The sequence below is a fragment of the Stomoxys calcitrans genome, chromosome 1 (assembly GCF_963082655.1).
Source record: "Stomoxys calcitrans chromosome 1, idStoCalc2.1, whole genome shotgun sequence".
NCBI lineage: Eukaryota > Metazoa > Arthropoda > Insecta > Diptera > Muscidae > Stomoxys > Stomoxys calcitrans.
The window spans coordinates 269,524,296-269,596,384 of NC_081552.1; the positions used below are offsets into that span (position 1 = coordinate 269,524,296).

A 72,089-nucleotide genomic window follows, 5' to 3' on the forward strand; every position below is an offset into this window, starting at 1 on the left:
AAATGAAAGGTATTAAGGAGTAGATTACGAATATGACATTAAAATTTGCATTCAAGTCTAGGTGACACTTTTCCTCCTAAAGTTACGTCAAGTGGATCAAGTTTTTTGAGGTACGTCCTAAAGCACCCCCTAAACTGAACTTCATTTCCGTTGGGAATAAAGAACGAATTCGATATCTATTTTCCGTGCAAAGTGCTGGTGGCCGCCCAGCCCCAAAACACCCTCCAAACGGTTCAAATTTACCGGTCATTGCAAAATGGGTGCCATCTTTCCCCTAAAAAGCACTTGTCATTACTCTAATTTTTAAAAACACCAGGAACCGAGCATTGGCGAGCATTGGCAAACTTTTCACACATCGATAAGTGTTTGTTTAAACTTTTTTTTATAGCCGAGTCCGAACGGCGTCCCGCAGTGCGACACTTCTTTGGGAAAATTTTTTTAAATGACCATGCATGGCATTGTACCTCGCAAATGTCGCCAACTTTAAGAGGGAATAACCACCGCTTTGTCCGATGTTCTCGCCAGGATTCGAACGCTTTCAGCGCCAGGGGCTACAATGGCATGAATTCGATATCAACATTCAGGGCGAAGTGTCCCCAACCTAAAAAGATATTAGAGAGTTAAAGAAGGCTCAGCGGAGAGGGCCCGGTTCGGCTGGAAAATATAAATTGGTCATTTGTTAACGAAGCATTCTTTTATGACTCCTAACATTACTCGTGAATTTAATAGAAATCGGTTGAGATTTACATAGTAAATTTAGTTGACAAAGGCTCTAAAAGTGAAAATCGAGCGACACAATTATGTGGGAGCTCTATCAAAATCTGAACCGATTTCTATAAAATTCACCAATAGTGGCGGGAGTCATAAGAGAATGCCTCATGCAAAATTTCGTGAGAATTGATAAAAAAAATGACGAGGTTATCAAAATCGGATGATCATTGAGAAAGTTGAGCTGTTTGGAAAAAGGGTCATAAGGGTTAAATATTTGGAAAAAAAAATTTAAAACTATATCATAAAAAAAGAGAAATAAATTTTGTAATACATAGTTTTCGAATTGGGATAATTCATAAAAAAAACATCTATGCGTGGTTTTAAATCGATTTATTCATTTTAAAGTTATAGCGGTTCTAGAATTAATTTGTTAAAAATTTTGGGTCCTGACAGTATTGCAATCCTGCATTACACGAGCCAAAACGCATGTCCTTTCTTTTAGTTTTTACGTGTACTAAAACATGTATAATTGGCAAACAAAATTAGCATTTTTTAATGGTTTTTTCCCAGAGCATGTCTCATATATGGGAGCTATATTTAAATCGAAACCGATTTTTACCAAAATTTGTCTGTGGGCTAATAAAGAGATGTGTGAACAATTTCGCAATGATTGGATAACAAATGCGATCTCCACCCTAATTATAAGAAAAGGAAAGACAGAGGAATTTCAGAGTCGAACTAGACATTTTATGACAGCCACAGTAGTGGTACAGGATAAATTTTGTGTTTTTGTAATAAATTTTAAATACTCGTAAGTATGTACTTAGATAACCAATTTCATGCTAGGACCTAAAATAATCCACTGGATTCCTTAAAAAGTACTACCCCCACCTTGGGACGTCATCTTGGCGCGGGCAATCGTTAGCCGATCGCCATAATATTTCGTATTTTACTTCCTGGGATCAAGAGGAAAAAATGGAAGTATGGCCACTCTAATGTGTATGTATTTGCCAGAAGCTAGGTATAAATTTGACTCATACGCTCTTCTTTTTGCATTACAATGTGTGAGAGAGAACACAATGTAATCTTGAGCAATGCAGACATGGATTTACACATTGTACACTATTAAATAACATAACATAAATATTAGTTATAAGTACAATTAAAAATATGTTCAACACATGCCTGATTTACCAATCACTTGCCGCGATTAAAAAAAATCGAATTTCTTTGTTAAAAATGATTAAAGGCATTAATGAAGGGTTCTATAAGTCAAATACCATGTTTAATCCGTTAATTTCAGGTCTATATTTTTTCTGTGTAAGGACCCAATGAACTACTGTCTGAAAATTTTTATTATCTAGCAAACAAACCTTTTTTGAGGAAAAGGTTTTTTTTGGGACATTTAGTCATCTTTGTTTTAAGTTCTCCATCTTTGGCTCCATTCATTTCATTTGCCATATAAACCGATCTTTGGTCTTGACTTCTTGAGCCTCTATAGGGCGCAATTTTTGTCCGATTTGACTGAAATTTTGCACGTAGTGTTTTGATATCACTTCCAACATCTGTATGGTTCAAATCGGTTCATATACTGATATAGCTGCCATATAAACCGATCTTGGCTGTAATTTTGCAACATTTGTGCGAAGTATGGTTCAAACCGGTCCAAAATCTGGTATAGGTGTCATAACAACCGCTATAGGTGTCATATAAACCGGTGTAGGTGATCTTATATGGATCTTGGATCTCGACATCTTGAGCCGCTGGAGGGCGCAATTCTCACCCGAATTGGTTGATATTTTGCATGAGGTGTTTTGATATGACTTCCAAAAAAAAAAAAAACATGTGATAAGTATGGCGCAAATCGGTACATAACCTGATATAGCTGGCATATAAACCGATCTGGGATCTTGACTGCTTGAGCCTCTAGAGAGAGCAATTATAATCCGATTTGGCTGAAGTTTTGTAAAACGGTTTCTTCCATGGTCTTCAACATACGTGTGCAATATGGTCTGAATCGATATATAGCTCAATACAGCTCCCATATAAACCGATCTCCCGATTTTGCTTCTTGAGCCGTGAATCGGACTATAACTTGATATAGCTCCTCCCCCTCCTCCTCCTCCTCCGTCCTTATTCATTATTCTTTGTTTGTATCAAAAGAGATACTGCGTAAAGAATTCGACAGATGCGATCCATATTAGAGGGTATATAAGATTCGGCCCGGCCACGCTCTTACTTGTTTTTGTAATAAATATATCATCTAATAATAAAAAATATTTTCCAAAAATATACCATTATAAGTGTAAGTTTTGTAATGGCTAAGTTAAACAGTAGAACTAGATGAATCACAAATTGAAGCAAAAAATGCTCGTCTTTGGATTTGCTACATAGAGACAATGGTCAACATTTTGTTTTTGAATAGTGGAAAACTTTTGGACCACAAGACCGTAGTATTGATCATGAATTCACCCATTCATATCGGTCGGCACAAAAAAAAGATTTTTAATTACAACACTTTGGTACAATGTAAGCTAGAAACCTCTATTCAGCTGCTGCTGCGCCGCAAATTCAATGTTGCATGTGCTGACTTTAAAAAGAAGAAAAACAAAAAACATTTACAATTATGTTTGTATTTTTCCATCCGTAAACATTTGTATGCACGGGTATGTGTTGTGAACTGTTGAATGATCCCAGCAGTCCAAACGTCTATCATGACATTGTCTTCAAAGACTTCTTTAAGATAATTTGAATTTTGTCACCGATATGGCATTTTTGCTGTCATGTATTCCATATTATCTGTTTTAAAAATTTATTGTCGACAAATTCACTGATCGTGTCCCCAAAAGTTTTTTTTCGTTCTCTCTTTCACATAAAAAATTTACGCTGTAGAGGATATCTTAGCAAACCGTGACGTATAAAGCGCCATCTTACCAAAGATTTTGTTTTGTACATTAATGAAAAAGAAATCTAACTGTACCAAATAACAAACAAAGAAGAATGTGAGGGAACATGACCAAGTCATTTGAGTATCAATGTCTGCCGAGACCAAAACTTATGATACATTATTTTAAAAAGTCAAAACGAATTATTAAACAAAAAAATTAAAAATATTTTAAAAGAAATTGTTAGTAAGTATACTTATCTTGCGCGTATGCAAATGCTCATAAATGTTAACATTTCTTTATTAGAAACCGTAAAAGCCATTAGCAAACTTCCAAGAAAAAAGGAGAACCAACATTACATATAATTATTTTTTGTGTATATATATAATTCTAGTAATAAATGAATTTGTCAATATAAATTTTGTGGAACCTTTCCTCTTGTTTATCATCGAAGACAAACTTGCAGAAATGTTGCAATATTGTCGTTAACGAATATATAAGGGAAACTGTCATCTATATATTCATTGATGACATGTTCGTTTACAATGTCGCTAAAAATGTCATGCGTGATTTTCGCGACAACTATTTGAAAATGTCACCAACGATTTGTATGGGCTGTCGGCTGGGTCATGCACCCTTCTTTAAAGACGTCTTGACGACGCGTCCTACTGGGATAGTATGAAGTAATAATTGGTTTTATAGTAGCAATAAACTTAACTTTGTAGATTTTTGCGTTTGCTTTAATTCTTCTATGGCTTGCTGGTACACTGCAGACATGGTTTAACGTAATATCTAAGTGCGCCCATTCAAATGGTATTCACCTTCGATTTGCTGTTTAAAAGTATCATGTTCTCTTTTGGCTGGGAGATAAAACCCAAAAGAAAAAAATCATCTCAGATAAATTTTGCGGATTTGGTTCGTGTCTCAAATTTTTGGTTTTTTAAAAAGCTTGTCATGAAATGTATACAAACGCAATGTCTACAAACAACTGTCATGAATTAGAGCTTTAGTCGTTAGTGTTAAGTTTTTTTGTACGTTAATTATGATTTTCAGTTATGATAAATAGAAAAACATAGTATACACAACGGCCAGAGTAACTTACTTATTTGAAAGGTTAATTTTTATTTGAGAATACCAATATTTTTGCACGTAGTCTAAAAAAAGAACATCGGGTAAATGGAGACCCCCATTGGAGATCGCCTCTGCGAGAGATGAGGCGGTCGGGCAAATGTTGTCGCAACAAATTCATTGAGTCTACATGAAGGTATACACGCAAACGACGGTGCAGCTCCTTTTGCCGGTCTTGATTATATCTAAAAAGAACAAAATTATGTAGTTATTGTATTTTGGTTTTGAACATTAGAATTGCCTTATCTTACCTCTACATCAAATGCTTCCATTGGGCATTCCGGGCCCGCTCCGCTGCGCCTTCTTTTACTTAATATGGAACAAAAGTTTCCTTGGAATATTTATTTTCGACAATTAAAGATATATCGAAGTATATCGTTTGACTAACAGTTTAACAATATAAGTAATCTTTATTTGAATCCCATATGATCTTTATTGGTCTACGAATTTAATTTTGGATGTAAGGTGTACTCCATTCTTAAAATACTTTATTTCAGCCCGATATTCTTATGTTTTCTCTCATTTAGGGGTGTCTTCGGGTGTGAGGTGTTCCCCCAGACACTTGGCCCTGAAAAAATATCAGCATCGTGCTCTTCTCTCAAATACCATTTATTTAAACCCCATATTGTCATTGGTATAGGGGAGTTTACACGATGACGCGTCCCCCAAACACATGGCCCCAAAATAGGTTATCAAATTCGTTTTCTAATCTCAAATACCTTTTATTTGAGCCGCATGGTCGAAAAATTTTTAGCCTTTGGGTGGTGTTTTGGGGAAGGGGTGATGACCTAAATACATCGTCCTACATTTGGATATCGAATTCGTATTCCACTCCCAAATACCTTTTTATTTATTTGAGCCCTATTTTGCGATGGTCAGTAAAAAATGCTCTTTATGGTGTATTTTGGGAAATGGATAGACCCCCAAAAAATTGGTCCCGAAGGTGGGTAGCAATTCTTGCTCTACCATCTAAAACCTTTCATTTAAGCTCCACATCGACATGGTCGGTAAATATGCCCGGATTAGGGGTGTTTTGGGGATTGGGGTGGTCCCCCAAACACTAAGCCCGGAAAATATATCAGCAACGTGCCCTATTCTAATATATCTATATATCATTTATTTGAACCCCATATTGCCATTGGCCTCAAAATTGGATATCAAATTCGTTTTATAATCTCATTTGAAGTCCTTATTGCAAAAGTCAGCAAATATGTCCGGTTTGGGCCGAAAAACTATAAATATTTAGTTCCACTCTCTTTAAGACCTAAATATCTTGGTGAGCAAATACGTCCTATTTAAGGGTTGTTATGGTAGTGGGACGTCTCATAGACAGTTGGTCCCTAATATTGATATCAGATATGTGGTCTACTCTCAAATACCTTTAATTTGACTCCCATATTTCCATAGTCGGCAAACATGACGAGCTTGGGGGGTGTTTTGTGGGATTGGCGGCCACTCAATGAGTTGGCCTTGAAAATATATATCCGAATCATGATCCACTCTAAAAACCCTTTTATTTGAGCCTCATATTGCAATGGTCAGCAAATACTTACTGACCACTTTTCCCGAATATTGATATCAGATTCGTGCTTTACTCCCAAAGACCTTTCATTTGAGCCCTATATTGCTATGGTCGTAAATTTTTTTCAACCCCTAAATCGGACCGACCTTGGCAATATGGGACTCAAATAAGAGGTATTTGCGAGCATAATGCGAATCTGATATCCAAATGTGGGACCATGTATTTGGGGCATCACCCCTTTCCCAAAACACCCCCCAAAGAGTAAAAATTTTGGGGCCAAATGTTTGAGGACGCCTCATCCCATAAACTCCCCTTAAACCAATGGCAATATGGAGTTTGAGAGAAGAGCACGATGCTGATATTTTTTTCTGGGCCAAGAGTCTAAGGGACTACCTCACCCCCGGAAACACCCCTAAATCGGACATCATGACAATATCGAGCTGAAATAAAGACTTTTAATAATAGAGTATATCTAATACCCAAACGTTAATGACCCTAAACCCTGCGAGCGAATTCATTGACCAGTAAAGATCATATGCGATGTACATATATTATGTTTCACATATTATTTCACTAAAAGCTCTTAAATTCTCGAAAATAAATATTCAAAGGATAATTTTGTTCCATATAAAGTAAAAGAAGGCGCAGCGGAGCGGGCCCGGTTCAGCTAGTATGAGTCGGAGTCATTATTTTTGGTGATCCAGTACATTTGGAAGTAACTCATTATCTTGCAACATTTAGTATGTTTGATTCATTATCATCTTTGAGAAACGATGTAAATTTGCCTTACTAAATTAGCACTTTGTCTTACTAAGCATTCTACTATATTGAGCCTTTTTCGATGAAATATTTGTATTCCCTCCACCATAGGATGGGGGTATACTAATTTCGCCATTCTGTTTGCAACACCTCGAAATATGCGTCTGAGACCCCATAAAGTATGTATATTCTGGATCGTCATGTCATTTTAAGTTGAACTAGCCATGTCCGTCTGTCTGTCGAAAGCACGCTTACTTTCAAAGAAGTAAAGCTAGCCGCTTGAAATTTTGCACAAATACTTTTTATTAGTGTAAGCCAGTTGGGATTGTAAATGGGTTTGATATAGCTGCCATATAAACCGATCTTGGGTCCTGACTTCTTGAACCTCAAGAGGGCCCAATTCTGGTCCAATTTGACTGAAATTTTGCACCTGGTGTTTTGGTATCACTTCCAACAACTGCGCTAAGTATGGTTCAAATCGGTACATGTTTTGATAAAGCTGCCATATAAAGCGATCGGGGGTCTTGACTACTTCAGCTTTTAGAGGGCGCAATTATTATCCGATTTGGATATAAATTTGAACGTGCTGTTTTGGCATCACTTTCAACAACTGTGCTAAGTATGATTCAAATCGGTTCATAACCTGATATAGCTGCCATATAAAACGATCTGCGGTCTTGACTTCTTCAGCTTTAAGCGCGCGCAATTCTTATCCGATTTGGATGTAATTTTGAACGTGGTGTATCACTTTCAACAACTGTGCTAAGTATCATACAAATCGGTCTATGACCTGGTATAGGTGCCATATAAATGGATCTTGGATCTTGATTTTTAACCGCTGGAGGGCGCAGTTATTATACAATTGGGCTGAAATTTTGTACAACGGCCTTCAACATACATATGAAATATGGTCTGAATCGGTCTATAGCTTGATACAGCTCCCATATAAACCAATTTCCCAATTTTGCTTCTTGAGCCCCTAAAGGTCGCAATTCTTATCCGAATGAACTGAAATATTACACAATGACTTCTACTACTACTATGGTCTCCAACATTCAGTTCAATTATGGTCCGCATCGGACCATAACTTGATATAGCTCCAATATTAAATCAATTCTTTTCTTTTATCCTTTGTTTGCCTAAAAAGACTCAGATTCCGATTGTGATAACCGCTTTGTCGATTTATAAATTGATACGTAATTTTTTCAAGTGTATTGTTTGAAGCTAAAAGGGAAGGGGACGTATGGTCGGTCAACTTTGGCTCTTCTTGGGTGTTCTTCGTTGATATTTCAATGCCTTATTGTGTTTTATTCTATTGGATATCATATTGCTTGGATTAACCACAAACATTTGAAATAATTCCGGCCGGCTTTCTGTGTTTCTTTTTACTTCTTTCCCTTTTGTTTTGATTTGGGGCGTTTGTTTACTTTTGAGCAGAGTTGGTTAAAGATTGCTTGCGAGAGATAGACAGTGAGAGCGAACACACGATCATGATCTTGAAATGCAATTCCAAGAGATACTAGTGAGAAGGAATACTCTCGTACTCTAGCCAAACTGAGCAGCAACTGAATCGCTCGCGGTCTGTGGAATGAATGAATTTTTCTTGTTGCGATAAGAATTGACCCAGACGCACAACTAAAGGCATTAAGGAAATTTATTTTACATTTCAATAGTCAGTTGCTCGCGAAGAGCCATCCAGTGCGGTTGCGATGGTCTCCTAAAAAGAAATACAAGCGAAAAGTGAAAGTGCAATAAAAAGTGAAAAACAAAAAAAAAAGGATAAAAGAAATTAATTAATTTAAATATATAAGAATAAGGACATTTCGAAAGGACTCTTCAAGGATTAAGTGTTTTTTTAAAAAAAAAAAAACTAAAATAGTTCTCAATCCACTCACAGATAATGGGGTCTAGCCGCATAGCCCCCTTGCTTGTGTGGCTGGCGGGAGTTGTGCTGGTGTTGGAGATAACAGTTCCATCTAATGCTGAACTAACGCCGCCATATTTTAATTTGGCTACCGGACGAAAAATCTATGCTACAGCAACATGCGGTAGTGACACCGATGGGCCCGAGTTGTATTGCAAGCTGGTCGGTGCCAATACAGAAAACGATCCCTTTGATTATTCGGTTATACAGGGTCAGGTAAGAACATCTATTGCAATACGACCTACTGCGAGATATCAGCTATGGGTGCTAACTTGTATGTGTATGTGTGTGTGTAGTTAGTTACACTGTGAAACAAAGTGAATCTAGAGAATAACTGAATTGCTTCGCTTTGCTATTATTTGAATGGCAGCAATTTCCTTGGGGGAAACATTCAATCTGTTGCACAGTGTCAATGATATTATCTTTAAAGATTTGCTTTTCCATTCGTCTGCTAACAACAAATATTTGAGTTAATTTTAGCTTCATTTTTGTTTTTTATTTATTTTTTTAACTGCTATTGTGTGTGTGTGTGTGTGTGTGTGTGTGTGTGTGTGTGTGTATGACGATATGACATTTAGATAGATTTTAGATGTGTCTCCTAAAACTGAAACAAAATTGTGGCCTACTGGAAATATTCTCACTCGCAGCATACACAAATATAGCACTGATTTTTTTTAACAGTTAGTGCCAAACAAATCGGCCATTTTACAAGGCCTATAGATTTTACACCTTGACGATGAAAACTGTTTCTTGCTGAACTAAAATCTAGTTTAGTTAGCATATGTTGAAAGGCTACAAAGATTGTGTCTAAATATAGAGAGACAGGAAAAAATTGTTGTTAAAAGGCCATTTCATCATTTCGAGCGTAGCATTAGGAATTCATATAAAATTACTTTCTGTAGATTTGAATATACAATACTTTCTGAATGATGTAGAATTTGAATAGGATGGGCCCTTTTATCCATTTGAATGAAAGTTTTCATTAAATTGCGGGAAATGGATAAAGTGTTGTTCTCTTTCTGAAATTGCATGTAGAAATTCAAGTGCCGTCAAAAATTTAAAATTAATTCAATACAATTCAGCTAGTAAAGTATTTTCATTATATCATTTAAATAATTGTTGAACTATCTTCAACAGCAGCTACCTTCCAATTGGTCCCAAAATAGCTAAACTGGAACTCAAGTCGCACGGGCTTCCTGACTTTAATTGACGCGCTCTGGATTAAATACCCAATCAAGAACATGTTACAACCGAAATGTTGTCTCCACACTGAAAAAGTTCATGATTTATGCAAAATTAAAGATTTGTCCATTTTCTGACAGATGTGTGTTTATATAAAATATTTGTTGTCTTAAATGGTAGTATAATTTGGAATGGTTTTTTTTCAAAAATTTTAATTGTTACCAGTAAGGAAAGGCAAAAGTCGGGCGGGGCCGACTATATAATACCCTACACCACCGAGTCTACGTAATACTCTTAATATATAGCACTTATATCCAAATTAAGTCAGACTCCAAGTTTTGCATACCTATTGAAATATCGAATAAAACCTTCTATGATTTTCTTATGATGGTACGACAAATTGTGGTTTCTACAGCCTTAAAAGTCGAAACGCATAAAAGGTATAAAAGGGAGTTTTATCTTAATCTGTTTCGATTTTGATGACATTTTTTGCATGTAGTGCAACGTCAAATAAAACCTCTCCTGCAAAATTTTGTAAGGATGGGATCAAATTGTGGCTACTACAGCTTTAAAAGTGCATATCGGATGAAAGATATATATGGGAGCTATATATAAATCTGATCCGATTCTGATGAAATTTTGCACACATACTAGGACGTCAAAAAAGGCACTTCTTGCCACAGTTGGTAAAGATCGGACCAAAATTGTGCCTTCTACAGCCTTAAAAGACCATATCGGATGAAAGATATATATGGGAGCTATATCTAAATATGAACCGATTTTTATGAAATTTTGCGCACATATGAGGACGTTGAATAAAACATCCCATGAAAAATTTTGTAAAGATCAGACCTAAATTGTGACTTCTACAGCTTTAAAAGGGCACATCGGATGAAAGATATATATGGGAGCTATATCCCCTTTTTAGCGTTGCAAACAAAGCAAAAATCTATAATATCCAGTACCACGGTGGTGGTGTAGGGTATAAAAATCAATATTATTCACTATTAGTTATTTGGGACAATACAACGCTTGCTGTTTTCGTTCGATGGTGATTCGATGAAATCATTGTTATAATTAAAATTATTTTAGTTTTTAATTTGATTTTCACCGCAAAATTCGGACGAGTACTCGAACGTAGCAGCAAATCGAATGTACAATTTTGATTTTTAATTTGTCACTAACTGTATATCCACACATAATTGTAATTTAGTATTGAGGCATGTGAGTTTGGGTGGCTCCACAATTCCATTATAGACGGACGATTGCTTCGTGGCCATCATCATCGCCATGTTTTTACATAGAAAATTAAAATTCAAAAAATTATTTAGAAATAAAACACACGAAGCACATGTGTTGGTCTACTCCAGCACCCTTATTTGGTTCTTTTTTTAGCTCGTTCCTATGGGTCTTTTATTCATATTCTAACATTTGTTTACTTTGTATTTTTATCCTCCATTTTAGGTCTGTGATTACTGTGATCCCACCATACCCGAAAAGAATCATTCGCCTGAACATGCCATTGACGGCACCGAACAATGGTGGCAAAGTCCTCCACTGTCTCGTGGCATGAAATTTAATGAAGTCAACTTAACCATCGATTTTGGCCAGGTAAGCACTTCTTCGTAAACAAGTTCGAAGAAAACGAAAAATACAATACAACAAAAAAGAAAATTTAAACCTTGCGAGGAGAAACAGTGAAATTCTTGTCAACGAAAAGGTGTTGTTTCTCCACCGTGTATTTTGTTTCTTTTGTCGGAAATTAAAAAAAAAAAAAACAGCATACCTTGGATGAAGAGTATGCAACCTGTTTGAGGAAAATTCATGCAATAAAGCCTAATACACAGAGTAAAATAACACCGACAATCTTTCACATTAGATATTTTTGGAAATGTTGAATAAAGTAGAAAATTATGTCACCACATGGCGAACCTAGGATGAGGGTACCTATGTTGATCTCATATTGAACAAATTTGACTATTGATGGAGTTTGGCATTCATATTGCCTTTGGCTCGTTGTACCACGCAATATGGATTTTATGGGAGTTTAACATTTGCCTCGTGAATATAGAAAGTAGTTGATTTACCTTCTAAACCACCACAAAAATGTTTGCTGTGCATTTGTTGTAGTTTGTCATGAACTGTTTGTTGTCTGCATGAAGTTGATGGACTCCTGTTGAAAACCTCTTTGCCATAAAATTTTAAATTTTATGTTTATTACTCTTGCATGTGGGGAGAAACTTAAATAAAGGAACGCATAAATTCTTGTATTTCCCAAACAAAAAGAAGAAGGAGACTACAATATTGAGTGGTGAGTGAAACCATTGATCATGCTAAGGAGGGGGATAAAGTCAGTGCACATGTGGTGAACATTAATTCGATCACACTGTATGGAGTTATTTGCAGCATAGGCATTTTAATATTTAACTTGGGGGGTTATCTGGCAAATGTGCCTTAAAAATCTAATACACTGAAAAAAAGCTGGCCGAAAATTTATGACTTTTACTTATTCTTAGGATTATAGCAACGAAAATGAGCCAAAGAACCAAAACTTTAAAATAAAGATGCTATCTTTAAATTAAAGTTCCTATTTAATAATAGACACGAGCACCACTATCAAATTTTGATCGCTGAGTGATTCTTATTTTACATCCTAAATTTCTGTCCAATCATTATTTTTTGAAAAATTCTGTTTTTTCAAACTTAGCATCTTAACCTAAACACGTGAAAAGGCGTTAAATTCGGCCGGGTCGAACTTTGGATACCCACCACCTCGGGTATATATGTAAACCACCTGTCGTCATAATCCGGTGAACAATGCATAATTTATGCCCCATAGCAGCATTTTCGAAATATGGTCCGATTTGGTCCAAATTCGACACGGATATTGAGAGGTCTAATATGTACAAGTCATTGTTCAATTTTGTAGAACAAAATATTGGTCTTTTTGGTAGCCATATCCAAATATAGACCCATCTGAAGCATATACGACACGGATGTCGAAAAGCCTGTTACAAATGTCAGCGAAATCGGATTATAAATATGGGGCCAAGACTTTAAATCGAGAGATCGGGCCAGAAGAAAGATGTCGAAGGGCCTAAGACAACTCCCTGTCTCAAATTTCGGCGAAATCGGACAATAAATGCGCCTTTTATGGCCCCAAAACCTTAAATCGAGAAACCGCTCTATATGGCAGCTATATCCAATTCTGAACCGATCACGGCCAAATTGAAGAAAGATGTCAAAGGGCCTAAGACAACTCCCTGTCCCAAATTTCGGCGAAATCGGACAATAAATGCCCCTTTTATGGTTTTATGGGTCAAAACCCTTAAATCGAAATATCGGTCTATATGACAGCTTTATCCAAAACTGAAACGATCTGTGCCATATTGCACAAAGATGTTGAGGGGCCTAACCTAACTCAACGTCCCAAATTTTGGAGACATCGGACAATAAATGCGCATTTTATGGTCCAAAACCTTAAATCGGCAGTTTGGTCTATATGACATCTTTATCCAAATCTGAACCGATCTGGGCCAAATTGCAAACGGATGTCAAGGGACCAAACACAACTCACTGTCCCAAATTTTGGAAAAATCGAGCAAATAAATGCGTTTTTTATGGGCCCAAGACCTTAAATCGAGAGATCGGTCTATATGGCAGCTATGCGGGGTGTCGACTGGCCTAACACAACTCACTGTCCCGAATTTCAGCAAAATCGAATAATAAATGTAGCTTTTATGGGCCTAAAACACTAAATCGGCAGATCGGTCTATATGGGGGCTATATCAAGATATAGTCCAATATAGTCCATCTTCGAATTTAACCTGCTTATGGAGCTTAAAAAAGAATCTGTGCAAAATTTCAGCTCAATATCTCTTTTTTTAAAGACAGACGGTCAGACGGACGGACATGGCTAGATCGTCTTAGATTTTTACGCTGATCAACAATATATATACTTTATAGGGTCGGAAATGGATATTTCGATGTGTTGGGTGGTGGGTATAAAAACTAAACATTTGAACACGCTTCTTTCTATTCGTAAAGCTATTTTGTGTCTTTAACTAAGGTACAATAATGCTTTGTCTCAATGACAATTTCCCAACTTTCAACGATATTTTGATCTTCATTTGAGATTATTGTCATTAATAACAAGAAGCAGAGTTAAGAATTTATTAACCTACCATTTAAAACAAAAAATCGTTTAATATCAAGAAAATATATTTCAACACAGATAACCTTTCCTTCAAAAGTTGGAAAACTGGTAATCTGTATATGAAGTTTGCTAGAATCTTTAAAATTAGGACAAAGGTTTTTTTGAGTGCATATACCAAATAATCATAATTCCATTGCTGGTGCCAAGTATCTTTGAACTCTTGCAGTTTCTTAAAGACTTTTCACTCAATGCCACTGTTCTCTTCTTTCTTTGTACTCTAAGTAAGAGGATATCGGAAAACCTACAAGTGTGGTCTGCCAAGAGATTTATTTCATTTCTTGTGTTCAGCGACTAAGCTCATTTTTGGCTCAATGGGTGCGCAAATAAGCAGAATTGTCGATTTTGGAGTGAAGATCAGCCAGAAGCAATGCAAGAGCTACCAATGCGTCCAGAAAAATCACAGTTTGGTGCGGTTTATGGGCTGGTGGCATCATTGGACCGTACTTCTTCCAAGATGATGCGAATAGTAACATAACGTGAGATGATATCCAACTTTTTTTTTTTGCCCAAATACAAGAACATAACATGTGGTTTCAACAAGACGGTGCCACATGCCACACAGCACGCGTAACAATGGAATTATTGAGAGGCAAGTTCGGTGAATCTTTTTTTTCACGTTCGGGATCGGTCAACTGGCCGCCTAGATCATGCGATTTAACGCCTTTAGACTATATTTTGTGGTGCTATGTTAAAGCTCATGTCTATACAGACAAGCCCGCTTCAATTGACGCATTGGAAGACAATATTGAAGCATTTACTCTTGAGACTAAGCGGATGGACCAGTCGAATGGATCGAGTCGAAGTCACGATCAACATTTAAATGAAATAATCTTCAAACATTAAATTATATGAACCGTACTAGCGATTCAAATAAAGATATCATGAATTTTTCTCAATTTTATGTTTTTTTTTTTTTTTTTTGAAAAACTCTCCTTTAGTTCTTGAAAAATCACCCTTTGTTTATGGTGATATTTCCAGCATCTGGGCTGTGTAACATGCGACACTTTGGGCATGCTACAATGTTTCATATGGTATTCATTGACTGCCTTATCAGTTGTTGTGTTTGTTCCAAGCCTTTGGACAACGATTTCATTCTCTCAACTATAACTTATGGTTGCATGTGAACTGTATTCTTAGGCTACTCCAATCAGCGGGCACAGGAAATCACTGATAAGAAAAAAAAAAAAAAAACTTAACATAACTATGGCTTATTTTCTTAAACTGGGACTTCTGGATGTATAAAACACTAAAATTGAAACTAAAAAATTGTGTTTCGTTCACAGAATGGATTGTGATAAAGGCTTTATAGTTAAATTTGGCTGTGTCACATTAAAGGAGGCTTCGAAAGCCAAACAGATTTGAATTGAGTTGACTAAATACACGTACTCGTACTTAAACCCCAATCAAAGGAAATTTGTGTGTTTGATAAAGTTTCTTATCAACAAATTGACTGGCCTCCTTGAAGTTAAAGATAACACAATTTCACTGCTCAGTTCAGTTTGGTTCACTTCATTGCATTATAATAGGGAGAAATAAATGTTCAACTTTTACAGGTATTGGGAATCATAATTGCTATTCTATGTCAAATTGCAGCTAAATTGGACAACATTGGCCCCTCTAGGGTTTAACGAGTCACATCAGTGTTTCGGTGTATAGAGGTTCTACATGCAGATGGACATTTGTAACTGCTGTAGCCCATTGTCCGCTCATATAACGTGTATTTTCGCTCAAGTTAAGGAAAATGAGTTGTTCAAGACCCATTGAAACACATGTGAAATGAGGTCTATGTATGAATAATCAATTTTTTCACACAAACTGTTCCGCCACTGAACTCCCTGATAGTTAAATCTTCTGATAGCAATCTTCAAATCCGTCTTTGTACGATTGGCTATAGCAGATATATGTATGTGAATGAAATTGAAATATGGCTAATGGCAACATCAACTTAAAAAGTGTTTATTTTTAAAACCCACCACCGTGGGATAGGGGGTATATTCATTTAGTCATTCCATTTGCAACACATCGAAATATCAATTTCCGACCCTACAAAGTATATATATTTCGGATCATCGTATTGGGTTGCCCAAAAAGTAATTGCGGATTTTTTAAAAGAAAGTAAATGCATTTTTAATAAAACTTAGAATGAAATTTAATCAAATATACTTTGTTTACACTTTTTTTCTAAAGCAAGCTAAAAGTAACAGCTGATAACTGACAGAAGAAAGAATGCAATTACAGAGTCACAAGCTGTGAAAAAATTTGTCAACGCCGACTATATGAAAAATCCGCAATTACTTTTTGGGCAACCCAATAAAATTCTAAGACGAACACGGACGTCTGTCCGTCCGTCTGTTGTAATCACTCTACAGGCTTCAAAAATTGAGATATTGAGCTAAAATTTGGCACAGATACGTCTTTTTGATGCACGCTGGTTAAGTTCTTGAACGGGCCAAATCGGAATATATTTGGATATAGCTGCTATACAGACCGATTTTCCGATAAAGGGTCTAATGCCTCCTAACATCCGCCCCAAATATGGTTCAGATCGGACTATATTTAGATATAGCTGCCATATAGACCGATCTGCCGATAAAGGGTCTGAAGCCTTTATTTTTATCCGATTTCGCTGAAATTTGAAACAGTGGGTTTTTTAAGCCTCCCGACATCTGACCTAAGTATGGTTCAGATCGGACTCTATTTGGATATGGCTGCCATACAGACCGATCTTCGATAAAGGGTCTGAAGCCCATAAAAGCTTTATTTTTTATCCGATGTTCCTGAAATTTAAATCAGTGAGTAGCTTTAAGTGTACCAATATCTGACCCAAATATGGTTCAGATCGGACTATGTTTAAATATAGCTGCCATATAGACCGATCTCCCTAAAAAGGGTCTGAAGCCCATACAGGCATTCTTTTTTATCCAATTTCACTGAAATTTGAAACAGTGAGTAGTTTTAGGCTACCCGCCATCCGACCCAAATATCGTAAAAATAGGACTGTATTTAGATATACAATAGCTGTCATATAGACCGATACGCGGGTTAAGGGTCTGAAGCTCATAAAAGCTTTATTTATTACCCGATTTTGTTGAAATTTGAAATACAAAATTCAACGGTGACTTATATTTATAAGAGTACTCAATGCGCGTGTCGAATTAGGGTGCATAAGTCATCCAATTTTCTTCGGATTGTGACGAAAGGGGGTTTACATATGTTCCCGAGGTGGTGGGTATCCAAAGTTCGACCCGGCCGAACTTAATGCCGTTTTTACTTGTTCTCTCTGAGTGTTGTACACAATGCCACATCAAGTGTGTTGCGTTAAATTCTCGCACTGAAATTTTTTTTATCTCTGTGTATATTTATGTACTTTTGAAAAAATTAAAGAACACCAAAAATCTGTTTACGTGTCTGTGGTTGGTTTGAGGGGTCACAGCATCCCTTCCCCTGTCGAAACAAGAACAAAACTTAAACAAATCCATCCGTTGCTCCAGCTTGCCTCTGTGTTGTTGACTTGCAAATTCATTAAAAGCTTTTTTTCGTCCAACAATATTGAAATTTGATAAATAAACAAAATTGTTGAACTGAGCTCTGGTCTGATGTCTGGTATTGGTAGTCTTTTGGTTAGGTTTAGGCGGAATAAATTGAGCGAATGCCAGTACGGTTTTTTTTTTTTTTTGTAAATATTCAATGTCGTGACAAATGAGCTCATCCGGGTCCAACAGCAAATTTCATGATATCGAGAACATTGCATGTTGTATATTTGCTAATTTAATAGTTGTATCTTTTCGAGGATTTCAAAATATTTCTTCAATCCTTGAATTGAAGAAGTACTAGTATAGTTTAAGAATACTGAAAACTAAAAAATCCTAAGAATCACTGGTCTATATCTGGCCCAGGATGTTCGAAGTCAAAATGCAAAACAAAAACCTTTAAGATTTTCATATCTGCCACCGAAGAATATATCCTTTTTAATAAATGTTGTTATTCCGATTATAGTTGGGGACCTTAGTCGGCGTAAAAATCTAGGAAGATATGACTAAGTTGTCCGCCTTTCTAATGTAATCAATGCTGATCATTCATAGTCATAGTATGTTCGAAGATGTGCTGCATTGGAATTTGCGTTTGTTTTTGACTATTGACAATAGGTTCCTATTTAGATATAAATAGCTCCCATATGTATCGCCCGATTTACCCTTATAAGCCAAAATAATGTGGCCTCATCTAGACTTCTAGAAGAGGTCTACTGCTTTGTTGTCATTAGCTAGAACAGTCGTTGTCTCAGTCGTTGTGTCCGTCATGACAGGTCACTGTCTAATAGGAAAACATGCTGACAGACAGAAGGTTGCGAGCAAAGACTTTTGCAGAAGCTGTAGGAAGATCGAGGAAGAAGAGACTATAGAACACCTTTTGTGAGTGTATTGCGCACTAGCAGTTAGAAGGAGTTCCACTCTAGGTTCTCATTTCTTTAAGAACCCTGTCTGATTTAGCGGATGTGAACATTCGCAAGTTATTGGGCTTTTTAAAGCGATGTGGAAGGTTGAACGGTAGGAACTAGAAGGCATTTTCCGTCTTCTGTTCCTGTGGTATCACAATGGACGAAAATGTCCATGAGTGAGTCTGATGGCAGACTGCCATTTAAACGTTTTGCTAAAACCGCAAACATTTTCTGCTGTTTTCAGAGGGTTAAAAGATGGTGCTAAGTTCGACCGGGCCGAATCTTATATACCCTCCAACAAGGATCGCAATTGTCAAGTTCTTTGCCTGGTATCTCTTTATGGGCAAATAAAGGATAATGGATATGAATTGCTATGCTTTTGGAGCTGTATTAGGTTATGGAGCGATTCGTGCTATATTTCGTTTGGATGTTGGAGACCATAGTAGTAGTAATTTCAGCCAAATCATATTAGAATTGCGACCTCTAGGTGCTCAAGAAGTAAAAACGGAGCACTATATCAGGTTATAGACCGATTCAGGTCATACTTGGTACGGATAATAATTGCACCCTCTAGAGGCGCAAGAAGTCAAGATCCGAAATCAGTTTATATGGCAGCTATATCAATGGCCCATTGCAATACTAACTCACCTACTTTAATAGGAAATATTTGTGCACAAAATCAGGCGGCTAGCTTTACTCCCTCGAAAGTTGGCGCGCTTTCGACAGACGGATCATGATATTAGGTGACCAAGCATATGTTGGTATTTTGCAAATGCTTCAATAGTTGTTCAGAAGTTGAAATTTTTTCTATGGTTCCATTCAAAAATAGAAACTTTTTATTTTAATATCTTTACTGGTTTTTATTCCATATCATTCAAGTAGTTTGTCCCACTGCACTCCTATGTGAAGAGCAAATTGCTGATTTGCCTGTAATCAATTTGCTGTACTGTTGAAGAGATCTTGGTGTGAATAATACTTGCAAACATGGCGATTGCGTTCGGTTTGTTTTGGCTCATAGTTAAATGTGCACATGCGAATGTATAGCGGTTTCTAATTCAAAGATGAGATCATATTCTGTTGTTAGTTGTCGTTGTGGATTCCAAACACATTAAAACTTTATGTGTGATGTTTGCTAACATAAACACCAGTGAGGCAGACACCAGCCATTACATCCCCACATACAATTCGTAAATATCATATATTCATAGTGGGCCTCCTGCCTCACCAGTGCGCGCTAGTCTGTCTATTCCTGTACCAACTGAAACAAATGAATCTTCAAGAGTGGACAATATTATCAGTCCAACAATTGAAATTGTTTTTGCAAAAAGCGGATGGATGACTGCCTTGTAAATGAATCCGAAAGACGCATTCAAAATCCATCCAACGAATACAATGAGTAGTGATGCATGTCATCACTTCCACTCAGCCGAGATAGCCCAATTAAAAATGTGCTGAAATTGCAATGAGTCCGACACCATCTCGTCTTGTTGTAATTAGAGATCATTTAATCTGGAATCAAAAAGTTCTTAACGAAATAGTCCTTGTTTAAGTATAAGTAAAGAAAACATAAAAAACTACAATGCATCTGTTTATTATCAAGTTAATTCAGTTGGCAACATTTATTATACCCTCCATCATAGGATGGGGGTATACTAATTTCGTCATTCTGATTGTAACACCTCGAAATATGCGTCTAAGACCCCATAAAGTATATATATTTTTGATCGTCGTGACATTTTATTTCGATCTAACCTTGTCCGTCGGTCTGAAATTTTGCACAAATACTTCTTATTAGTGTAGGTCGGTTGTGATTGTAAATGGGCCAAATCGGTTCAAGTTTTGATATAGCTGCCATATAAACCGATATTGGGTCTTGACTTCCTGAGCCTCTAGAGGGCGCAATTCTCGTCCGATTAGACTGAAATTTTGCAAGTGCAGTTTTGGTATCACTTCCAACTACTGTGCTAAGTATTGTCAAAATCGGTTTATAACCTGATATGGCTGCCATATAAACCGATCTGTGGTTTTGACTTATTGAGCCACTAGAGGGCGCAATTCTTGTTCGATTTGGCACGTGGTGTTTTGGTATCACTTCCAACAACTGTACTAAGTATGATTCAAATCGGTTCATAACATGGTATAGCTGCCATATAAACCGATCTTGGATCTTGACTTCTTGAGCCGCTGGTGGGCGCAATTCTCATCCGATTTGACTGAAATTTTGCATGAGGTGTTTTATTATGACTTCCAATAACTGTGTTAAGTATGGCGCAAATCCGTCATAACCTGATATAGCTGCCATATAATCCGATCTGGGATCTTGACTTCTTGAACCGGCCGAATTGTCGTTCTGATTTGGCAGAAATTTTGTACAACGGCTTCGCCCGTAATATTCAACTTACGTGTCCAATACGGTCTGAATTGATCTGAAACTTGATACAGCTCCCATATAAACCGATCTCCCGATTATGCTTTTTGAGTCCCTACAAGGCGCAATTCTTATCCGAATGAACCGAAATATTACACAATGACTTCTATTGTAGAATACACTCAGTGTCGTATAGCTTATTTTTGTTAAATTTTGAAAAAAAAATTAACTTTGCCAATAGTATCGATAAGAAAAATGTCAATCGATATTCAGACGAAAAAATAAAATATCGGTGGTGCCTTCGATATTTTGTCAGCTCTATTTTGTAGGGCTCAGATTATGTGAACTGGAAAAAACACTGCCACTCTCATAATATAAGACCGCCTAAGGGTATGCTAAAAAATATTTCTTCACCAAGCAAATCCCAGCAAACAAAACGGAAGCTTCAATAAACATGACCGAAGGAAAGCAAAAGAAGAAGAAAAAATAAACCCTTAGGAAATAAGGAAGTTGGGGAATTTTTAGAACTTATGAAAAGTACAATGAACAAAATTACAAAACAAGATTTTGAAGAATTAAACAGTTATTAAATGATATAACGAACAATAAGCTGATCTTTAAGGGCTTCCCAGATGAAAAACCACATATAACAACCGTTTTAAAGGTTTGTATTCAAAAGATGAAAATCACGCCTAACATAATATCTGCAAAACATGGTTCGAATGAAACGGAAATCAAACCGTTGTGGTGGAGTTTGAAGTTGATGAGCGCTTACTAAAGGAACTTCTAAGTAACAGAAAATATTTGACAGATCTTACGATATCTTTTGATGCAGCCCTTAATCCCTGAAGGCAAATAAATAAGATTCCACTTTTGATGATCAGGAAAACAATACTGCATGACAGCAAAAAGCATAAAATCATCGTCCGAAATGACAGTATGAAAGCCCAAAGTAAATGGTTCTCATTGAAGTATTGATGTGAGTAAAAGATAGGGCAGAAACAGAAATAAAAAAATTAGGAAATTCATGGTGAGCAAAATTTTGATATTAGAATTATATCATAAAATATAAATTGATTTGTAAATAAATATTTATATCCCACAATGTTTTCTTATCTCAAGGATTTTGATATAGCAATTTTAATAGAAACTCACCTTGTCATGGAAAATACCAAAAAAGCTTCAAAATACTTCCGCTACGAAAAATTGCAAATTTGGAAGAGCGATTGGAGGAATCATGCCAGCAATTAGAAGAAGCAATTGCGGTGAGAATTTATGGTGTCAAATGGCATAAATGCGGTTAATGTACACAGCGTAAATATAAAGTTAACTATTATTTCAATATATTTAAGGGCTGCATTGGGAACAAGACTTCAGCAGCGTTTAGCAGTCTACCAAAAGTATTAGAATAAGAGTGATCGATAAACCGGATATTTTGGATAACGAGTTTTACCGGGTTTTAAAAACTGGGGGACAGAAAATTTTAAGAAAAAGACCGGTAAAACATGTGAAACTGGGTTTTTTCTTTTAGAAGCATCTAAAAGCCATCAAAAAACAAGTAACACGCTTGAAGTTCGGCCGGTCCGAATCTCATATATCCCCCACAATGGATAGCAATTGGGAAGCTCATTAAAATAATATATTGCGTTCTTCCTCTTTTAGTTTTGTCATTCAAATTGAATGATGACACCATATCTCTTTATAATCAGCTATTAGATTAGCCGCTCTTCGCGGGTATAGCATTTTCACCATACAAACTAAATGAGAAAATTATTACGTTTTTAGTCCCATTAAAACGTAGTATACTTTTTGGCGCTCAGTTAATACAAAAAATAATAAGTAGCAAGTAAATCTGCAATCGCAGCATTAATTCTTTTTTTCGGCCCATAAAAGGCGCATTTATTATCCGCTGTCGCCGAAATTTGGGACAGTTAGTTAAGTTAAGCCCCTCGACGTCTGCAATGTGACACAGATCGGTCCAGATTTGGATATAGCTGCCATATAGACCGATCTCTCGATTAAAGGTTTTGAGCACATAAAAGACGCATTTATTGTCCGACGTCCCCGAAATTTGGGACAGTGAGTTGTGTTAGGACCTTCGACATGCTTCTTCAATTTGGCCCCGATCGGATCAGACTTTGGATATTGCTGCCGTGTAGGCTGATATCTCGATTTAAAGTCTTGGCTCCATAAAAGGCGCATTTATAATCCGATGTCACTGAAATTCGACACAGTGACTTATCTTAGGCTTTTCAACATCCGTGTCGTATATGGTTCAGATCGGTTTATTTTTAGATATAGCTACTAAAAATACCAATATTTTGTGATACACAGTTGAACAATGACTTGTACTTATTAGTATTTGGTCCAAATCGGAACATATGTCGATATAACTGCTATGGGACATAAGGTATGCAATTTTCAATGAAATTCTCCAATAATGTCGAGAAAATCGGTTTACAAATGTCGATATAATTTAAATTTTAGTCCAAATCGGTCGAACATATATGTTAGAGCTATATCCAAGTCTGAACCGATTTTTTCGAAATTCACAAGGGTTCGTCTCTAGGCCCCAGAAAATGCTTGTGCCAAATTTTAAGACGATGGCGACCTGTACTTTGTACACAAATTAACATGGACAGACAGACAGACGGACGGACAGACAGACGGACAGACAGACGGACGGACAGACAGACAGACGGACAGACAGACGGACAGAAAGACAGACGGACAGACAGACGGACAGACAGACAGACGGATATAGCTACATCGAATCAGAAAGTGATTCCGAGTCGATCGATAATCTCATCATTGGGTCTATCCCTCCTCCTTTTGGGTGTTACAGACAAATTCACTAAGTTTTAATACCCTTGATCACAGTAGTGGTGTAGGGTATAAAATATATATTTCCCGAAATTGAAATTGGATCGTAGATGGGCTGCATAGACATCCGCACATGTCCGCGGGCATAGGAAAAACGAACAGAAGCACACGTACAATGTAAACAATGTCGTGTGGCATCCTTCGGCTGACTCTATTTCAAAGCTATGTCGTTTATTTGATGTTTCATGATATGCACACAAACACAGTTGGGCCTCTTCAATAGTGGTAGTGTCTTGGAGACATCACTGACTTAGATGCATTATCCAGAGAAGGATTTTAGATAATAAATAAATCTTTTCCTCGTTGCAGGAATTCCATGTTGCCTATTTGTTCATACGTATGGGTAATTCACCACGTCCCGGCCTATGGACTTTGGAAAAATCCAGCGATTATGGCAAAACCTGGACGCCATGGCAACATTTCTCCGACACACCCGCCGATTGTGAGACCTATTTCGGCAAAGACACCTATAAACCCATAACCAAAGATGACGATGTCATTTGCACGACTGAATATTCGAAAATTGTACCTCTCGAGAATGGTGAAATTCCTGTTATGTTGCTTAATGAACGTCCCTCATCGACCAATTATTTCAACTCGTCGGTTTTGCAAGAATGGACACGAGCCACCAATGTTCGTATTCGCCTGTTGCGCACCAAGAATTTGTTGGGCCATTTGATGTCGGTGGCACGTCAGGATCCTACGGTCACTCGCCGCTATTTCTATTCGATCAAAGATATTTCCATTGGTGGGCGTTGTATGTGCAACGGCCATGCCGACACCTGCGACGTCAAAGATCCCAAGAGTCCTGTGCGTATTTTGGCTTGTCGCTGTCAGCATCGTACCTGTGGCATTCAGTGTAACGAATGTTGTCCCGGATTCGAGCAAAAGAAGTGGCGACAGAACACCAATGCCCGACCTTTTGAGTGTGAACGTAAGTAGAGTTTGCGCATTTCTGAAGACTAAGAGCTGTGGAAAATATTAATCGCTGTTATCCTTAAGCTTGCAATTGTCATGGCCACACAAACGAGTGTATCTACGATGAGGAGATCGATCGCAAGAGCCTTTCACTGGATATCCATGGACGGTATGAAGGTGGTGGGCGCTGCTTGAATTGTCAACACAATACCGAGGGCATTAACTGCAACACGTGCAAGGCGAAATACTATCGACCATCTGGAAAGTTCTGGAATGAGACTGACGTGTGCCATCGTAAGTATGCATGTGAGAAGATCCAAGATCGAGTGACACGCTTAATGGGGTGATTTGTTAAACAGCTTGTCAGTGCGACTATTTCTTCTCCACTGGCCATTGCGAAGAGGAAACCGGTAGGTGCGAATGTCGCAAAGCCTTTCAGCCACCAGACTGTAAATCGTGCGCCTACGGCTACTATGGCTATCCCAGTTGCCGAGAGTGCGAGTGTAATCTCAATGGCACCGATGGCTATCATTGCGAAGCTGTCAATGGCGAGTGTCCTTGCAAAATTAATTTCGCTGGCCACTATTGTAAACAGTGTGCCGAGGGCTATTATGCCTTCCCGGAGTGCAAGGGTAGGTGGTGTTCATTGTTATTTCCCTGCTGCTTCTTCCTTGTCATAGCTCACGTTCATACCTACTTGCAGCATGCGAATGTAACAAGATCGGTTCGATCAGCAATGATTGCGACCTGACAAGTGGCCAGTGTAAATGTTTGAGCAATTTCGGTGGCGAACGTTGCGAGCGTTGCAAACATGGTTACTTCAACTACCCGAAATGTGAATGTAAGTAAACGGGTTCCAATGATTTCCAACGATTTTCTAATCACCATGTTTACGATTGCATGCACAGATTGCGATTGCGATGTGCAAGGCACAGTAGAGGAAGTCTGTAACAAGGAGAACGGTCAGTGCATTTGCCGTGAAGGATTTGGTGGGCCTCGTTGTGACCAATGTTTGCCCGGCTATTACAATTATCCCGATTGCAAGCCTTGCAACTGCTCGGCCACTGGAAGTACAGCCATTACCTGTGACAATTCGGGCAAGTGTAACTGTCTCGCCAACTTTGCCGGCAAACAATGCATGCAGTGCAGTGCTGGCTACTTCAATTATCCAGAATGTCTTCGTAAGTACTCGTCGTTGTTCTGAAATCAGATCTACGAATTGGATATGGATTACCCTGTGTCTGTTATCCTTTACAGCTTGTAATTGCGACGTTCATGGGTCGGTGGGCGTCACTTGCAACTCCGATGGCCAGTGTTTGTGCCATGCTAACTTTGACGGGAAACTCTGCGACAGCTGCAAAGAGGGCTTCTATAATTTCCCCAGCTGTGAGGATTGCAATTGCGATCCGGCTGGCGTGATTGACAAATTTGCTGGCTGCGGTTCAGTGCCGGTGGGAGAACTGTGTCAATGCAAAGAACGCGTCACTGGTCGCATTTGCAACGAATGCCTGCCACTGTTCTGGAATTTGAATATCTCAAATCCCGATGGCTGTGAGGTGTGTGATTGCTGGTCCGACGGTACCATTGGTACGTTGGACACCTGCGATTCGAAGACGGGCCAATGTACTTGCAAACCCCACACCGACGGGCGTACTTGCAATGATTGCAAGGATGGCACATACGATTTGGATGGGTCCTCGCTGTTTGGCTGCAAGGACTGTAATTGTGATGTGGGTGGCTCGTGGAAGAGCGAGTGCGATAAAATAACGGGACAATGTAAATGCCACCCACGTGTAACCGGCCGAGACTGTACCCAACCCTTGACGACGCATTTCTTCCCTACCTTGCACCAATTTCAGTATGAGTACGAAGACGGCTCCCAGCCCTCGGGTGCCAAGGTACGCTACCAGTACGACGATGAAGTGTTTCCGGGATACAGCAGCAAAGGTTATGCCGTCTTCAATGACATCCAGAACGAAGTGCGCTACGAATTGACCGTATTCAAGTCCTCGGTGTATCGCATTGTCATCCGTTATGTCAACACGAATGAGTTCAATGTGACGGCTAGCATCTTGGTGCAATCGGAAAATCCTTTGGAAGTCGACCAAAAGTATGTTCCCCATACAAAGAGCGGAGGAGAAGAGAAATTTTCTAAAAATCATTTCGCTTTTGCATTTCAGTGTTAAGGTCCTGCTTCGACCTACAACCTCACCGCAATTTGTCACCGTTGCCGGAGAGAAGGGCAAGAAACCGTCCGCTGTAGTTCTGGATCCTGGCAAATACATATTCACCACTAAATGCAACAAGAATGTTATGTTGGACTACTTCGTTCTGCTGCCGGCTGCTTATTACGAGGCCTCAATTTTAACTCGCAAAATTCTGAACCCTTGCGAACTTGAAAACATGGAATTGTGCAGACACTATAAGTATCCCTCAGTGGAAGAGTAAGTTTTTGTACAGATTGCTTTGTCTGCTTTGGCGTTCATGGCCCCTCGCATTTTCCTTTTCAGTTTCAAACCCTCTAGGCAGCCGTACGTGCCAAATGCTAGGGGCAAGCCTACAAATCCCTTGGATTTCTACAACGATCCCGAGCACTTGACAATTGTCAATCATGTTGGTGATATACCCATGATTACAGCAGGCCAGCAGGAGTTGTACTACAACATGGATATTCCGCACAGCGGAAAGTACATATTCGTCATTGATTATGTGAGTGAACGTCAGCATGCTGAACCTGGATTTATCCAGCTACGCGTTGGTAACGACAGGGATAACTATGGCTCGACCACTGTTTATCCTTGTCTGTACTCCATGGCCTGCCGCACCCCCATTATCGACGACCAGATACGGGAAAAGGTGTTCTACCTCAACAAAGACGAAGATAAGCCTGTGGTCGTCTATGCCGACTTTGAGGGCGAAGATAGTGTGGCAATCATATCCGTTACCGCAATACCTGTCGACCAATGGTCAACGGACTACATCAACCCAAGTCCCGTTTGTGTGATGAGCAACAATCAATGTGCTGCCCCGAAATTCAGATCGGTTCCCGACTCGAAAAAGATCGAGTTCGAAAGTGATCATGAGGACAGAATATCTTCGACAAAGCCACCATACGCTGTCCTAGATGAAAAGGTTAAACTTATTCACCTGGATAACAAGATGGAGTCCACCATTGTCATTGAGTCCAGGGTCTCCGAGCCCGGACGCTATGTGGTGTTGGTTAAATATTATCAGCCTGATCATCCCAAATACAAGGTGATGTACACCATGACCGCTGGCAAAAACCAATACGATGGCAAGTTCGAGATAAGCCATTGCCCCTCTAGTTCGGGATGCCGCGGGGTAATCCGACCAAATGGCGACGAGTGGTTCGACATTGAGGATGAGTTCAAGTTTACCATAACCAACAACAGGCCCCAGGGAGTGTGGCTCGATTATTTGGTTGTGGTTCCGGTGGATCAGTACAACGATGACCTTTTGGAGGAGGAGACTTTCGATCAAACAAAGGAGTTCATTAAGGAATGTGGCCAAGACCATTTCTACATCACACACAATGCTTCGGACTTCTGCAAGAAGGCGGTCTTCTCTCTGACATCAGACTACAACAGTGGCGCCTTACCCTGCAACTGCAACTACGCAGGCTCCACTAGTTTCGAGTGTCATCCGTTCGGTGGCCAGTGTGAGTGTAAGCCCAATATAATTGAACGACAATGCGGCGCCTGCAAAACCGGCTACTATGGCTTCCCAGACTGCAAGCCCTGCGACTGCCCCAGCACTGCAATGTGCGAGCCCAATACGGGAGAGTGTGTTTGTCCACCCAACGTTATGGGAGAGTTGTGTGACAAATGCGCACCAAACACCTACGGATTCCATCAGATCATCGGCTGTGAACCTTGCGAATGCAATTACCTGGGCATTGCCAATGGCAAGACCCAATGTGACGCGTTCAATGGCAGCTGCGAGTGCCGTAATAATATTGAGGGAAGAGCCTGTGACGAGTGCAAGAACGGATTCTTTGATTTCCCACAGTGTGAGCAGTGTACGTGCAGCATTGCGGGCACTGAATTGGAGGTTTGCGACAAAATGGACGGCACCTGCTTCTGTAAGAAACATGCCGTTGGCCGTGATTGCGATCAGTGTGTGGAGGGCACCTACAACCTGCGCGAGTCAAACCCCGACGGCTGCACCAGCTGTTTCTGCTTCGGCAAGACGTCACGCTGCGACAGTGCTTATCTGAAGGTCTACAATGTCAGCCTGCTGCGGAAGGTGTCCCTCAATACGGCTGTGTTCCAGGCCCAAACTATTAGTTTCTCCATTTGGGAAATTCCTCCCGAGGACTTGATGGCCAATGAAACTATGCTGCAGGCCGACTTCTCATTGAACGAAATCGACAGCGATGCCATTGTCTACTTTGGCGTTCTGGATTACTTGATGAACCAGAATAGTCATATTTCCGCCTACGGGGGGGAACTGGGCTACTCCCTGTATTACACCACAGGATTGTCGGGTAAGCCCATATCAGCGCCCGATGTAATTCTCTTTGGCAAGGATTATGTGTTGGTCCATCAGAGTTACGAGCAGCCTTCCAGTAATCAGGTGTTCAAGAACCGCGTGGAAATGGTGGAATCGAACTTCTTAACCCAGGATGGGAAACCCGTCAGTCGGGCCGACTTCATGATGACATTGAGAAACCTGCACATGATCTACATTCGGGCTAACTATTGGGAACAGACATTGCTTTCGCAACTGTCCGATGTCTATCTGACGCTGGCGGATGAGGCTGACGAGGAGGACGACGGCCGCATGAACGGTTATTCCTTCTTGGCTGTCGAAAGATGTCAATGCCCCCCCGGCTACACTGGGCTGTCCTGTGAAGATTGTGCTCCCGGCTACTATCGCGACACATCGGGCCCGTATGGTGGCTACTGCATTCCTTGCGAGTGCAACGGTCACGCCGAGACATGTGATTGTGCCACGGGCGTTTGTCAAAACTGTCAGCATTCTACCACCGGCGATCATTGTGAAATGTGCATAGAGGGTTACTATGGCAACGCCACCTATGGCTCCCCCCACGACTGCATGATTTGTGCTTGCCCCCTGCCCATACCTAGCAACAACTTTGCAACAGGCTGTGAGATTTCCGAGTCTGGCGACAAGATTCACTGTGAATGCAAGCCTGGCTACACTGGACCTAAGTGCGAATCCTGCTCAAATGGATATTATGGCAATCCCCAAATACCTGGCGACTACTGCAAACCGTGCGATTGCTCTGGCAACATCAATCTGTCCGAGCCTGGCTCATGCGATACCATAACCGGCGAATGTTTGAGGTGTTTGAACAACACCTCGGGTGCAGCATGTAACCTCTGCGCCCCCGGATTCTACGGCGATGCTATCAAACTGAAGAACTGCCAGACGTGTGATTGCGAAGAACTTGGAACATTGGAATGTGATCCCTTCGAGGGTAGCTGCAAATGCCATGACAATGTGATTGGAGATCGCTGTGACCAATGTAAGCCGGACCATTATGGCTACGATTCTGGAGTGGGATGTCGCTCTTGCGATTGCGGTATTGCTTCGAACACCACACAATGCGACGAGCACACCGGCAAGTGTGCGTGCAAAACGGGTGTGACAGGAAGACAATGCGACAGATGTGCAACGGATCACTGGAACTACTCCAAAGAAGGCTGTACACCTTGCAACTGCAATCAAGGCTACTCGAGAGGCTTTGGTTGCAACCCCTTCACCGGCCAATGCGAATGCTTGCCCGGTGTCATTGGCGACCGATGTGATAACTGCCCCCACAGATGGGTGTTGAAGAAGGATGAAGGCTGCTTTGAGTGCGACAACTGTCACCATGCCCTGCTCGATGTCACCGACCGTTTGCGCTATCAGATAGATCCGGTGGTAAACGAGTTCCAGTCAATTGCATTGGCTTTCTTCACCAGCCAGAAGCTGAACTACTTTGAGAACTTGACCGACTCCATTGCCCCCGAAGTTCAGAATTTGGATCCCAAGAGTGTGAATTTGGAACCTTCGAGACTAGCGGTTGCCGAGGTCGAAAATGAAGCCAAGCAATACGCCAAACAGGTTAACATGACATTGGATAATGCCGAAGACAGCCGCGACAAGGCTAGCGGCCTGCTGCAGAATGTGACCGGTCTCAGCGACTTGGTGGCCATGAGTGTGAACGACGCTGACAACGCTATTTATGCCGTAGACGCTTTATCGCGCAACCTTGAGACTGCTGCTAGCACTAAAATTGATTCCGCTTTGAGAGATGCCCAGGATCTTCTGCAACAAATAAACGAAACATCCATTGACTTGGAGCGCAACGATTTGGTATTGAAGAAGGCCACAGAGCTGCTAAGTGAGATCAGTGTCGTTATTCAGCCTATTAGAATGCAAAATAGGTCGTTGGAAGCTTTGAAGCACGACATCGGCGAGTTCAGTGACAAGCTCGAAGATCTCTACAACTGGAGCCATATTGCCACGGACATGGCCATCGAAGTGGCGCGTAAAAACAACGAGAACAAGCAGGAGTTTGAAGATTCAAAGTTCGACACTGTCAGCGACCAGCAAAAAGAGGCCGAGAAGAATATTAAGGATGCCGCTGATTTGAGAATCAATGGAATGTTAGGTTTGACAAACATTGACGAAAAACTTGGTGACCTCGGCGTTGTGCTGGACAACTTGAGGGATCTCAACAAGCAAATTGACGACGCTCTGCCCAATATGTGGGCCGAACATTTGGATGCGAAAAATCTGACAATTCTTGCCGAGTTCAGGGCCTTGGAATTAACAAGGAGAGCCCAGGACTTATCTGAACAATACGCAGAGCTTACTGCATCGTCAGAGCCAGCAATTAAAGCTGCCACTGCTTACAGCGGCATTGTTGACGCCGTAATGTCCGCTCAGCAGTTCACCAAAGAAGCAAAATTTGCTGCAGGAAATGCCACAGAAATGACGGAGGGTATTGAGGGCCTTGCTGGCCAAGCTGACAAAGACTCCGCCGAGTTACTCCAAGGAGCTAGGGGGTCGCTGCACAAGGTTCAAAGTGAACTGGAACCCCGTCTGAACGCATCTGCTGCACAGGTTGAGGCCATCTCCAAGCTTAATGAAAATACGGAGAAGAGATTGGCCGACATCAATACCTTAATGAAGGCTCTTCCCGCCGACTCACAAAGAGATATGTGGAAGAACTCCAATACGAATGCCACAGATGCTCTCGAGATCATGGAGGAGGTGTTGACAATTCTGCAGCCTGTAGTGAAGCAAACACCCAAAGAGTTGGAAAAAGCCCGTAACATTTCTAAAGACATCGACTCCACAAACAAAGACATTAGTCATGTTCAGAATCAATTGGACAGCGTGGAAGATTCGATCCCCTCTCTGTTGGAGTTGGCCAACACTGTAGAAGAGCAGCAGGCCGAAGTTGAAAGAACTGCGCAGAATGTAGGCGAGGAAATTGAAAACTTGAAGCGTCAAATTGAAACGGCCCGCCAAAAAGCCAATGACATTAAGGTGGGTGTAAAGTTCGGCGCTAGCACTGTTCTAGAATTGAAAGCTCCCGAAACGCTGCCCTTGTTGGCCACACAAACAAAGGTGTCCACTTACTTCAAAACCAGTAACCCCGACGGTTTCCTGCTCTTCTTGGGCAATGACAATAAGACCTCTTCGCCCTCCCCCACCGCCTCCAAAAACAATGACTTCATGGCCTTGGAAATAGTTGGCGGCTATCCGATCCTAACCATTGACTTAGGCAATGGCCCCGAACGTATCACGAATCCGAAATATGTGGCCAACGACGAATGGTACCAAGCAATTGTTGATCGTACCGGACCCAATGTGAAGTTGATCATACGCGAAGAGCTGGACAACAAGACAGTAGCGAATCATGTGAAAGAAGAGGTCCTACTGGGGGCCAATAATGTCTTCAACGTGGATCGCAATAGTCGCCTGTTTGTCGGTGGTTTGCCACCACCCGCCGATTTTGCTCCTCCCGAGGACATTCGTACCAGCTCATTTGTTGGTGATATGGAAGATCTGCGCATTGGAGACGAACACGTGGGATTGTGGAACTTTGTCAATGGGGAATCGAACAATCAGGGCGCCTTCCCACGCAACAAATTGATTACCGACGAAGTCCCGCCCACGGGCTATCGTTTCAATGGCAATGGCTATGTGGCACTCAAGGCGACGCAGTTTAACTTCAAGCAAAGGTCCAGCATCAAATTCAGCTTCAAGGCTGCCAAGGACACAAAAGATGGTCTGCTATTCTTCTATGGGCGCAATAATCAGTTCATGTCGGTGGAAATGGCGGACGGTGCCATATTCTTCCGCTACAAGTTGGGCGACCACACGGTGTCGACAGGAACCAGCGACAAGTTCAATGACAACCAGGTGCATCATGTGGTGGCCGAGCGAGATGGTCGTCGCGGCCTGCTTAAGGTCGATGATATGCTCCTCATACAAGAGACTGTGCCTGACCACGTGGACGACACCTTGCCCGCCTTGAAACGCATGTTCTTCGGCGGCTTCCCAGGCAAGCGAAACAACACCCTTATCGTAGAGCAGAACTTTGATGGTTGCATTGATGACGTCACAATTTCGGGCATCAAAGTGGATTTGGGCCAGCACATCAATGCAGTTGGCGTTAAGCCTGGCTGCCCCAAAAAGTACTCCACCGTATTGGCCTATGCACCATATGAGCACGGCTATCTGAAGGCCAACAACATCAGCTCGGATAACAACTTAAATATTCACATGAAATTCAAGACACGGCAAAAGGATGGCATCCTCCTGTATGGAACCAACCACGATCAAAGCTCTACCATCAGTCTGACATTAAATGATGGTTTCCTAGTTTTGCGCAGTATGGATGAGGAGTTAGTGTCGGACATGCGTCGCCTCAATGATGGCGAAGAACATGTTGTAACAATTCTTCACGATGACACCCAATTGCGATTATCCATCGATGATGTGGAGGACAAACGGTGAGTGGTATAATGGATCCGTGCTAAACAGATCGAAACAGAATATCTAACATGTTAAGAACAAATTTTCAAAAACCTTTTTGTCTATGAGTGCAGAGAGGTTTTTATACCCACCACCGAAGGAAGGGGGTATATTTATTTTGTCATTCCGTTTGCAACACATATATATATTCTTGATCAGCTCAAAATTCTGTCTGTCTGTTAAAATCCGTCCGTCTGTCTGTTAAAATCACGCTACAGTCTTCAAAAATTGAGATATTGAGCTGACACTTTGCACAGATGGGCTATATCGGACTATATCTTGATATAGCCGCCATATAGACCGATCCGCCATTTTAGGGTCTTAGGCCAATAAAAGCCACATATATTATCCGATTTTGCTGAAAATTGGGACAGTGAGTTGTGTTAGGCTCTTTGACATACTTCTTCAATTTGGCCCAGATCGGTCCAGATTTGGATATAGCTGCCATATAGACCGATCCTCCGATTTAGGGTCTTAGGCCCATAAAAGCCACATTTACTATCCGATTTTGCAGAAATTGGCGACAGTGAGTTGTGTTAGGTCCCTCGATATCCTTCATCAATTTGGCTCAGATCGGTCCAAATTTGGATATAGCTGCCATATAGACCGATCTCTCGATTTAAGGTTTTGAGTTCCTAAAAGGCGCATTTAATGACCGATGTCGCCGAAATTTGGTACAGCAAGTTGTGTTAGGCTCTTCGAAATCCTTCTTCAATTTAACGCAGATCGGTCCAGATTTGGATATAGCTGGCATATAGACCGATCTCCCGATTTAATGTTTTGGGCCCATAAAAGGCGCATTTATTGCCCGATGTTGCCGAAATTTGGGACAGAGAGTTAAGTTAATCCCTTCCACATATTTCTGCAATTTGGTCTAGATCGATCAAGATTTGCATATAGCTGCCATATACACCGATATCTCGATTAAAAGTCTTGGCCCCAAAAAAGGCGCATTTATAACCCGATTTAACTGATATTTCACACATTGGCTTATGTTAGGCTTTTCGACATCCTCGTTGTATGTGGCTCAGATCGGTTTACTAAAAAGACCAATATTTTGTTATATACAATTGAACAATGACTTGTACTTTTAGTATTTGGTCCAAATCGGAACATATTTCGATATAACTGCTATGGGACATAAGGTATGCAAGTTCCACTGGATTTTGATGAAAGGTGGTTTACATATATACCTGAGGTGGTGGGTATCCAAAGTTCGACCCGGCCGAACTGAACGCCTTTTTACTTGTTTTAATCCCTAAAAGATAAAGTAGGTTCAGTGGTTCATGTCCGTGCGCGTAGCTAGTGCTTACCTGAAAGGACAAAATGTAGTTGAACTAGTTTAGGTGTATTGGAGTTTGTGAAGCAACTTTTTGTCAGATTTATCTTTGCTCTATGATAAAATGATGCAAATGTGATTCGCAGATCAAAAGTTATGCCCTTACAAATTTTAAAATTTTCCATATAAACAGATCTGGGGTATTGACTTCTTGGGCCACTAGAGGACGCAATTATTATCCGATTTGGCTGAGATATTTCATGAGGTGTTTTGTTACGACTTTCAACAACTGTGATAAGAATAGTTCAAATTGGTCCATAACCTGGTATAGCTGCCATATAAACCGATCTGGGGTCTTGACTTCTTGAGCCTCTACAGGGAGCAATTCCTATTCGATTTGGCTGAAATATTGCATGTCATTTTTTGTTATGACTTCCTTTGTCTGGACTGCTTGTGCCTCTAGAGTGTTCAATTCTTTTTGAATTTGTATGAAATTTTGCACGAACCGCAAATCGGTTTATAAACTGATACAGCTCCCATTTAAACCGGTCTCCTGATTTTACTTCTTAAGCCCCCATAGGCCGCAATTCTTTACCGATTTGGCTGAAACTTTGCACAATGACTTCTACAATATTCAACATTCAATTCGTTTATGGTCCGAATCGGACTATAACTTGATATAGCTCCAATAGCATAACAGTTCTTGTTCATTATTCTTTGTTTGCCTAAAAAGAGATACCACGCATATTTGAATCGTATTAATTGCGAAAACGCAGCTAACCACGCTCTACAACCCTGTCTATTAGCTGTACTTTTTCCCAATGCATGTGCTTTTGTGTAATGACAGACTTTTTTACTTTCGCAATTGCGCTTCTTCCCTAGTACACATGATTATGTGCATCTGTTGGAAGTTGTATTGATGCACATAATCATGTGTACTACGGAAGAAGCGCAAATGCCACGGAAAATAAGTCTGTCCTTATATAAAAACACATGCATTGGGAAAAAGTACAGTTGATAGACAGGGTTGTAGAGCGTGGTTAATGTGGTAATTGTATCATAGATGCGTTTTCGCAATGAGCATCCTAATAACGGTGGAGGTCACCGTAGCGCAGAGGTTAGCATGTCCGCATATGGAGCTGAACGCCTGGGTTCGAATTCTGGCGAGATGATCAGAAAAAATTCAGCTGTGGTTTTTCCCTCCGAATGCTGGCAACATTTGTGAGGTACTATGCCATGTAAAATTTTCTCTCCAAAGCGGTGTCGCACTGCGGCACGCCGTTCGGACTCGGCTATAAAAAGGAGGCGCCTTATCATTGAGCTTAAAACTTGAATCGGACTGCACTCATTGATATGTGAGAAGTTTGTCCCTGTTCCATAGTGGAATGTTCATGGACAAAATTTGCATTTGCATTCTAATAACAAACAGGGGATACTTCTCTTGTATCAATGAGTGTAGTTCGATTAAAGTTTAAGCTCAATAATAAGGGGCCTTCTTTTCTATGACGGGTCCGAACGGAGTGCCGCATAGCAGCTCAAATTGGTAGAGAAGTTTTAACATGACAGGATACCTCACAAATGTAGCCAGCAGTAAGGGGATAACCACCGCTGAAAAATTTGTTGATGTTCACGCCGGGATTTGCACCCAGGCGTTCGGCGTCATAGACGAACATGCCAATCCCTGCGCCGCGCTACCCTCCTGACAAAACTGTCTGTTGTGTTTTGCGAATTTGAAAACCCGAATATTGGGCATATAATTATTTTTAGGCTTTGAAACCACTGTGTGTTAGAAATATCGATGCATAATATTGTGAGATATCTTTTTTAATTTCAGATTGCCTCATCGCCCTGACGCCTTGTACATATCGGCAGGATCCATATTCTTCGGAGGTCTACCCGAAGACTTTGTTCCCGTAAGGAATGCTCTGCCGAATCAAGCCTACTTTGTGGGTTGCATTAGCGATGTAACTGCCAATGGACAAATCATCAATTTTGCTGACAGCATAGAAAAGAAGAACGGAAATATAAACAATTGTCCGAGTGACATCTTAGGTAAGGCGAATAGGATAATTCCAGGGGTGTGGAGATAACAAACTATGCTTTTTATATTCCAGCCTATGATGTAAGCGCAGTGCCCATATACTATCCCAATGCGCAGAATCAATTGATCAAAAAACCCAATGCGACGGTGATACACACGGTACCTCCTACCCAAGCACCGGCAGTGATCACAACACCACCCACCAAACCAACTTATATGCCGCCAACCAAGGCTGTGGAGGCCACAACAACCTCTACCACGAGTACAACGACGACGACCTCAACAACGACCACAACTACCAGGAGGCCATTCGTTGAGCCTAAAATTATCGATGAGGATGAGAACAAAATCGATACTCCCCTCACTCGCAAGCCAGATATTGCGCGTGAGTTGAATTTACCGGAAGACTTGCGCTGCAAGTTGCCCACAAATCCCAATTACGATGTGGATTTCTCCGAAGCTGGCTATCGTTTCTTCTCGTATCGAGAGCAGCGATTGGAAATTCCAAACTCGCACTCCAAATTGGGTGAAAACTACGACATTACGTTAAGCTTCCGCACCGCGGAGGAAAATGGTGTTCTCTTCTATGCCCACGATAGGCATCACAGCGACTTTATAGCCGTGTACTTAACAGAGGGCTTAGTGGCTCATACCGTGCGCCTAGGTGCACAGGTATTCGAGGTGAACAGTACCAATGAATTAAATGATGGAGAGTGGCACACTGTACAGTTCATCAGATCGCAGCGCACCATGAGTCTCTACATTGACGACGAGTTGCAAACTCCCACGCACAGCTTGGAGGACCCCAGCATTCACATTAACAACATGGTATTCCCACTGTATGTTGGTGGCGTGCCGAAACACATCGAGGAAACCGTTTACATGAACATCAACTACAAGGACATAGCCAAGTACTTCAATGGCTGCCTGCGAGATTTCAAGTTCAATGGCAAGTCTCTGCAGAAAGAACCTCAGACATTCTTTGTGGTGCCCTGTTCGGAGCAGGTTGAATCGGGCCTGTTCTTCAATAAGCCCACTGGATTCGTGAAGCTCTTCGAACGTTTCACTGTGGGAACAGATTTCAGTTTGAGCTTCGACTTCCGTCCCAGAGAGCCGGATGGTCTTCTGTTCTCCGTCCATGGTAAGAGCTCCTATTTGGTATTGGAGCTGGTGGACAACCAGTTGTGGTTCAAAGTCAAATCCGACGCCAAGAATACCATCACTACCATTTACACACTGCCCGACAACGGCAGCTTCTGCGACGGCAAGTGGCGCAATGTGCAAGCAGTCAAATCGAAATTCGTCATAACCATCTCGGTGGATTGGATTTCGGCCAAGCCAGGTGTGGGCCTGGAAGGATCTACCGTAACGAAGACCAACCGACCCATGTTCATGGGTGGCCATCAAGCCTTCAATAAGGTGCCCGGCTTGAAGACTCGCAAGACATACAAGGGTTGCATACGCAATGTCCAGGTCAATAAGCGGCCGGTTAAAATAACTCCCAACCTCATACATGGTGAGATCTGGAAGGATGTCTGTCCCCTGAATTAGGGTGGTGAAATCGATGAAACGAACTATGCTTAACGAATGCTGGATCTTTGATTATTGACCCAACGAAACGAAACGATGCTGAGGATAGCCTTTATCGCCAAGAGAAGACAGAGAGGGATAGAGAGAGGCAGTCCCTTAATAAACCATTTTTATATCTTATCCACTATTCATTTTCCCATTCGCTTTAGAGGGGAAGTTCCATTGCCATGGATCGCTAAACCTCCAGGCGATTATCTACCGCCTTCTACATTTCTTATATCACCAATAAACCGTGGGTTTCAAATGAATTGTGCAGGGTGTGAGAGAGAGAGGGAGTAAACCTCCATCCGAAATACGATTCATTTCTCACGCGTTTTCTTTAAGAAACTTAATTTTTGTTTTATTTCACTCTTAAATGCTTTCATATGTGCCAAAATATTTTTATTTTTAATTTCAATAAAGAACAATTGCAAGTCAATAATTTGAGTCGTCTTCTATTCGAATGGTGGAGAAGAGACAACGCACAGCCAAACTGCAGAGGTTGCAGGCCAAAGGCAAGAGAACCAACTCGACAACGCCAAATTGCAGTGAATAATACAGCTCTCGATCTTGTTCGTAGGAGTGCATGGTGGTGGGACCATAGAAGCATGCCACCATGCAAAGTGAGACCATAACCTGTGACATCCATACGCAGGTCCGTTGCAGGCGGCAGAGGTCGTTGAATATTGCTGGCCCCATAAGAGGTTGAAATTGAAACCAATTGACGTACAGATAGGCGAGCTGTTGCCGCAACACTTCAGTGAATGACTGTTTTATGGGCGAAAAGATTGTTTCAATGGGTGTCAAGGAGATGCCTTGCTCTATGGGAAACGATTGGAGATAATTTGTGTTGAGGTTCCTTACTGTGATCCTATGACAATACCATGAAGGATAACGTCCCACCTGGTTATTTTCAATGCTCAGTTTTGAGGGAATCCTTACCTTGTGGCTGCTCAGATAGAGTTTGCAAACAGAATTCTGTTGCAGTTGCAGTTTCTTGGGGTGTTGGTAGATTGTCAGGGAATAAGGCCCGCTTTCCGATATAAAACTCAGTTGAATGTTGGCTGTAGAGAACGAGTTCCCGGCAGATCCTGTGTACAAACATACTTCAATATCGTCCTCGTCATGGCTATTGACATCGGATATGAGAAGTGCACTGTGCTTTAGTGAGCGAAAATAATTGCAGATCAGTGTTACAGAGAGTGTTATTGCCGTCAGCACAAAGAGGGCAACGGCATGCCAGTTAAGGGACAGGACATTCAACAAACTACGAACTTTGAGAACTTCAGTTATGGCAGTAGGATAGCATTTGGCAGTGTATATGGATAAGTGGTTGCATTTACATTTCACCAGCAAGGGAAATGCTTCCAAATCAAGTTCCGGCACGCAGCCATCCGAGGACCATTGTGGGTCTTTAGCATTCCAATCCCAAAACAGGCATTGAACTATCTGCATAGATAATTTGTAGGGAAAGGGAAATGTTACATTGTCATTTGCAGCTAGGAGATCAATAAAGGTATCTTTCATTTGTGTATCAACATTCACAATCGCATGCCGACGAAAGGTCTCATTCAACGGCTTTTGCAATTGGTGACTGCGAGGTGTGTGTCCAATTCCTATTCCTATCAGCATAGTTGTTTTAGCTTGGTGCAGAGTGACAACCAGAGCAGCATTTGAAGGAAGTTTGAGGGAGAGTAAGGCCATGTGTAGAGGGGACCTTATTTCACTTCCAAACTCCATTTGGGAATGAAGAAGCTGCGTCTGGTTCAAATGAAATTCGACTTCAATCGGATGGAATAATCTGAAACTTTGGCCGAATAGATGCCTTTGGCCTTGAAAGGACATGTGCAAGAGATTTGTGGAAATGGGAATGTCATCGGGAAACCACCAGAAATGATTTAGTTTTGAGGAGCCTACATGCACTGTGAAATGTCCCTCGATGTCAAATTGCCTCTTTAAATCGGCAATAACCTCTGTACATATTCCCATGTCTATGAGTTGTTCCCTCATATCCACATAATGATCGCGGCTCTTTTCGAAGGCAATTATCCTCAACTTCACTGAATCGTGATCTATGACAAGAGCTGGTTCCAGGGGTTGATATTTGTGCAAGGCCTGTGAGCCAAGTAAATGCAAACTGTTGCTCAATTCCCTTGTTGTCTGTACCCAATTTGCGATTCTATCCAATACGAAGATATCAAAATCCGACAAGTCCGAATAGCTCTCAGCCAAAGGGTTCGGCGATGTCACCATTTGCGCATATTCCGTCTTGTGAACACTCAGTGGAATTTCCCAGGTTCTGGATAGTACCTCAGCAATGGCCCATATTTGCGCCATTGCCTGTTCGTATGATTTAAGGGACATGTATTGAATCTCCTGATCCTTACTTATAGATCGAAGGACATGCGACAATTTTCCTAGGAATTCCTTCAAAGCAAGACTCTTTTGGCTGTCTAATGGCAAAAGACGGAACGTTATGCCATGACAAATACCCAGCCACTGCTCCATCTCCAACAAAGTATGAAGCTCGAGATTTCCAAAGTGTTGGATCAATTGTCCGATATCTTTGCTAGAGTTCAAATATTTCGCAAGCGATTTTATCAGAACTAAAGAGATATGTGTATGACCCATTCCGAGTGCAAAATGATTGTAGTTGCCATACGTGGATGAAAAATTTGATAGATTTGCAGGTTTGGGCAAAGGATCCACCATTACCGACAATTGGATTTGGGTGCAGGCATTCAGTTGATCACATATTAATATTTTTAAGGCCGTACATTCGGGCAGCACAAGAGTGACCTCTGCATCATTGATCCGTTCCAGGACAAAGTTTTCCACCATAAACTCATAACTTAAGGGTGTTTCTGTATCTTGAAAATCTATACACTTAAGGCGAAAATCGGTTTCGAAAGCAACTCCACGATCGGGTGTAATTGTGCAGGACCCTTGAATAGGTGGCAAATTAAGTTTAAGTTCTTTTAAGGCTTTTCCTCCGACTCCTTTTTCATCCCATGCCTCCACTTGGAACAACAACGAAGATTCAAACTCCTTTGGGGTATATAAGCAACGACTGTCATTGGACAGGTTCTTAGCAGCACTATTTATAGTCCAGGAAATCTTGGCAAATGTTGAGCGTTTCTTTCCCATAACGCGTTGGACCATAAGATGGATAAATTGATCACCGTTAAATCGACCACGCTGGCAATTGCGTACACACACAATGTCAAGCAAAAGCTGTGGTTTTTCGGTAATAACAATCTGTTGTTTGGCCAGATTTGTGCTTTGGGGGAAGACTTTGGATTGTACCTTAAGGATAAATTCATAGGTGGCGTTTGGTTGGAGATTCCCCTTTGGAATTTCCATCTTGTTGTCTGTGAGTAAAAAAACAAGAAATCAAAAATTAGTTATTTGAATTCGAATAGTTAATTAATTAAAAACAACATATATGTCCCAATTAAAGGGTGTTAAGGGCCCCATAGCTGAATTAATAGAGAGCTATAATTAGCATAGCGAATCTCGTGGGTTCGATTCCCACCAGAGTAGTTGGGTTTTCAATCTGGCCACACTATTTTCGGAGTTGTCTTTTTGACAGCTGTTACTTGGTTTATCATCGCTAAGACAGACGTACTCAGAATGAATAGACTTAAGGTGCTGTTACATACCATGCGCGCTCACGTGCTTGCGCTCTTGTGTGCTTGTCAAAAGTCAAGTTGGGTAGGTTTGTATTGTGTGATTTACACAACATAGGCTCGCAAACATCTGACGGACAAAATGAACTGACTTTCAACTATTAGCCGCGTTCACGCTGCGAAAAAAATGATTTGGAACTGTTTGGAGTCCATAAAATCGATAAACAATTTTATTAATTATTCGCAATTTAAATTACGATTAACACAATTAAGGGAATTTTTAGAAATTTGTATACCGTAAAAGATGCAAGATAGCATGGAGCGACTTTAAAGCGAATATGTTCTGCGAAAGGTTTGTTACTTCACCGGTATTGACTGAGAGACGGGCATTGCACATCGAATCAGAGAGTTTTTATACACACAAGCAAATATGGGTTGCCCAAAAAGTAATTGCGGATTTTTTAGAAGAAAGTAAATGCATTTTTAATAAAACTTAGAATGAACTTTAATCAAATATACTTTTTTTACACTTTTTTTCTAAAGCAAGCTAAAAGTAACAGCTGATAACTGACAGAAGAAAGAATGCAATTACAGTGTCACAAGCTGTGAAAAAATTTGTCAACGCCGACTATATGAAAAATCCGCAATTACTTTTTGGGCAACCCAATAATTCGTTTTCCATAAAGGAAATTTTTGACAAGTAAATGTTTGCAATTTTGTTATGATGAAAGGACATCATTCATGTAAGAATTTGTGACAAATACACATTTTGTTTGCTTCTATAATACAATTCATTCTTGATAAATTAAATCTTTATTCGGGGTTTCAACTGGTTATTCTTTATTTTTATTTACACAGAAAAAATAAAAGTTGGTTTCAATCACGAAATTAATTGATTCAATTATTTTTTTAATGGAAACTTCTTCAGTCACGAATATGATATATCAAACACAGTTTTTCAAATAGGTGATTGAAAAAATTTACAATAAAACAAGTAAAAGCGTGCTAAGTTCGGCCGGGCCGAATCTTATATACCCTCCACCATGGAGCGCATTTGTCGAGTTCTTTTCCCGCCATCTCTTCTTAGGCAAAAAATGATATAAAAAAGGATTTGCTCTGCTATTAGAGCGATATCAAGATATGATCCGGTTTAGACCACTATTAAATTATATGTTGGAGACCTGTGTATGTCAGCCAATTCGAATAAGAATTGCGCCCCTTGGGGGCTCAAGATGTAAAATAGAGAGATCGATTTATATAGGAGCTGTATTGGGCTATAGACCGATTCAGATCATAATAAACACGAATGTTGATGGTCATGAGAGGATCCGTTGTACAAAATTTCAGGCAAATCGGATAATAATTGCGACCTCTAGAGGCTCAAGAGGTCAAGATCCCAGATCGGTTTATATGGCAGCTATATCAGGTTATGAACCGAATTGAATCATACTTGGCACAGTTGTTGGATATCATTACAAAACACTATGTGCAAAATTTCAGTCAAATCGGACGAGAATTGCGCCCTCTAGAAGCTCAAGAAGTCAAGACCCAAGATCGGTATATATGGCAGCTATATCAGGTTATGGACCGATTTGAACCACACTTAGCACAGTTGTTAGAAATGATACTAAAACACTATGTGCAAAATTTCAGTCAAATCGGATGAGAATTGCGCTCTCTAGGGGCTGAAGAAGTCAAGACCCAAGATCGGTTTATATACCAACCGACCTACACAAATAAAAAGTATTTGTGCAAAATTTCAAGCAGCTAGCTTTACTCCTTCGGAAGTTAGCGTGCTTTCGACAGACAGACGGACGGACGGACGGACTGACAGACGGACGGACATGGCTAGATCGACATAAAATGTCGCGACGATCAAGAATATATATACTTTATGGAGTCTCAGACGAATATTTCGAGTAGTTACAAACACAATGGCGAAATAAGTATACCTCCCATTCTATGGTGGAGGGTATAAAAATTCAATTAAAAGAAGTGAAAAGGCGTTAAGTTCGGCCGGGTCGAACTTTGGATACCCACCACCTCAGGTATATATGTTAACCACCTTTCATCAAAATCCGGTGAAAATTTTATACCTTATGTCCCATAGCAGTTTATCGAAATGTGTTAGACCAAATACTAAGAAGTACAAGTCATTGTTCAATTGTGTATAACAAAATATCGGTCTTTAAAGAAGCTTTATCTAAAAATAAACCGATCTGAACCATATACGACACGGATATCGAAAAGCCTTACATAAGTCACTGTGTCAAATTTCAATGAAATTGGATTAGAAATGCGCCTTTTGTGGTGCCAAGACTTTAAATCGAGATATCGGTTATCCTGGCAGCCACATCCAAATCTGGACCGATTTGGGCCAAGGTGCAGAAAAATGTCGAAAAGCCTTACACAACGCACTACCCCAAATTTCGAACAAATCGGACAATAAATGCGGACCCATAGACAGTATGAGTTCCGCAGAAATCGCTCTACGGGAGACCTAATGGCATTTTTATCGGAACGATGGAGTCGCTCTATCCACCAGATTGGTGCGAGTAAGATCGTGGCTCTGGATATCTCCAAGGCATTTGATAGGGTCTGGCATGGTGTACTTTTATCAAAGCTTGTCGCTTTTGGAGGCGGAGTCGTTCGATTTATATCGAGCTTTCTTAGAGATCACAATATACAAGTTGTTGTAGATGGGTTCTCATCAGATGAGTATACATTGACCGCAGGTGCGCCACAAGGCTCTCTCCTTTTCCCTTCTCTTTTTCTTATTTTCATTGACGATCTATTGGGTTAGACTTTGAATCCAGTCTACTCATTTGCCGATGACAGTAGTCTGTGTGATTCATATTCATTCGATCATAGGCCCAGTCCTCAAGAAATTGTGGACAGGGGCCACATTATGGATGAGACGCTCTCCCAAGATTTATTGGCTACTTCCAAGTGGGGTAGAATGAACGAACCCTATGAGGTATATATATTCTTGATAAGCCTAAAAATCTAAGACCATCTAGCCATGTTCGTCCTTCTGTCGGTTGAAATCGCGCTACAGTCTTTACAAATAGAGATATTGAGCTGAAATTTTGCACAGACACTTTTTTTGTCCATAAGCAGGTTAAGTTCGAAGATGGGTTATATCGGACTATATCTTGATATAGCCCCCATATAGACCTATCGGGCGATTGAGGGTCTTAGGCCTATAAAACCACATTTATTATCCGATTTTGCTGAAATTTGGGACAGTGAGTTGCGTTAGGTCCCTTGACATTCTTCTTCAATATGGCCCAGATCGGTCCAGATTTGGATACAGCTGCCATATAGACCGATCTCCCGATTTAAGGTCTTGGGCCCATAAAAGACGCATTTTTGTCCGATTTTGCTAAAATTTGGGACAGTGAGTTGTGTTAAGCCCCTCGATATCCTTCTTGAAGACGGCCCAGATTTGGATATAGCTGCCATATAGATCGATTTCTCAATTTAAAGTCCCATAAAACACGTTTATTATTCGATTTCGCTGAAATTTGACACAGTGACTTATGTTAGGCTTTTCGCACTCGGTGTTCTATATGGTTTAGATTGGTCCATATGGGGATATAGCTGCCAAAAATACCTATATTTTGTTCTACAAAATTGAGCAGTGGCTTGTATGTATTAGACCACTCCATGTCAGTGCCGAATTTGGTCCAAATCGGACCCTATTTCGATATTGCTGCTGTGGGTGCTAAAAATAATGCATTTTCACCAGATTGACAGAGATGACGAAAGGTGGGCCAAGCTTAATGCCATTTTATTTGTTCCGGAACGGTATCAACTTACCAGTACTCAAATTAGAATGGCAAAAGTGATTCTTCGAATCATCTACGGATGAGCAATCCCATTGAAAAAATAAGTTTTGCTTTGTTGAAGCAGCTAAGGCGTAGTCACGACTTGCCGAACCATCCATCAGGAGATCTTGATTCATTCCCACCTGTCTGTGGAGGCCTCCTGTGATTGCAGCCTCCACAGGCTTAGGCAACAATAAAATGAAGCACTTTAATGGCGTTTATTAATAAAATTCCGAACAAATAGAAAATTTCTTTGAACCTACCCTCGCCTGTGTTCGTGTGTCAATCTGTTGACTCTTCTCTGTCAATGTGGCAACTAGTGAAAAGGAGGATATCACCTCGCCATTGTAATGGAACCACAACCGGTATGGTGGTACTTTCAGCAATGCTATGGTTGTTTCACCGTACTCGTGCAATATTTTATTACCGATGTTATTGCAGATCTGCCATTGAAAGCTAACTTCGGATTTCGTTGAGCAGCGATGCAAAACCAATGGTGCAAAATTATTAAATCTCGCCATATCTAGTGTGAGTGGTTCTAAAGGATCGAAGCCATGAGAAAACCTGAGACGAGGAACGCAGGGAAGTTCTGCTGTTTGCAACACCAATATATCAAAGTTTTGCATATGAAATAAATCTAAAGCTGATTCCGTATCATAGGAACGCAGGCTTAATATTAGCATACCCAAATCCCAAAATACCTGCTGCGAGCGGTGGTAGTAGCCTTCTCCGTAAGGCAAATCATTGTAATATCGTATTCCACATTTCCTGATAACCGAGGCCAGATCTGAGGTGTGTGTCCATTGTGTTGAGCCACGCCCCATTTTTGTTTCGAAACTATCCACCACGTAATTGTGACCCAGCAATTCCAGTGAGAAATCTACAGAGCCTAGATTCTCTACTACTATAAGGAAGTTTTGGGACTTTGCATAGTAACCGTAGTGATTGAAATATAGGGCCATATTTTGAAAGATCGATTTCCTCTTCACATCACACCATAAACCGCCATATCCTTCGGTACATTGCCGACACATGTATTGGCCTACCAATCCATGACATTGACCTTGATTTTGACATGGTCGCGAACGACAACTATCGACAATTTGTGCACAACGTGCGCCTGTGAAATAATTCTCTCCGATGCATTGACATTTTCTCAAATTGTTTTCTTCGATGCACTGTCCTTCGAAATTGCAATAGGATGGATCGCAATGTTCCTGAGAATTTGTAAAACTTGCCAGCAGCATAAATGGGATGATCCATGGCAAATCTTTTGATAATTTGGCCATTTTATTTGTTTGCTTGAAGTATGAAACAAATTTTATATTTAAAAAATATGTGTCAAACTAATCATCCATATTTTTATACCATCCACCATAAGATGGGGGGTATACTAATTTCGTCATTCTGTTTGTAACTACTCGAAATATTCGTCTAAGACCCCATAAACTATAAATATTCTTGATCGTCGTGACATTTTATGTCGATCTAGCCATGTCCGTCCGTCCGTCTCTCCGTCCGTCTGTCGAAAGCACGCTAACTTCCGAAGGAATAAAGCTAGCCGCTTGAAATTTTGCACAAATACTTCTTATTAGTGTAGGTCGGTTGGTATTGTAAATGGGCCATATCGGTCCATGTTTTGATATAGCTGCCATATAAACCGATCTTGGGTCTTGAGTTCTTGAGCCTCTACAGTGCGCAATTCTTATCCGATTGGAACGAAATTTTGCACCATGTGTTTTGTTATGATATCCAACAACTGGTTCAAATCGGTTCATAACCTGATATAGCTGCCATATAAACCGATCTTGGGTCTTGACTTCTTGAGCCTCTAGAGGGCGCAAGTCTTATCCGATTGGAATGAAATTTTGCACGACGTGCCAAGTGTGGTTCAAATCGGTTCATAACCGGATATAGCTGTCATATAAACAGATCTAGGGACTTGACTTCTTGAGCTTTTAGAGGGCGCAATTCCTATCCGATTTGGCTGCAATTTTTCATGAAGTATTTTATTCTTACTTTCAATAATTGTGTCAAATCGGATCATAACCTGATATATCTGCCATATAAACCGATCTGGGATCTTGACTTCTTGAGCCTCTAGAGGTCGCAATTATTATCCGATTTGCCTGAAATTTTGTACGACGGATGACCATCTCTCATGACCATCAACATACGTGTTTATTATGGTCTGAATCGGTCTATACAGCTCCCATATAAATCGATCTCCCTATTTTACTTCTTCAGCCCCCAAAGGGCACAATTCTTATTTGAATTGGCTGACATTTTACACAGTTCTCCAACATTTAATTTAATTGTGGTCCAAACCGGACCATATCTTGATATCGTTCTAATAGCAGAGCAAATCTCTTCTTATATCCTTTTTTGCCTAAGAAGAGATGGCGGGAAAAGAACTCGACAAATGCAATCCATGGTGGAGGGTATGTAAGATTCGGCCCGGCCGAACTTAGCACGCTTTTACTTGTTCATTTACATACATCTATCTACATGCCATGATTAGTCAGATAGTTGCAGATGACCACAAAATGCTCTTCGAGCTCTTTTTGACTGCGATCTTTCGTAAAATGATGACAATAGTGGTTGCATTTGGGTACTTTTGCGAAGAGACCCCAATTCATAATGAAAAAATGGTCCCAAATTTAGGAGAACAATTATAATGAGTTGTCGCCTTAACATGGTCCAAGAAATTAAAACAGCGGATCGGTTTTCATGTGGCCATACCTATTGGGTTGCCCAAAAAGTAATTGCGGATTTTTTAAAAAATAGTAAATGCATTTTTAATAAAACTTAGAATGAACTTTAATCAAATATACTTTTTTTCTAAAGCAAGCTAAAAGTAACAGCTGATAACTGACGGAAGAAAGAATGCAATTACAGAGTCACAAGCTGTGAAAAAATTTGTCAACGCCGACTATATGAAAAATCCGCAATTACTTTTTGGGGCAACCCCATATAAGTTCTTGATCGTCATGACGATCTTGCCATGTCCCTCCATCTGTCCGTGCTGTTTGTTTGAAGAAGTAAAGCTACCTGATTTTAATTTTGCACAAATACTTCCTATTAGTGTGCTAAGGATGGTTCAAATCGGTCCATGTTTTGGATATAGCTGCCACATAAACCCATCTTGAATCTTGACCTCTTGAGCCACTATCCGATATGGCTAAAATTTTGACTTTCAACATCTGTGCTGAGTATGGTTGAAATCGGTCCATAACCTGATATAGCTGCCATATAAACCGAGGGCGCAATTATTCTCCAATTTGGCTGAAATTTTGTACAACGACTTTTCCCATGACCTTCAACGTGCCATATGTGTCAAATATAGTGTGAAGCGGTCTATAGCCTGATACATCTCCCATATAAACCGATCGCCCTATTTCTTATCTCCGTAGTTCTTATCTTTTATCCTCTGTTTGCCTAAAAAGAGATACCGTGGCAAGAGCTCGACACATGCGATCAATGGTGGAGGGTATATAAGATTCGGCTCGGCCGAACTTTGCACGCTTTTACTTGTTTTCAGTTTACATTGACATTGAATTTATGAGAGTGACACATACCCAAAGAAGCGCAGAATATAAAATAATCACGTTATCAGACCTTTAGATATAAACTTTCAGTTTTTTCAACCGCTGCAGAATGAAAACGAAAAACTCTCCATCGAGACGAAAAAAATGCAAACAACTGAATACAAATGTTTTTGAAACATGCAAAAAACTGCCACAAAAAAAATACCCCCGCCCCCATTTACTTAAGCGCATGGAAGTCGAAGGCCAGCGGAGAAAAATATCAATGCTAATTTATGACAAAGCTTTATAGCGCGTCCAACATTGTCGCCACCCGCCCAAATCTCCGTCGCCCTCGCAGTTTTTTGGGGTTTTAAGGAGGAATAGTGGAAGGGTTCATTAATGTGCCACATAATTTAATGTGACGCTTCATATGAAACAAAAGCCAGCCAGTCAGTCCGCCACCATGACTGTAAGCTAACCCAAAGTCAATGTCAGGGGCATTTAAGTCCCACAAATGCTTAAAAGTTGCAAAAAACATTCGTTTAAGCCACAAAGATACTTTCAGCCAGACAGACAGCGGACGAACAGAAAACATGGTGTTTGGGATACGGTGTAGTTCAGGTGTAAATTAAATACACACATTTATGATTGTCATTAAGCTCACAGCTCACAATCAAGCTGGGAGAGTTAAAAGGTGGCCAGCCAAAGGCATCGGCTGGACGAGCAAAAGTTGGAAACGAACACCAACGCAGCCACATAGAACTTTGAAATCAACAAACTTTAGCCTGAAATTCCTGAAGGCATTTAAATTGTCGTAAATTAATGAATGGCTCTTTTCCTTGAATGCGATATGTTGTTGTTGGCGTTGTCTTAACATAAATTCCACCTCATACTTTTTGTCAGCAACATCGAAAAAGAAAACCAAATATGTGCACAAAAATCAACACAAACCCCTCATTAATGATATTGAAATGATGATTTGGATATCCCCCTCGGCCTCGGGTAGGGATGATACGAAGGCCATAACCACTGAAGCTGCACATTAAGCACGCGCCACAAAAATTCCTTTATGAAGGGGTAGGTTGTATGCGATGCTTGCTTGTACGAATTGGATGGCATAATATATCTTAAAAATTAATTATGACAAAATGCCATAATTTTTTAAAATTTTGTTAAAAACTCATTATCAACTTACATGACACTTGCCTGAGCTTGAGTCACCGATAACTTGCAAATGTAAAGAATTTACCATTAATAACATTTGGTTGAAAATATTTTGCAATGCCAAATGTTTTAGATTTTCTACAATGGCCCTCTTATATTTCATAGCAGTAGTGCTCATCGGGATGAAATCGAAGAACAATTGAAATAATTCACAAATATTTGAAATGATAGACACAGTTTTAATGTTTCTTGGTGAATGCTGAGGTATTTGTTCTCAATTAGTCAAATTTTGACCCATGGTAATTGTGTTAAAAATTCTCAAGACGATTAGCTGGCAAATAATCCCCTGCGTTTTTATTGGGCGACTAAAGCGACCAGTTCGGTAGCTTGTTTGAGGTCTTGTATTGAGATGCAGCATATGAAGAATACTGCTTCTTATGCTTACATTTCCGGAAATCCCCAATTCTTTTCCTGACATTCTATAACATTTTGCTGTGTTGGCAAATTTTTAAACCCTTCACCACTACTGTAGTACAAGGAGATAGATCCGTAGATAAGCATACCGATCGACTAGGAATCACTTTCTAATTCGAGCTAGCTATATTTGTCGGTGTGTCTGTTCATGTTAAGAAAAAGATTCCATGTACAATATACCGATCTCTAGATTTAAAGTTTTGAGCCCATAAGAGCCGCATTTATTGTCCGATTTCGCCGAGATTTGGGACAGTGCGTTGCGTTAGGCTCTTCGATGTCCTTCTTCAATTTGACCTATATCGGTCCACGTTTGAATATATAGATCCGATCTCTCGATTTAAGGTTTTGGGCCCATAAAAGGCGCATTTTTTGTCGGATGTCGCCGAAATTTGGGACAGTGAGTTGTGTTAGGCTCTTCGAAATTTTTCTGCAACTTGGTCCAATTCGGTCCAAATTTCTGTATAGCTGCCATATATCCCGATCTTCCGGTTTTAGGTTTTGGGCCCATAAATGGGACAGTGAGTTGTGTTAGGTTCTTCGACGTCCTTCTTCAATTTGGCTCAGATCTGTCCAGATTTGAATATAGTTGCCATATAGACCGATCTCTCGATTTAAGGTTTTGTCCCATAAGACACGCATGTCGCCGAAATTTGACACAGTGACTTATGTTAGGCTTTTCGACATCCGTATCGTATATGGTTCAGATCGGTTTATTTTTAGATATAGCTACTAAAAAGACCAATATTTTGTTATTCACAATTGAACGGTGGCTTGTACTTATTGGTATTTTGTCCAAATCGGAACATATTTCGATATAGCTGCTATTGGGCATAATGTATGCATATGCCTCCGGATTTTGACGAAAGGTGGTTTACATATATACCCGAGGTGGTGGGTATCCAAAGTTCGGCCCGGCCGAACTTAACAATGCTGTGTAAAAATTTCTCCCCAAAGATGTGTCGCATTGCGGAACGCCGTTCGGACTCGGCTATAAAAGATCGGGCAACATGTCCTTCATAAAGATCAGCCTACATGTTCGTTTGGAATATTTTATGGAGAGGTCAGTCTCCACGCACATGGTCCAAAATAGTAATAAATTCTATTTGTACACTACTCCTAAAATCCTTTTATTTGAGTACCATATTGAGTTTTAAGGGTGAAATGTTTTCTGAGACACCTAGAGTTGAATTTGTTATGTCAGGTTCACATTCTACTTATGGAAGCTTTTCCTTTGACATCCACACTGTCCCAAACACTAAACATGTCCTGTTAAGTGGTTTTATGGTGGCCCCAGTTACTTGATCACAGACATTCATTTTAGATTCGCATTCTTCTACCAAAAACTTTTCATTTAATACCCATATTAGACCTATCCATTAAAATGTCTTGTTGAGAAGTTTTTTTTGGGAGTGAGGGGTCTCCTGGGACTTAAGACGTCTCCAGAGATGTGAGACGTTTCCAGAAACGTGAGATATCTCCTTTAACCAGAAGAATACCGATACGATAAATTGTAACCAGAGAATGAGAAGCCGGGCCTTACAATGTCTAGACGATCAAGAATTTATATAGTTTAGGGTTGCAATTTAATATTTCGACGCGTTACAAACGGAATTAGTAGACTAGTATACCTCTTTTGCTTTGGCGTTGGCTATAAAAACTTGTACTTCTTATTTCTCACTATTGGTGTGATCTTTGCCCGGCATCAACCTCTTTGTGGTGAAAATTTATTGATGCTGTTGATTGGAGGCCTAAATTACTCTATCAAGTATTTGCAACATTATTTGGAACTCAATGGAAATGGTATTCAATTGGTTGTTGCTACAGGAAGCGGCATTGGATCTTACCCCACATTAAAGGATTTATTTCTTGTTATTCGCTTTGAACATTCATTTTCAATTGGAATTGAGGGTTGTTTGTTGCTGTTACTGTTACTGCCGTTCGTTTTGGATCGTTTCTATTTGGGACTTAAATGTTAATTTCATGTTGTTGTCTTCAACACGTGTTTGAAATCAGCATACAACAGGCAAAAGCTAACAGCCGTAGAACAACAGCAACAGTCATAGTCTCTGTCAAAGACAGAGCAATAATGCTGTACAAATTTGGTTCGTAGTAAATTAAGCCATAAACTAACGCAAGACGTTTGCAACGAGAACTTTCGGAGGGAATATCGACGAACGACAAACGCCGAACATTGTGTTCGCAACACAACGCAATAGAGCATATCGCATACAGCAAACGGCATTTGAGTGAGAAACATGTGCGACTAAATGTAATTCAGACATAATCATAAACAAAAGACTTAAGCAACGAACCTGATGGTCACACTGCCACATTCGTTCAAGTCAAACCAGGCTCAGCTAAGCAAAGCCAAAGGCAAAGGCAAAGGCAAAGGCAACCAACCAACCTACCAGACAGACAGACGGCGAATCTAACCAAAAAAGGGATTTCGTGCCATTATTGATGTTGTTGTTGTCGCTTGTGACTTTTTTCGTTGTTGGCGTTCAACTCGTATTATTCTCGTGGATTGTTTTGCATCGGCCAAGTTCGAACTAAATTAAATGATTCAAATAAATGAAATTGCACATTAGCGATGCAATGGCAGTGTCTACGACAATAAGCAGTAAACAGAGAGATTTTGAAAACAAATTCAAATCGTTGGGATGCTGTTGCAGCTGGAGTAAAACACCCTGTCTAAGTTATATACTGCGCCTCATGGTGCATGGACTACGTAATGGTGTTAACTTTTAATCGATGTTCCTTTGCCAGGGAAAGATTGCATTCAAAAGTGTACTCGCATTTGTGTGTTTTTCCATGAAGAGCAAAAAAATTGAAACATAAAAACAAACAAACAACGTAACAATATAAGCTACTAAAGCAGAAAAACCAAAAAGCTAACACATAATGCATTACACACAGCTTGATATTCCTTCGATGCTCTTTGGGGGTTCCAGGGTTAGCCTGTGTGTTGATGTGTGTGTGGCTGTGCCTTCTGTTGTTGCCGGGTTTCATTTGGCTTATAATGGCGCGACAACTGCACATTAGTCATTTGGGCCGAGTGTTTTCTGTTCCTTTTGTTGTCCTAACAACATTGGAATAATAAAAAAACATAATGTTCTCGGTATGTAGCCTCTTAAGTATTAAATGCAAAGCTAAACAAAAAAGGCCGAAAGTGTTTCGCAATTAATTTAGTGATTTGTCAAACAAATTTTTGAAAAGCATTTTTTATACACCCTACCAACCGTGCCTGTGAGTTTGTGTTTGAGAAGACCAATTAAATGAAATCATAATTTGAACATCATTCGTTGTGGGGATCTTTGTCCTCTTTTGCATTAAAGGCATGGAATGCAAAAGTAAGCAGAGTTTTAGAAGAAGGCCTTATATTGCTATTGCAAAAATAATCTTACAGGGTAGCTGACAACTCGGTAACACGTTGACAATGGTATATCTGTCGCACCAGAAATTACATCTAAATATATGATAAATGTTTCATTGCCAGCTCACTCTAGTGATTGCATTTGCTTCTGAGTCCGAAAATATCCCTCCCCCCCTGGAAAGCTAAGTAAAAAGTGACAAATTTCTCACATTTGAATGAGTGCTGCCCGGTTAAGTTTATACTCGCTGATAATACTTAGATGCTGGACATAAAAATGGATACAAAATAATCGCCATTTCTCTAGGCAATTGCATAAAAAAATTGCATACGGCCCTTTAATAATAACGCCTCGATTTTAGTAAAATCCTTGGCGTTATGGTTGTATCTAAATCCAATTCGACTGATTGCAATTCAACATTACCCAAAGAAACTCTTCGATTCAGGGTTATTTGGTTAGCTATTGTAATTTTGCACTGAAATATACTTGTGAAACTCTATATGCTGTTGCAAGGGTTCAATGTAAAGTCAGCCATTTAATCGATTAAATCGCTACTGTATATGCGATTCAAAATTGCTGTTGCCGCCAATGCTATGCAATTGAACACAATAACAGAAATATCACAAGATTGAGACGACGGTTCAACTAAGCACAGACCTTGATTCTTGAACCCTCATTGTGCAGAGCTCTCTAATTTTTTTTTAGGACAAAAGGGTGTTCTAATTTAGGCGAGTTAGAATCTTTGACTGCAAAAGAGTGTTGAATTTAATAGCAATAGGGAATTGTAATGCTAAGTGGGGTGTGGCCTTTGTTATACCCGCCACCGAAAGATGGGGGTATATTTATTTTGTCATTCCACTTGTAACACATCGAAATATCCATTTCCGACCCTATAAAGCATTAAATTTTAGCAAAATCGGGGAATAAATGCGCCTTTTGTGGGCCCAAGACCTTAAATCGAGAGATCAGTCTATATGGCAGCTATATCCAAATCTGAACCTATCTAGACCAAATTGAAGAAGGATGTCGAGTGACCTAACACATCTCACTGTCCCAAATTTCAACAAAATCGGAAAACAAATGTGGCTTTTATGGGCCTAAGAACCTAAATCGGCGGATCAGTCTATATGGGGGGTATATCAAGATATAGTCCGATTTAGCCTGTCTTCGAACTTAACCTGCTTATGGAGAAAAAAAGAATCTGTGCACCGTTTCAGCTCAATGTGTCTATTTTTAAAGACTGTAGCGTGATTTCAACAGACAGACGGATAGACGGACGGACATGGCTAGATCGTCTTAGATTTTTACGCCGATCAAGAATTTATATACTTTATAGGGTCGGAAATGGATATTCGATGTGTTGCAAACGGAATGACAAAATTAATATACCCCCATCCTTCGGTGGTGGGTTTAAAAAAATTCACAATGTCAAACCAAATTGATCACGTTATGACAGATGGAAGGCATTCATCCAGCGTGTTAGATATACGATTGATCCGTGTAGCGAACGGGTTCGCATCCGTTTGTGTTTGGCGAGAAAAGTACGATCTGACACTGCACGGAAGTTGAACATTGAAAAGCTGCAAACACAACAGAAGGCGACGACATACTCCACTCGACTGACCCAATTGCCCGATGATATAACGGCGCAGTGGCAAACTATGTCCACTCCATGGAAAATGCCGCGAAAATCCAATGGGTACCAGAAGCCTCCTTCAAGAAACCCATGGTACGACCAAGTAACAATTATTAGCAACGCGCCAGATGAAGGAAAGGAATCGGAAGGAGAGAGGAGAAACGTCTATTCCGAATTGAGATGTACAGGAGTCAGAATGAAGTTCGCAAATACTACCAAAACATTAAACAACAAACCGATGGCTTTGGTGCAGGCTCATCCTCCCGCAGAGACAAAGAAGGAAATCTGGTAACGAATACAGATAGTGTGCTGAGGATATGGAAAGAACATTTTAGCCAGTTGTTAGTGTCCGACGATGGTGCCCAAGAGCATTCCGCAGAATCAATTCTTGATGATGGTACAGAATGTTTACCTCCCAGTCAGAATGGGGTCCACGTAGCTGTGACCCGACAGAAGAACAACAAGGCAACAGGAGCCGATGGGTTGCCTGCTGAACTATTTAAGGCCGGAGGAGTCACGCTGATAAGGCGTATCCATGATAAACGTATTAAAATACAAAGGTTGCATTGACTGGATCATGTCAGAATTAATGAAGAAGTTCCAACGAAGAAGTCTTTTGAAGGCGGCCACGGTGGTACACGCACACCGGGACGATCAAAAGCCTGATGGAAAGAAGAAGTCTTTTGAAGGCGGCCACGGTGGTACACGCACACCGGGACGATCAAAAGCCTGATGGAAAGACCAAGAGGTGAGAAACATCTCGAAACCTGGTGTCAGAGATTTTAGAAGAACTGCAGTGGCTCGAGGCGCTTGGAACGCTATTCCAAGTTCGGCTAATGGGACAAAAGTTCTGTTGTAGCCAATTAAGGTAAAGTGAAGAATCAGAGCTTAGTTTTGTACTGCTTGTCAACTCACTATTTTAGGTCGATCCTGATAGTTTCGACGAATCAGCTTCAGTATCTTAATGACATTTTTTCGCGCTCATTTTAACTTGTTTCAAACACGATTTGTGTCTGTCAATTGGATTTAAACAACTTTTTGTACCCTCCACCATTGAATGGGGGTATATTATTTTCGTCATTCCGATTGTAACATCTCGAAATATTCGTGTAAGATCCCATTAATCATTGCCTTGATCGTCATGATATTTTAAGGAATAAAGCTGGGTGCTTAAAATTTTGCATAATCAAACAAAAATTCAACTTCTGTATATTCATGTACACATGTTTGCTTGCTTATTTTTGCACTTAGATCAAAATAAACCAATTTTTTGTCAGTTTCTCTATAACGAAGATTCTCCATTAGGTTAGTATTTCATCAGTCCCCAACTGCTACATTATGGAGAACTACGACTGTATAACCTTGTTGGGTCGCAAGTGTTCTTTTTGATGTTTTGCGTTATGTTCATCGGTGGTGGGTGTAAAAAGATTAACGGTTATATATTTTGGACTCTTAATATTTTGGATGATCCGTCTGAAGAATTTGATTGTTTGAAGAAAATTAGAAACAACAAATTTTACTTACTCGTCGGCAAATAAGCCAGAAGAAAATCTTTTGCCATGCCAAAGTAAAGTTTGTGGCATTCTATTAGTTTGCGATTCCAGCAGTTACCATCTAAGTTTGCCCTAAACATTGTTACTTCAAACTGAACAAATTTTCACATAATTTTCAAAATTAAAGGTTTGCAATATTAAATTAAGTCGCCCACAGCCACAATTACCACCTCCATCAGCAGCATCAAAATTAACGCCATTGAATTCATTGCAATAAAGTCTGAGGGTATTGCTTTCAATTTCATGTGGTCGCCGTGGCCCATTCAGTCATTATGGTAGCCCTTGAAACCATTGAGGGAATCGAAAACGACCATTCACAACGGAACCCAGAAGAAGAGGTGTCGAAATACATTTCGTCTCTAAAAAAGTTGTTAACTTAATTTGTTTCGTTTTTGTCTTTTTGTTTTGTTTTGAGACATGCCATCCAAAGTGGCAAGCGGCCAAAGTGCCACCAAATGGTATCGCTTTGCCCCGACATTGCGACTAATGGCTGCCACATTATTGCCTACCCTTGGCTTAAGTTAATTTGTCTCCATTTGAGCGCTTTACATGACCAACAGCAATTGGCGACGATGATGTTGTTGGCGGCCTGGTTCGAGTTCATGTGCTCAGGCTCCGTTGCACCATGTAGACGTAATAAAATAATTCTTCATAGACGTCCGCACGTCGTGTTATGATTATGCAACTCACGACAATGACAATTCACGGAAGGACCTTTTGTTTGAACTATCGACAGAAAGATTGAAGTGCAACTGTGGAACATTGAATGGTTGAAGTCTTCAAGTCAAGCCAGAATACTCTGTAGTCGTACGGTAAAATGTTTGTGTCTGCTCATAATAAGCGTTATGTATTTGCTCCGCTTTAGATTTAGCACAACAAAAACAATGGCGACGTCTTTTAACAGCGATGTTACGCCTCCTCTGGAGGGACGAAGTAATCGTTATTATACACTAGAGAAAAAATGGTAAAGATTGTTTGCGGCTTTAACAGAACTGCTTTTCAAATTGTAGAAAGTGATAATTTAAGCATCTTCCCAAATGCCACATTCATCATTTGGAATGCACCCAAGCGCTTAGTTGTGTTTCTTCAAAAGTTTTGGCAGATTCTTTGATCCATTTGTTGGAATAAGTAAAAGCTGAACTATGAACTGAACTATGCTCCGAAAGTATTTAAAGCTAGGTTCAATTAGAAAAAAATTATATAATCTCCATTTGGATAACAAACTATTAAAAAAAAACAAGTAAAAGCGTGCTAAGTTCGACCGGGCCGAATCTTATATACCCTCCACCATGGATCGCATTTGTCGAGTTCTTTTCCCGGCATCTCTTCTTAGGCAAAAAAGGATATAAGAAAAGATTTGCTCTGCTATGAGAGCGATATCAAGATAGGGTCCGGTTTGGACCACAATTAAATTATATGTTCGAGACCTGTGTAAAATGTCAGCCAATTCGAATAAGAATTGCGCCCTTTGGGGGCTCAAGAATAGAGAGATCGATTTATATGGGAGCTGTATCGGGGTATGGACCGATTCAGACCATAATAAACACGTATGTTGATGGTCAAGAGAGGATCCGTCGTACAAAATTTCAGGCAAATCGGATAATAATTGCGACCTCTAGGGGTCAAGAAGTCAAGATCCCAGATCGGTTTATATGGCAGCTATATCAGGTTATGAACCGATTTGAACCTTATTTGACACAGTTCTTGAAAGTAAAAATAAAATACGTCATGCAAAATGTGAGTGAAATCGGATAGGAATTGTGCCCTTCGGGCTATAGACCGATTCAGACCATAATAAACACGTATGTTGATGGTCAAGAGAGGATCCGTCGTACAAAATTTCATCCCAATCGGCTAAGAATTGCGAACTCTAGAGACTCAAGAAGTCAAGACCCAAGATCGGTTTATAAGGCAGCCATATCAGGTTATGGACCGATTTGAACCATACTTGGCACAGTTGTTGGATATCATAACAAAACACGTCGTGCAAAATTTCATGCCAATCGGATAAGAATAGCGCACCCTAGAGGATCAAGCAGTCAAGACCCAAGATCGGTTTATATGGCAGCTATATCAAAACATGGACCGATATGGCCCATTTACAATACCAACTGAAAATTTCAAGCGGCTAGCTTTACTCCTTCGGAAGTTAGCGTGCTTTCGACAGACGGACGGACGGACATGGCTAGATCGACATAAAATGTCACGGCGATCAAGAATATATATACTTTATGGACCCCATACGAATATTTCGAGTAGTTACAAACAGAATGACGAAATTAGTATACCCCCCATCCTATGGTGGAGGGTATAAAAATGAAATATTCGATTTTTATATTTTCCCCATTCTTGTAAGGCTTATCTGAAAAGCAGTTAGAAAGGGCAAAAGACGGGCGGTGCTTTCTGTGATTCTGAGTCGATCGGTCTACATATCAATGGGTCTATCTCACTTCCTTTTGGGTGTTTCAAACAAACGCTCTAAGTTATAAAACCCCGTACCACAGTAATGGTTTAGGGTACAAAAACTGACATTCGTACCCGAAGCATAATAAGAAGCTAATCAGGAACTTAATTTTGAGCTAAAGAAAAATCGGCCTGTAACTTTGTTAACATAAGAGAGATTTTCTTTGCGTTCATAGTGAATACGTTACGCAGAAATATGAACTATTTTTTTTCGAGCTTAAATGTGGTATTGTGACAGAAATTGCTTGGCTGTGTTAAATCAAGAAGCGTCTATTGGCAGCTGTGACAAATCATTTAGAGCAACTGCTCCCTTTGGTTGTCATCATTTCTGGATATGGATGCCAAACTTGCTGGTGGCTGGTGAAGGGTATCCAATGTACGCGAAGTCGCGTATTTAAATGTCACATTAGTTCAGCATCGCTTGAGATCATGTGAATGTCTATTCCAAAGTTGCCTCAATTTTCTCAAATTTAAAATAGAATTGGTAACAGTATTCAGATTCACGATCATAACTGTGTCATTGGTTTTTGTTACGAATACAATTCATAGGAATTTTCTAACCAATTGTCTTTGGGGGTCGATCGATTGAAGCTGGAATGCTTGACTCACAATTCAATGACTTATTTAGCAGGTCTCCTTGCCGCTGCACTGGCAAGTGGAATGTGCACTACCACGTTCGGAACGAAAAGGAACAAAGCGCGACAGGTAGCGGTACTGCGCGCAGGCCAATTACAGACCAACAGGTTTACTTCTTATTTATGTGTTGTAACTAAACCCGAAAATAATTTGAATGGTGGCGGAAAGTTTCTTGTAACAGAAGTTGTTTTTTCTTCTTCGGCTTCAAAGTCGAAACTGCCGTATCCCCTTTTAAACTGACAAACTCGCCGACAACCGACATATTGTCGTGGTTAGCCATGTAAAGGCTTTGCCACTGTGGTTTATTTTGCAGTTGCATTTCTCCAAATTTAAGGACAACTCTGAACTTCTCAAGCCTTGGAACTTTTTGAGGTGAAACACAATTACATTTCATATTGGATTTAGACGTTGACCGGTCATAATGTCCCAAAAAGTTATTTTTGCGTAATGACATACCTTAAGGCGGTAATGGCGCCCAATGATTTTTGGGCGTTGTGACCGCCATAAAAACTGTCTGGACGTCCATTGGGCTTTATGGCCGTCTCGCCGTAGCGTTCTTTCGTCCAAAACTACAAATGCCATCATCGCCAATTGCTTCCAATGTTAGTTGTTTTTGCACACTTTTGGGCGATATGACCGACGTTTGGGCACAATGACATTTCGTGACAGCAATTTTGGCTCCTTAGTAGAAATGGATATGACACAATACCCAACTAACCGAAAAATTTTGCATTAACTGATTTGAAAGAATAATTTTTATATCCATCACCGAAGGATGGGGGTATATTCATTTTGTCATTCCGTTTCCAACACATCAAAATATCCATTTCCGACCCTAAAACTATATATAATCTTGATCAGCGTAAAAATCTAAGACGATCTGGACATGTCCGTCCGTCTGTCTGTTGAAATCACGCTACAGTCTTTAAAAATAGAGATATTGAGCTGAAATTTTGCGCAGATTCTTTTTTTCTCCAAAGACAGGTTAAGTTCGAAGATGGCTTATATCGGGTTATATCTTGATATAGCCCCCATATAGACCGATCCTTCGATTTAGGGTCTTAGGCCCATAAAAGCCACATTTATTATCCGATTTTGCTGAAATTCAGGACAGTAAGTTATGCTAGGCCCTTCGACATCCTTCGACAATTTGGCTCAGATCGGTCCAGATTTGGATATAGCTACCATATAGACCGATCCTCTGATTTAGGGTCTTAGGCCCATACAAGCCACATGTATTATCCGATTTTGCAGAAATTGGGGACAGTGAGTTGTGTTAAGGCCTTCGACATCCTCCGTCAATTTGGCTCAGATCGGTTCAGGTTTGGATATAGCTGCCATATAGACCGATCCTTCGATTTAGGATCTTAGGCCCATAAAAGCCACATTTATTATCCGATTTTGCTGAAATTTAGGATAGTGAGCTGTGTTAGACCCTTCAACATCCTTCGTCAATTTGGCGTAGATCGGTTCAGATTTGGATATAGCTGCCATATAAACCGATCCTCCGATTTAGGGTTTTAGGCCTATAAAAGCCACATTTATTATCCGATTTTGCTGAAATTTGGGACAGAAAGATGTGTTAGATCCTTCAATATCCTACGTCAATTTGGCCTAGATTGGTTCAGATTTTGATATAGTTGCCATATAGACCGATCCTCCGATTTAGGGTCTTAGGCCCATAAAAGCCACATTTATTATCCGATTTTGCTAAAATTTGGGACAGTGAGTTGTGTTAGGCCCTTCGATATCCTTCGTCAGTTTGGCTCAGATCGGTCCAGATTTGAATATAGCTTCGTGATAAACCGATCCTCTGATTTAGGGTCTTAGGCCCATAAAAGCTACATTTAGTATCCGATTTTGATGAAATTTGGGACAGCGAGTAGTGTTAGGCCCTTCGACATTCTTCGTCAATTTGGCCCAGATCAGTTGAGATTTGGATATAGCTGCCATATAGACCGATCCTCCGATTTAGGGTCTTAGGCCCATAAAAGCCACATTTATTATCAGATTTTGCTGAAATTTGGGACAGTGAGTTGTGTTAAGGCCTTCGACATCCTCCGTCAATTTAGCCCAGATCGGTCCAGATTTGGATATAGCTGCCATATAGACCGATCCTCCGATTTAAGGTCTTAGGCCTGTAAAAGCCACATTTATTATCCGATTTTGCTAAAATTTGGGACAGTAAGATGTGTTAGACCCTTCGACATCCTTCGTCAATTTGGCCTAGATTGGTCCAGATTTGGATATAGCTGCCATATAGACCGATCCTCCGATTTAAGGTTTTAGGCCCATAAAAGCCACATTTATTATCCGATTTTGCTGAAATTTGGGACAGTGAGTTGTGTCAAGCCCTTTGACTTCCTTCGTCAATTTGGTCCAGATCGGTTTATATATATACCCGAGGTGGTGGGTATCCAATGTTCGGCCCGGCCGAACTTAACGCCTTTTTACTTGTTACTATGTGTAATTGAAATCGGATCATTGGATCATAATGTTTTGTGATCCTAAACACCAATGTGCATTGGTAGTTCCTTGGTTACATTTTGGATTTTGGCAAATGCTTCATTTCCTTTTTTATTTGCAAAGAGATCGTGACAAATTTAACCTAATGTCTGCAAATTATACAAAAGAGGAGAAAAACTGCAACAACGGCGAAATGGAGAACCGAAGACAGACACTTAACTTACATAAAACATTGCAATGCGAAATGTGCTTTTTGACCAAAATACTTTTACAACTAAATGATTATGGGCAAGCTAAGTTCAGATAATTGGTATGGTTGGCGTTAGGAGTGAGTGAAGGGGCTTACGCCAATTCCACCGACATTAATGTTGGTCGTGGCGGTGTTCAATGAGGTGAGTCAATAAACACCAAAATATTGGTAATTTACCTATTGCTGCGAGTACTTCATTCCACTTGTTTCCAGTTTCGACTCTTCCGACCGACTGGCTGACTGAATGGCAGACTGTTTCCCGGTCTGACTGTCTATCCTGAGAAGCTTAAGGTGGCCAGTAAGTGGGGAAAATGGTAACATTTTCTGCTTTGCAGCCTCTCAAGATGAGGCCAGGCATTAGCATAAACGCCAAGTTTGTTTTAGCTGCGGTTTTCGGAATGCGAGCCATGAGCCAGGAGTGCTCTACAGCGACCAAGTAGTAATTGTTGACAGTTGAATGCGCGTTGCATGTCAAATTTTGACAAAAAGATAAATGGTTCTTGTAGCGCTTGAAACAAACACTTTGGCAAGTACATTGGCATTCGGTGTAAAATACTCCAAAATGCCAAACATGACCTTTTGGCGAGCACAAACGGCAAGCATCGGCAAGAATATTATCGAAAATCCACAGAGGAGTCAAACACAATATTTGTGGACACTTTAATAATTTATATAATTCCGATGCTATTTAGTCCCATCTACAGACAGCCAAGCAGACTGACAAACGTAAATGGCGAAATAGCAAATCCTCTCGCTGGTTGTTGTTTTATTTTAGCACCAAATGCGGGTAGATTGTCTACTTTGGTGTAATTTTTGATAGATATCGTTTCTTTTTTTTTGGCTTGGCGGCAGACTAAACGCACACTCACAGGCGCACATGAGTTGCGCATGCGCCGCTAGCTCTTATGACCGACTTGCACTTTGTCTCCTTTTTGTAGATTTCCATAGAAAATTCGTTGGTGTTGCAATTAAAGTTGTAACTTCGTAACTTCGAATCAGAGACTCGCCTCATATGTAGCCTTTGTAGAGAGTACCAATGCCATAGCATGCCCAGGCAATGGCAGAGGGTGTTGGATTTATGCAACACAGCCTGTACAACGTGTATTTAGTAGCAAAGATCACAAAATACGAAATGTTATCTTTAAGCTGATTACATAGAATTTTACTCGAACCAAGTGTGGGAACTGTGTGGTACTGCTTTAGAGCACAATTCATTTGGAAACATACTTACATTGGTGTTAGGATATATATGGACAACGAAATGGACTTTGTGCCATGGGAGGGTTCAATGCTGATCTGCATGTAGGAGGAAAGGGATGTGGGCAAATGCAAATTTGTCGCAGGGTTGCATTCACATATATGTATGTACTACGATAAACTTTTCGTAAAAAAATTTCATAACAAAAGATTTGAAGATTGTCTAACTGGTTCACTATTTAGCATAAAATCTAAATGCGGAATGGAATCTTTAAAATTTTAAGCCAACTATGCAACATTGAAAGGCAATTGGATGGGTGTAGTGGGAAAATCTACACACACAATTGCACATTAAGGTATACGTGCGCAAGAACATAATCCTATTCCTGCAGGATGTTTGGGGGGTAAATTCGCTCTTATTAACACAAATTAGCGGTCATATCATCAGTCATTTTAGTCCTTTGCTTGGCTGCTTTGGCGTATATTTCTTTTTAGGGAATAAACCGGTGAAAAAATCGGCTTAAATGTCTCTATGTTAGGGACAGTTCGTTTTTCTTTTTCATAGGTACGCATTCGTTGTTTTTATACCCTTCACCATAGGATGGGAGTATACTAATTTCGTCATTCTGTTTGTAACTGCTCTAAATATTCGGCTGAGACCCCATAAAGTATATATATTCCTGATCGTCGTGACATTTTATGTCGATATAGCCATGTCCGTCCGTCCGTCTGTCTGTCGAAAGCATGCTAACATTCGAAGGAGTAAAGCTAGCCGCTTGAAGTTTTGCACAAATACTTCTTATTGTTGTAAGTCGGTTGGTATTGTCAATGGGTCATATGGGTCACGATCTTGGGTCTTGATTTCTTGAGCCTCTAGAGTGCGCAATTCTTATCCGATTGGAATGAAATTTTTCACGACGTGTTTTGTTATGATATCAAATACCAAGTATGGTTCAAATCGGTTCATAACCTGATATAGCTGCCATATAAACCGATATCGGGTCTTGACTTCTTGGGCCTCTAGAGGGCGCAATTCTTATCCGATTGGATTGAAATTTTGAATGACGTGTTTTGCTATGACTTCCAACAACTGTGCCAAGTATTGTTCAAATCGGTCAATGTAGATCGATCTTGGGTCTTGACTTCTTGGGCCTCTAGAGGGCGCAATTTTTATCCGATTGGAATGAAATTTTGAACGACGTGTTTTGTAATGATATCCAACAACTGTGCCAAGTATTGTTCAAATCGGTCTATAACCTGATATAGCTGCAATATAAACCGATCTGGAATCTTGATTTCTTCAGCCTCTAGAGGACGCAATTCTTATCCGATTTGCCTGAAATTGTACCCCCAAAGGGCGCAATTCTTATTCGAATTGGCTGATATTTTACACAGATCTCCAACATTTAATTGAATTGTGGTCCGTACCGGACCATATCATGATATCGCTCTAATAGCAGAGCAAATCTTTTCTTTTATACTTTTTTTTTTGCCTAAGAAGAGATGGCCGGAAAAGAACTCGACAAATGCGATCCATGGTGGAGGGTATATAAGATTCGGCCCGGCCGAACTGAGCACGCTTTTACTTGTGCTTGATATTTTTTTGTCTACTCACGCCACGTTATGTTTGCATATGTAGAAGGGTATGTAGAAGGGTGGCATATATTTGACTCATTCTCACTTCTTTTCGCAATGGATATGAGTGAAAGGGAACACAATATGATCTTGATCAATGCACAATTTATACTATTAAATAAAAATTTAATTCGTACAATTAAAAATATGTTCAGCGAATGCCTTGTTTAAGGCATTCGTTGAACATTCAATAACAAATGCGATCTCCACCTCAGTTGCAAAAAAAAAGACAGACGGACTATTAGTACAAGGAGGATATGCGGACATGTCCGTACATGGCTAAGCCGAATCAGAAGTAATTTCGGGGAAATCGGATATTAAATGCGCCTTTTTTTGGGCCCAATACCCTAAATCGAGAGATCGATCTATATGGCAAATCAGGACTGATGAGAGCCAAGTTGAAGAAGAATGTCGAGTGGCCTTACACAACTCACTGTCCCAATTTTCAGCAAAATCGGAAAATAAATGTGGCTTTTATGGACCTAAGACCCAAAATCGGCGGATCGGTCTATATATCAAGATATAGTCCGATGTAGTCCATCTTTGAACTTAACCTGCTTATGGACAAAAAAAAAAGAATCTGTGCAAAGTTTTAGCTCAATATCTCTATTTTTAAAGACTGTAGCGTGATTTCAAAAGACAGACGGACGAAAATGGCTAGATCGTCTTAGATTTTTAATATGGCCCAAATCGGTTCAGATTTGGATATAGACCGATCTCTCAAATTACAGTCTTGGCGCCATGCTAGGACCTAAAATACTCAACTAGAATCCTTAGAAAACACGACATCCAACTTTGGACGCCATTGTGGCACGTGTTATCGTTAACCCATTGTCATAATATTTCGTATTTCGTTTAGTGTGATTAAATAAACGTAGGGCATGCGTTTCAAAAAAAAAAACACTTTTTGGTTTTGGGGACACTCTAGTGGGCGACATTTGTGAGGTAGTACGCCATGTAAAAACTTCTCCCCAATGAGTTGCCGCATTGCGGCACGACGTTGGGACTCGGCTATAAAAGGAGGACCCTTATCATTAATATGTGAGAAGTTTGCCCCTGTTACTTAATGGAATGTTCATGGGCAATTTTGCAAATTTGATATGGATTCGTTAGTGGTACATTTCTCAGTGGAGGATACGTGGTTATTATATATCCGAGGTGGTGGGTATCAAAAGTTCGGACGGGCCGAATTTATTGACTTTTCACTTGTCAAGATTTTAGATTCGGTTTGCTAAACGTTTTTACTTTTTTCACCTGATTAGATATGTATTAAGGCGGGACTTTTCTTAGTTCGTTTAAAGCGTTTCCAAAAGTGTTGATTTTAATGCAATGAATTCGATTCGACTATCATTACGAAATTAACATTAAGCTAACTTATTAAACTTGCCCATGAGATAATAACATTAAATGATTTTATCTTGATCTGTATGGTTTTATCTTCCAGCTTTATTAGCTTTTGTTGTTCCCATAAATTAAATGACACTAATGAGTATGACATTTTAATGGGCTATTTACAAGTCATTATTGTGATTAATTGACTAGTCAGTGTGCCACCTCTTGTAGTAGCACTATGATAATAAGAATACAAACTTGAAATCATTTCCAATTTGTGAGGGGACAATTTGATAAACAGGAAGCTCTTGGGATATGAAATATAATATGGAAGAATCTCTTTTCTACAGTGACCATTTCGGTTTTTCTTTTTTATATCGTGGGCACTTTTAGTCTGATTTTTAAGCAGTTTTTGGATTGTAATAAAAAAATTTTATTTCCGATTTCAACATAAATAATATTTTTTTCATTTTTTGAAAGCTCCTTGGAACCAATACCCGCCCGGGTTTGAATGGCTAAAAATGCATTTAAAGAGGGTTTATTTAATATTATACATACTATTTTATAAATATACTAGCTGGACAGGGCCCGCTCCGCTACGCCTTTATTACTATTACTACTAACCAAAATTATCCTTTGAATATTTGTTTTTGACAATTAAAGAGCTATTAGTGAAATACAATGCTGCGAAAATAGTATGTGTATATAGCTTGAGAAACAGTATAACAATATAAATGCCTTTATCTGAATTCTATTGGGTTGCCCAAAAAGTAATTGCGGATTTTTTAAAAGAAAGTAAATGCATTTTTAATAAGACTTAGAATGAACTTTAATCAAATATACTTTTTTTACACTTTTTTCTAAAGCAAGCTAAAAGTAACAGCTGATAACTGACAGAAGAAAGAATACAATTACAGAGTCACAAGCTGTGAAAAAATTTGTCGACGCCGACCCAATATATGACCTTTATTCATCTATGAATTCGCTGGTCATTTAAGTTTGGATGTTAAAGACTTATTTGAGCTTAAAAGACTTTATTGGAGCCCGATATTCTCATATGGATTTTTGTAGTGGGAAGTGCCCCAGGGTGGTGGTTGGTGGGTTAAGGAGGTGGTGTGGGGTGTTTTGGGGGAAGTTGTAGGCACCCAGAAAATTGGTTCCGAAAGTGGGTATCAATTTCGTGCTTTACCTCCCAATAACTTTTATTTGAGCTCCACCTTGACATGGTCGGTAAATATGTTCGGTTTATGGGTGTTTTGAAGACTGAGGTGGTCGCCCAAACACTTAACCCTGAAAATATATCAGCATATTGCTCTACTCTCAAATATCATTTATTTGAGCCTCAAAATGGGATACTAAATACGTTTGCTAATCTCAAATACCTTTCATTTAAACCCCTTATTGCAAAAGTCAGCAAATATGTCCGGTTTGGGATATGGGCCCTTAAAACTGACAATGTCGAGCTCCACTCTCTTTAAGACCCGAATTGTCATGGCGAGCAAATATGTCCTATTTGCGGGTGGGACGTAGTTTAGACAGTTCGTCCCAAATACCTTTCATTAGAGCCCGATATTTCCATAGTCGACAAACATGACCGTTTTGGGGGGTGTTTTTGAGGGATGGGGTTGCCACTCAGTGGCTTGGCCCTGAAAATATATACCACATTCTTGTTCTACTCTAAAATACCTTTTATTTGAGCCTCATATTGCATTGGTCAGCAAATATGTCCTATTTGGGTGGATTTATGGGGTAAGGTGGCCTATAAACACTTTCTCCTGAATATTGATATCAGATTCGTATTTTTCATTAGAGACCCATATTGCCATGGTCGTAAATTTGTCCCCTTTGGCGGGTGCTTTTGAGGAGGGGTGGTTTGGATATCAGATTCGTATTCTACACTCAAATACCTTTTATGTGAGCCTCATATTGCCATGATCAGTGAATAAGTCCTGTTTGGGTGGTGTTTTGGGGAAGGGGTGGACCCTCAGAAACTTGGTCCCACAATTGGATATCAATTTCGTATTCTACTCACAAATACCATTCATTTAAGCCCCACAATGCCATTGTCGGTAAATATATCCGATTTAGGGGTGTTTTGGATGTTGGCGTGGTCCCCCAAACACTTGGTCCGACAATTGGATATCAGATACGTTTTCTACTCTTAAATACCTTTCATTTGGGCCCCATATTGTCGTAATTGGACTATACATATATTTGGTAGGTTTTGGAGTGGGGCGGCCCCTCCAGGTTCCCCATCCGAAATTTGGATACCAAATTTTTGTCTTTAGGTTACTTTAAGAGATCATACAAAATTTTGCTTGAATCGCACCACCCATCCCCGAGATCTGGTTTTTCTGAAAATTAGGGTTAGGGGGAGCGTCGGCCCCCCTTCAGATATCAAAAAACGTAGTACCCTATTTTCACCACGGGATCATTATGCACCATCTGTGAAATTTTAAAAAAAATCGGTTCAGCCGTTTTTGAGTCTATAAGTAACAAACAAACCAACAAACAAATAGATTTTTATATATAAGACAGAAGAAGATGGTGTGTAACGTCGTCTGGACTCGGCAATAAGCAGAACGTTCCTTATCATTGAGCTTAAACTTGAATCGATTAGCATTAATTGATATGAGAGAAGTACCCCCATTGTGCATCTATGGAATGTTAATGAAAAATTTGCAATTTACATGCAATGTCTTGTGAAAAATGTTGACATTTTTTTTATACCCACCACCGAAGGATGGGGGTATATTTATTTTGTCATTCCGTTTGCAACACATCGAAATATCCATTTCTGACCCTATAAAGTATATATATTTCGGACTATATCTTGATATAGCCCCCACAAGGACCGATCCGCCAATTTAGGGTCTTAGGCCCAATAAAAGCCACATTTATTATCCGATTTTGCTGAAATTTGGGACATTGAGTTGTGTTAGGCCCTTCGATATACTTCGTCAATTTGGCCCAGATCGGTTTAGATTTGGATATACCTGCCATATAGACCAATCCTCCGATTAAGGGACTTAGGTCCTTAAAAAACGCATTTATTTTCCGATGTCGCCGCAATTTGGGACAGTGAGTTGTGTTAGGCTCTTCGACGTCCTTCTTCAATTTCACTCAGATCGGTCCAGATTTGATAATAGCTGCCATATAGATCGATTTCTCGATTTAATGTTTTGGGCCCATAAAAGGCGCATTTATTGTCCGATGTTACTGAAATTTGGGACAGAGAGTTAAGTTAAGCCCCTCCACATATTTCGGCAATTTGGTCTAGATCGATCAAGATTTGGATATAGCCGCCATATAGACCGATATCTTGATTTAAGGTCTTGGCCCCATAAAAGGCGCATTTATAATCCGATTTAACTGAAATTTGACACATTGACTTATGTTAGGCTTTTCGACATCCATGTTGTATATGGTTCAGATCGGTTTATTTTTGGATATAGGTACTAAAAAGACCAATATTTTGTTATACACAATTGAACAATGACTTGTACTTATTAGTATTTGGTCCAAATCGGAACATATTTCGATATAACTGCTATGGGACATAAGGTATGAAATTTTCACTGGATTTTGATGAAAGGTGGTTTACATATATACCCGAGGTGGTGGGTATCCAAAGTTCGGCCCTAAAAGTTCTTGATTAGCAAATAGAAAAATACTTAAGAATTTTTCTATTTGCACGGCTTTTCGGTTTCTTGAACAAAGGTACAAACTTGTCATTTTGATCCTCATTTAAAGATTTTTATTTATATTACATAAAATTTTTCCGAAAATAATTTACAAAAAACTAGGAATTTTGTTTAAAGGTCGACCAAAGTTTTTCCAGTGTGGAAGAACCGAAAGGGCGCGCTATGCGTCCAGCCCCAGTTGGGCCATTTCAATCCAAAGAATATCATTGAATGTTAATCGGATAAAAGTTATAGCCAGGTGAAAAGTGGACGGATTCAACACCCTGTATCTTACCCTGTATTTAAGATATGGCCCACAAAAATATGTCTGTGTCCTCTTAGAACATTTTTTTAAGCTCCGATCGATATATTAAAGTTGCTGACTTATTTCCAAGACAATTG

At 40.1% G+C, this 72,089-nt stretch overlaps 2 protein-coding genes across 4 annotated transcripts; one reads left to right on the top strand and one right to left on the bottom strand.

The window, feature by feature from the left end:
- Positions 1–8,695: 8,695 nt before the first annotated feature.
- Positions 8,696–39,283, top strand: LOC106087722 (laminin subunit alpha). The gene is made up of 12 exons (XM_059361796.1): positions 8,696–9,145; positions 11,576–11,722; positions 24,323–24,947; positions 25,016–25,225; positions 25,291–25,563; positions 25,635–25,772; positions 25,840–26,112; positions 26,189–27,041; positions 27,112–27,375; positions 27,442–33,930; positions 37,066–37,283; positions 37,346–39,283. The coding sequence occupies exons 1-12, from the start codon at positions 8,906–8,908 to the stop codon at positions 38,821–38,823; spliced, it is 11,208 nt and encodes a 3,735-aa protein (XP_059217779.1). The 5' UTR covers positions 8,696–8,905; the 3' UTR covers positions 38,824–39,283.
- Positions 39,222–47,613, bottom strand: LOC106087723 (uncharacterized). 3 transcript variants are annotated; one of them, XM_013252866.2, is made up of 4 exons: positions 46,986–47,613; positions 46,564–46,889; positions 46,293–46,506; positions 39,222–42,212 (listed from the first exon to the last, which is right to left on the bottom strand). In XM_013252866.2, the coding sequence occupies exons 1-4, from the start codon at positions 47,587–47,589 to the stop codon at positions 39,277–39,279; spliced, it is 4,080 nt and encodes a 1,359-aa protein (XP_013108320.2). In that variant the 5' UTR covers positions 47,590–47,613; the 3' UTR covers positions 39,222–39,276. The 3 variants fall into 3 exon arrangements, with proteins under 3 accessions (XP_013108320.2, XP_013108319.2, XP_013108321.2); XM_013252867.2 differs by having other exon boundaries at positions 39,547–39,712; positions 39,784–42,212; positions 46,564–47,613; XM_013252865.2 differs by having other exon boundaries at positions 46,564–47,613.
- Positions 47,614–72,089: the final 24,476 nt, after the last annotated feature.

Coding starts and splice junctions, on each gene's coding strand:
- LOC106087723 (XM_013252865.2), bottom strand. CDS start 47,589: ATGGCCAAATTATCAAAAGATTTGCCATGGATCATCCCATTTATGCTG. Junction 46,507..46,563: donor ACACACGAACACAGGCGAGG/GTAGGTTCAAAG, acceptor ACGCCATTAAAG/TGCTTCATTTTATTGTTGCC. Junction 42,213..46,292: donor CCATTCTAATTTGAGTACTG/GTAAGTTGATAC, acceptor TTTTACTCACAG/ACAACAAGATGGAAATTCCA.
- LOC106087722 (XM_059361796.1), top strand. CDS start 8,906: ATGGGGTCTAGCCGCATAGCCCCCTTGCTTGTGTGGCTGGCGGGAGTT. Junction 11,723..24,322: donor TAACCATCGATTTTGGCCAG/GTAAGCACTTCT, acceptor TCCTCGTTGCAG/GAATTCCATGTTGCCTATTT. Junction 27,042..27,111: donor CCTTTGGAAGTCGACCAAAA/GTATGTTCCCCA, acceptor TTTGCATTTCAG/TGTTAAGGTCCTGCTTCGAC.